The sequence below is a fragment of the Lissotriton vulgaris genome, chromosome 4_1 (genome assembly GCF_964263255.1).
Source record: "Lissotriton vulgaris chromosome 4_1, aLisVul1.2, whole genome shotgun sequence".
Taxonomy (NCBI): Eukaryota; Metazoa; Chordata; class Amphibia; order Caudata; family Salamandridae; genus Lissotriton; species Lissotriton vulgaris.
Genome location: NC_141691.1, coordinates 25,003,337 through 25,075,425, shown reverse-complemented (window position 1 = coordinate 25,075,425; position 72,089 = coordinate 25,003,337).

Sequence of the window (72,089 nt, the reverse complement as noted above, 5' to 3'; positions counted from 1 at the left end):
TGAGCTAACGGAAAGCTTCCCGGTTCGCGAACTAGAAGCGAAGAAAAAAATATTTAAAAAAAAATTATCAATAAACATCTAAATATATTTTGGGATTTAAAGAATAATACATTTTACAGCTACAGATGTTAGCTTTTAAAAAACCACCGAAAAAACCATAGGTTATAGACCATATATAGTTAGAAATTTGCATTTAAAAAACCATTGAAATTCAATGAAAAAACCATAGGTTATAGACCATATATAGTTAGGGATTAGCATTTACAAAACCTTATTTTACTCACACAAAACCATTGAAATTCCATATATAGTTAGTTGCACTAACTATATATCGCGGACCCGCAATCCATTGCTAATGATGTCACATATTACATCATTCATGACATGGTCAGTGACATCACTGATGACATCACTGATGACATCTCAAATGACATCACTGATGACATCACTGATGACATCTCAAATGACATCACTGATGACATCATCTAGTGTCTGTGTGTTTTTGTAAAGTTTAAATATGTTTTACATATTGAAGAATGAGTGGATGTATGGAAGACTGAGTGTGTGTGTGGCTGGCTGGGAGGTGTGTGACTCTGTGCATATCAATGTGTACTTGTATCAGTGATTGTATAAGAGAGTAAGTATGTGTTAGTATATGTGTGAAAAGTATGGTGTTCTGTGTTTAACTGTATAGATGAGGAAATCGAAGTGTGATTGATTCTTCACAGGACTGACTAGGTGTATGAGTGCATATGATAGTGTTGTAATAATGAGTGACTGTATGTATGAGTGATTGTATGGGTGAATGAGTGAATGTGTGTGTAGACGTAGGAATCAGTGAGTGCGTATGTAGTAACTGGTATTGGTGTGTCATGATGTCATCAGTGATGTCATTTGAGATGTCATCAGTGATGTCATTTGAGATGTCATCAGTGATGTCATCAGTGATGTCACTGAAGTATGGTGTTCTGTGTTTAACTGTATAGATGAGGAAATGGAAGTGTGATTGATTCTTTACAGGACTGACTAGGTGTGTGAGTAACTCCATGGATGAGTGGCAGTGTGTGAGTGTCTGCATAGGTGTATGAGTGCATATGATAGTGTAATAATGAGTGACTGTATGTATGAGTGATTGTATGGGTGAATGAGTGAATGTGTGTGTAGACGTAGGAATCAGTGAGTGCGTATGTAGTAACTGGTATTGGTGTGTCATGATGTCATCACTGATGTCATTTGAGATGTCATCAGTGATGTCATCAGTGATGTCATTTGAGATGTCATCAGTGATGTCATCAGTGATGTCACTGACCATGTCATGAATGATGTAATATGTGACATCATCAGCAGTGGATTGCGGGTGCGCGATATATAGTTAGTGCAACTAACTATATATGGAATTTCATTGGTTTTTTGTCAATAAAATGTCCAGCTAACTATATATGGTCTCTAACCTATGGTTTTTTCAGTGAATTTTCAAGGTTTTGTAAATGCAAATTCCTAACTATATATGGTCTATAACCTATGGTTTTTTCAGTGAATTTCATTGGTTTTTAAAAGCTAATATCTATAGCTGTAAAATATATTCTTTATTACGTGACGTATCACGTAGCCACGTGAGACGCCTCATGACGCGTCGCATAACCGTGACGTATCGGTTCTGCAGCGCAAACAAAACCCGTAACGTAAGCGTGCCAGAGCACGCTTACAGATATATATATTTTTTTTAACATTAATTAGACAAAATCCACACGTGCACATATCTTGAGGCCTTGCAAAGGCACATCAAACAAACAGTCCCTACAATTTTGCCAAGTTTGCTGGAAATCTATTCCCTTCATTTTTTTTTTACTGTTTCTCTTGGTTTTCCCCTTGTTACGCTTACCGGGACGCTACCCGGTACGCGAACCGGACGCTCCAAAAACACAAGATGGCGGACTCCCGTTACGCTGCCGGTTAGCTGCCCGGTTCGCGTACCGGGAAGCGCCTCTACCGCGAAAAATCGCGGGGGACTTTAATATCCCCCTCATAAATCCTAGGGGGTCAGGAGGGGTTTACCTTGCCCCCTTTCCTTCATTTCCCCCTTCTTTTTTCACCACATCTTGTCTCTCGAACCTACCGAGAGACAAGATGGCGGCCGCTCCGGACTGTTTACAATGTTGACAGCTACGCTGCCGGTTAGCTGCCCGGTTAGCTGCCCGGTGAGCTGCCCGGTTCGCGTACCGGGACGCGCCTCTACGGCGTAAAATCGCAAAATTTTTTGCCCCGCGGGGCACTTTAATATCCCCCTCATCAATCCTAGGGGGTCAGGAGTGGTCTACCTTGCCCCCTTTCCTTCATTTCCCCCTTCGTTTTTCACCACATCTTGTCTCTCGATCATACCGAGAGACAAGATGGCGGCCGCTCCGGTTTGTTTAGAATGTTGACAGACACCGGAGAGCCAATCAGATTCGCTTCGCGAAGTTCCGTTACGCGTCAGGTACGCGAACCGGGGCGCTAACCGGAGCGCTGTCACAGATATATATATTTTTTTAAACGTTAATTTCTCAAAATCCACTGGAGCACATATATTGAGACATAGCAAAGGCACGTCGGGCAAACCATATCTACAATTTTGCCAAGTTTCATGTAAATCTATTCAGCCGTTCGAGCTAAAAGTGAGTCCAACCGCCCTATGGAAAAATGAATGGGAAAAACGCGTTTTGGGACCCCCCTTTGTTCTCGGCCCCCCCTTGACGAAACCCCACCAAATTTTCAGGGGCTGCTCAGAAAAAAAATGTGCCATTTTCCTGAATATTTCAGCCAATTCCGTCCACAAACGCCAAAGTTATTAGACATAGAATTTTCAGAAATCCCATAGAGAAAAAATCCTAACTATATATACCCACTGGCTATCGCCAGTAGGTAATATACATATATAAACATATGTAATCTGCATATCTATATAAATATAAATGCATGCATACATATACATATATGCATACATATGCATGTTATTTACATGAAAGTTTTAAAAACACTAATAAAAGCAAAGCTAAAAAGCCACCTCATTACAAACAGAATGGCTTTAACTTAAACGAGGGCGAAATCTATTGCATTTTCAATGCTTGTTTACTTTGGTTCTATCAAGAAGGCATTCAGATGTGTCACACATTTGCCATAAATTCTGAATGTTAGCACTCTAGTTGCTCATTAGATCACTGTAGTAAAGCTAGTGCTCACCAGGGAAGTCTGCTGCTAATCATGGTTTGCAGCCATTTTCCCGCATTTTTTATCCCGCAGACTTTCAGTCCGCATACCATTATCCCGCAAGGTCATTGAGCTCGCATACCATTATCCCGCATTTTTTCAAAACGCATGTGCATTTATCGCGCATGCCTTTACAAAGAATTACGTTTTAAAGGCATGTATGGTAAATGCATTTGTGTTGTGAAAACCACGATGACGAGAGAGGTAAGTGGGTTTGTGTTAATTTTTTCGTGGGTTAGTGATTGTGTAGTGTAGTGTAGTGTTGTGTAGTGTAGTGTTGTGTTAGTGTAGTGTAGAATTGTGGTGGTTGTTTAGTGTAGGGTCATGCTGGGGGTAGTGTTTTAGGGTTCAGGGTAGTGTTGTAGTGTTTGCGTAGTGTAGGGTCATGCTGGGGGTAGTGTTTTAGGGTTTAGGGTTGTGTTGTAGTGTTTGCGTAGTGTAGGGTCATGCTGGGGCTAGTGTTTTAGGGTTTAGGGTAGTGTTGTAGTGTTTGCGTAGTGTAGGGTCATGCTGGGCGTAGTGTTTTAGGGTTTAGGATAGTGTTGTAGTGTTTGCGTAGTGTAGGGTCATGCTGGGGTGTAGTGTTTTAGGGTTTAGGGTAGTGTTGTAGTGTTTGCGTAGTGTAGGGTCATGCTGGGGGTAGTGTTTTAGGGTTTTGGGTAGTGTTGTAGTGTTTGCGTAGTGTAGGGTCATGCTGGGGGTAGTGTTTTAGGGTTTTGGGTAGTGTTGTAGTGTTTGCGTAGTGTAGGGTCATGCTGGGGTGTAGTGTTTTAGGGTTTTGGGTAGTGTTGTAGTGTTTGCGTAGTGTAGGGTCATGCTGGAGGTAGTGTTTTAGGGTTTTGGGTAGTGTTGTAGTGTTTGCGTAGTGTAGGGTCATGCTGGGGGGTAGTGTTTTAGGGTTTTGGGTAGTGTTGTAGTGTTTGCGTAGTGTAGGGTCATGCTGGGGGGTAGTGTTTTAGGGTTTTGGGTAGTGTTGTAGTGTTTGCGTAGTGTAGGGTCATGCTGAGGGTAGTGTTTTAGGGTTTAGGGTAGTGTTGTAGTGTTTGCGTAGTGTAGGGTCATGCTGGGGGTAGTGTTTTAGGGTTTTGGGTAGTGTTGTAGTGTTTGCGTAGTGTAGGGTCATGCTGGGGTGTAGTGTTTTAGGGTTTTGGGTAGTGTTGTAGTGTTTGCGTAGTGTAGGGTCATGCTGGGGGTAGTGTTTTAGGATTTAGGGTAGTGTTGTAGTGTTTGCGTAGTGTAGGGTCATGCTGGGGGTAGTGTTTTAGGGTTTTGGGTAGTGTTGTAGTGTTTGCGTAGTGTAGGGTCATGCTGGGGGGTAGTGTTTTAGGGTTTTGGGTAGTGTTGTAGTGTTTGCGTAGTGTAGGGTCATGCTGGGGGTAGTGTTTTAGGGTTTAGGGTAGTGTTGTAGTGTTTGCGTAGTGTAGGGTCATACTGGGGGTAGTGTTTTAGGGTTTAGGGTAGTGTTGTAGTGTTTGCGTAGTGTAGGGTCATGCTGGGGGTAGTGTTTTAGGGTTTAGGGTAGTGTTGTAGTGTTTGCGTAGTGTAGGGTCATGCTGGGGGTAGTGTTTTAGGGTTTAGGGTAGTGTTGTAGTGTTTGCGTAGTGTAGGGTCATGCTGGGGGTAGTGTTTTAGGGTTTAGGGTAGTGTTGTAGTGTTTGCGTAGTGTAGGGTCATGCTGGGGGTAGTGTTTTAGGGTTTAGGGTAGTGTTGTAGTGTTTGCGTAGTGTAGGGTCATGCTGGGGTGTAGTGTTTTAGGGTTTTGGGTAGTGTTGTAGTGTTTGCGTAGTGTAGGGTCATGCTGGGGGTAGTGTTTTAGGGTTTAGGGTAGTGTTGTAGTGTTTGCGTAGTGTAGGGTCATGCTGGGGGTAGTGTTTTAGGGTTTAGGGTTGTGTTGTAGTGTTTGCGTAGTGTAGGGTCATGCTGGGGGTAGTGTTTTAGGGTTTAGGGTTGTGTTGTAGTGTTTGCGTAGTGTAGGGTCATGCTGGGGGTAGTGTTTTAGGGTTTAGGGTAGTGTTGTAGTGTTTGCGTAGTGTAGGGTCATGCTGGGGTGTAGTGTTTTAGGGTTTTGGGTAGTGTTGTAGTGTTTGCGTAGTGTAGGGTCATGCTGGGGGTAGTGTTTTAGGGTTTAGGGTAGTGTTGTAGTGTTTGCGTAGTGTAGGGTCATGCTGGGGGTAGTGTTTTAGGGTAGTGTTGTAGTGTTTGTGTAGTGTAGGGTCATGCTGGGGGTAGTGTTTTAGGGTTTAGGGTAGTGTTGTAGTGTTTGCGTAGTGTAGGGTCATGCTGGGGGTAGTGTTTTAGGGTTTAGGGTAGTGTTGTAGTGTTTGTGTAGTGTAGGGTCATGCTGGGGGTAGTGTTTTAGGGTTTAGGGTAGTGTTGTACTGTTTGTGTAGTGTAGGGTCATGCTGGGGGTAGTGTTTTAGGGTTTAGGGTAGTTTAGTTGTTTAGTGTATGCTAAAGGCATATTCGTTCTAAAAGTTTTCGTTATTTTAATTTGCGGCCTAATAGTACATGCGGGATTTTTTTTGCGGACTGATGGTATGCAGGATTTCGTCATATATTCGCTAATCATACTTTCTATGGCAAAATGAACCCCCTCATTTTGTTCCTTTTTAAATTAAATGTTTTAAGAGTTACCACTTTATTCCAATCAAGATGGCTTCAGGTGTGCCATACCTTTGTAATAAGTAGGACTGTTAGCACTCTAGTTGTTCTTTAGAACACTCTGGGACAATCTGTCATTGGGCTATAGTTGGGCTACATCTGGCTGATATTTGGGCTACATTTGGTTTTTTGTCTCTGGTGGCCATCTTTGGGCTACATTGGGCTACATTGGGCTACATTGGGCTACATTTGGGCTCCAACATATATATAGCCCAATGTAGCCCAATTTATATTTTTCAAAGTTAATTTTCGTAAAAACCACTGGAGCCTATATCTTGAGACATAGCAAAGGCACATCGGGCTACCAGTCCCTACAATTTTGCCAAGTTTGGTGTAAATCCATTCAGCCGTTCAGGCTAAAAGTGAGGCCAACCGCCCTATGGAAAATTGCATGGGAAAAACACGTTTTGGGACCCCCCTTTTTTCTCGGCCCCCCCTTGACGAAAACCCCCCAAATTTTCAGGGGCTGCTTAGAAACAAAATGTTCCATTTTCCTGAAAATTTCAGCCAATTCTGTCCTCATAAGCCAAAGTTATTCGACATAGAATTTTCAAAAATCCCATAGGAAAAAAATCCTAACTATATATACCTACTGGCTATCGCCAGTAGGTAATATATATATATATATATATATATATATATATATTACCTACTGGCGGTCGCCAGTAGGTAGTTATAGTTAGGATTTTTTTCAATGTTAAATCTCAAAATTCTATTTGGAATAACTTTTGCGCCGGTTGACGAATCTGCCTGAAAATTTCCTGAAAATGGCCTCGCGGCGTTCCGGTCCTTCCCTGAAAGTTTGGGGGGGATTTGTCAAGCGGGGGCCGAGATAAAAGGGGGGTCCCAAAACGCGTTTTCCCCATGTTAATTTCCATAGGGCGGTCGATTTCACTTTTAGCCCGAACGGCTGAATGGATTTGTACGAAACTTGGCAAAATTGTAGGGACTGTTAGCCCGATGTGCCTTTGCTATGTCTCAAGATATGTGCTCCAGTGGATTTTGAGTAATTTAGGTTCAAAAAAATATATATATCTGTAGCCGCGCTCCGGTACGCGCTCCGGTTCGCGCACCGGGCGCGACACGCGACTTGCACGCAGAAAGCTGATTGGCTCTCAGTTGTCTGTAAACATTCTAAACAGTCCGGAGCGGCCGCCATCTTGTCTATCGGTAAAATCTAGTCATAAGAGGTGGCAAAAACAAAGTGGGGAATTGACCATAAGGGGGTAGGGTAGACCCCCCCTGACCCCCTAGGTTTGATATGGGGGCCATTAAAGGGCCCCGCGGGGCCTCCAAAAAAATTTTTTTTTTTGCGTTTTTCGCGGGGGAAGCGCCCGGTACGCGCACCGGGGAGCGCACCGGGGAGCGCTCCAAGGAGGGTACTTTGGAAAAATAATCACTTTAAAAAATTGTATGTTTATTAATTGTTTTTTTTTTATTTTTTGTAAGTACCTACATGTAGGTACCAATGCAGAGACTTTTTAATTTAATGTACACCATCTCCTCTGTAGATATCTTGCATGTTGTTATTGTATTTCTTGTGGTATATGGAAGTTATAACATAGTCTGTCTGGAAAGCAGAAACAGATCTTTTAAGCACTCCCTGAGAATTTCTAGGGGATCATGAGTAGTCTATCCTGCTCCCTTATGAAAAAGAGGTGTAAAATATACATAGGAGATACTATAGTGTGAGAAAGGTAGTAACTATGAGTAAACTTACTATGTAACAGAAAAATAGTTGAACAGTATACTATAAGTCTCACTTTATATTTTAAAAATTTTTGGTAATACTTTATGAATTACATATAAAAATGAATATTGTCTCAAACAATTTGAAATTATTAAATATAAATTTATTCCTCTGATTCTTCTTCATAATTTAATAAAATTTCTAACATAATATTGTCCGGAATTTCCTCATAATTATAAGTACATGATTCCATTTGTTCCAAACATTCTATAAACTGTTCATCCAAAGAGTCATCCATGAAATCAACTTCTTTTTTTTGATCTTCTGGTTTTTCCACCTTTACTTTGATTGAAGTATCATTTGCCTTATTTTCTCCTTCCATTTTCTTTCTGAAAATTGCATAGAAAATAACTATATTAGTAGAGTTAGGGTACTGTATACCAGAGAAGCCTAACTCAATCCATAACTATTACAGAGAAGTCTATCTCTATCTCTAAGTATTAAAGAGGGATAGCATATAACTAACAGAATATTTTTTCAGAAATTAACTTAAAGTGTACAATATACTTCCATAATAACAATTTACCTTAGAGAAATCAGTTGACGTTGTCAGTGATATTTGTTTTCAAATGTACTTCTGGAAGCAGTAGTCAAAATGGCTGTGTTTCCCTCTCTTCTTTTATATATATTCTTGTACTTAACCAATCAAACGTCAGGAAATAATCGTAGAAAATGAAAGATACTTTTTAATTGGTTGTAAATTCTAACATTACAAGTGTGTTTTTGTCATGTAATTTACCTCAGGATATTTAGACAGGCCTGTAGCCTAAATGTCTCAATGGAATTTCACCAAATTTGGGCAAATGGTAGGGACTGCTATGTAGTAGGGCCTATTCTATATTTGATGAAAGTGTCTCCATTAGGTTTTCCGTAAATTACTTTCCCACCTTTTTTTATTGTGCGCTTACCGGTGCGCGCTCCGGTACGCGCACCGGAGGCGTAACGGGAGTCCTCCATTTTGTGTTTCGGGACAATCGAGACACAAGATGGAGGGCAATCAATGTTCGGTATGGCTAGAAGGGGGCACAGTAGAGACTTCTTGACCCTCTAGGTTTTCTGAGGGGGTCTTAGGAGGCTCATAAAGGTAAAAACCCCCCAAAAAAATGTGATATTTTTCGCGGGGGAAGCGCCCGGTACGCGCACCGGGGAGCGTACCGGGAAGCGTACTCTGGTGAAAAATAGTGAAAAAAGTTAGAAAAAAATAAACGTTTTGAATGATCAGAGGTAGGGTAGCTCTGAAAAGAGCTTTTGGGTTCTGTGGTTGATTTAGGTACCTACAAGTAGGTTCCAATGCACATTCTTAAATTCAGGAGGAATACTCTATTCCCTTCATCTGAGAAGTGCACTCCATCTCCTCTGTAGATGTCTTGCATGTTGTAACGCAAGTTATTATTGTATATTGAACCCATTCCATAGTCTCTCATGTAAGCAGAAACAGATTTATTCACATGTTTCCGTGCTTTCTCAAATTGTGGACAAAATTGGTTGGACCAGTTCCATTTCTGTCTTTGGCATATATTGGAATATACCAAGGCAGTGTGGGGAAAAAGTATCATCAATTGATGAAAGGTGTCCTTTAAAAGCATTTCCAGACCTACCCCAGTCAATGTGCCTAGATCGTTTCCACCACAGTGCACAATTATAAGGTCAGGTTCTGGCAGATGCAAAAAGGTTTTCACCAATGGTATCAATTGGTGACATTTTAATCCTCTGTGGCCAATCCACTTGATTTCCACATTTGATAAATCAAGGTTATGAAAATGTCTGCTAGCTGCATACCTTTGAGCCCAGTGGATGTAGCTATGTCCAATAATCCAAACAGAGTACATGATGTGAGAAGGTTCTGGTCCAGTCAGATGAAGTGTGGGAATGAAATGGCAGTTGGAACAGTAGGAGTTTACAAAAAATAATTGTGGAGTTTCTCTGCTCTTGAATCACAAGCAATGATTGGTGGATTCAGATAGTTGAAAACTGAAAGTTAGGGTGCATGGTTATGTTGTGTGAAAGAAGCAATTTGAATGGTTTAAAAAAAGTCACCAAAAGCAAAAATACCCTGTATAGGCTGCTGTATTGAGAGGTCAAACATCCTTGCTGAGTTAATTTGCAACATTGTAAGATAAACTTTTGAACCTTACAGTTCAGTTAGGAGGGAGTTGCTATGGTAACAGATAGAAAGGTCTGAGAGGGGGATGGGTGTTGGTTTGAAAATAGTGAGGGAAGACTTTTGATTGGTTGAATTAAGGCATATGTGTACAAAGATAGAGATTTTCTATGCCAGTCTTGGTTTCAGTGTATTGAGAGCACACCTTTTGCTCTGCTAAAGAAAAATCGGTGTGTGTGTCTGACACTGTTCTCAATCTCCAAAAGCATTTGTAAAGGTAAGTAATGATTTATTTAATTTAGATAGAGACTTATTTGCTCTATGGAGAATATTTGGAAGCAGATAGTTATGTTTTAGAAGTGAAATTGTATGTTAGTATATAAGTCCTGCGCAGTGTTTCTTACATGTTATTCAAAAATCGATTTTGGGTGCAAATGAATGGTATTTTTATTTGGCCTTTTTTTTATGATTGCCATGTGCAGCTGATGCATCACTTTTAACATGGGTAATAAGTGACGCACTGGTGGCGCAAGGCCTTTATAAATCAGGCCCTGACTTTGTTTGATGATATTGAGTGGTTGTACTTAGGTTCTGCGCAGTGTTTCTTACATGTTATTCAAAAATCGATTTTTGGGTGCAATTGATTGGTATTTGCATTTGGCCCTTATTTATGAATGCCATGTGCAGCTGATGCATCACTTTAAACATGGGTAATAAGTGATGCACTGGTGGCGCAAGGCCTTTATAAATCAGACCCTGACTTTGTTTGATGATATTGAGTGGTTGTACTTATGTTCTGCGCAGTGTTTCTTACATGTTATTCAAAAATCGATTTTTGGGTGCAATTGATTGGTATTTGCATTTGGCCCTTTTTTATGATTGACTTGTGCAGCTAGTGCATCACTTTAAACATGGGTAATAAGTGACGCACTGGTGGCGCAAGGCATTTATAAATCAGGCCCTGACTTTGTTTGATGATATTGAGTGGTTGTACATAGGTTCTGCGCAGTGTTTCTTACATGTTATTCAAAAATCGATTTTTGGGTGCAATTGATTGGTATATGTATTTGGCCCTTATTTATGATTGCCATGTGCAGCTGATGCCTGACTTTAAACATGGGTAATAAGTGACGCACTGGTGGCGCAAGGCTTTCATAAATAAGGCCCTGACTTTGTTTGATGATATTGAGTGGTTGTACATAGGTTCTGCGCAGTGTTTCTTACATGTTATTCTAAAATCGATTTTTGGGTGAAATTGATTGGTATTTGCATTTGGCCCTTATTTATGAATGCCATTTGCAGCTGATGCATCACTTTAAACATGGGTAATAAGTTATGCACTGGTAGCGCAAGGCCTTTATAAATCAGACCCTGACTTTGTTTGATGATATTGAGTGGTTGTACTTAGGTTCTGCGCAGTGTTTCTTACATGTTATTCAAAAATTGATTTTTGGGTGCAATTGATTGGTATTTGCATTTGGCCCTTATTTATACATGCCATGTGCAGCTGATGCATCACTTTAAACATGGGTAATAAGTGACGCACTGGTGGCGCAAGGCCTTTATAAATCAGGCCCTGACTTTGTTTGATGATATTGAGTGGTTGTACTTAGGTTCTGCGCAGTGTTTCTTACATGTTATTCAAAAATCGATTTTTGGGTGCAATTGATTGGTATATGTATTTGGCCCTTATTTATGAATGCTATGTGCAGCAGATGCATCACTTTAAACATGGGTAATAAGTGATGCACTGGTGGCGCAAGGCCTTTATAAATGAGACCCTGACTTTGTTTGATGATATTGAGTGGTTGTACATAGGTTCTGCGCAGTGTTTCTTACATGTTATTCAAAAATCGATTTTTGGGTGCAATTGATTGGTATATGTATTTGGCCCTTATTTATGATTGCCATGTGCAGCTGATGCATGACTTTAAACATGGGTAATAAGTGACGCACTGGTGGCGCAAGGCTTTCATAAATAAGGCCCTGACTTTGTTTGATGATATTGAGTGGTTGTACATAGGTTCTGCGCAGTGTTTCTTACATGTTATTCAAAAATCGATTTTTGGGTGAAATTGATTGGTATTTGCATTTGGCCCTTATTTATGAATGCCATGTGCAGCTGATGCATGACTTTAAACATGGGTAATAAGTGATGCACTGGTGGCGCAAGGCCTTTATAAATCAGACCCTGACTTTGTTTGATGATATTGAGTGGTTGTACTTAGGTTCTGCACAGTGTTTCTTACATGTTATTCAAAAATCGATTTTTGGGTGCAATTGATTGGTATTTGCATTTGGCCCTTATTTATGAATGCCATGTGCAGCTGATGCATCACTTTAAACATGGGTAATAAGTGATGCATTGGTGGCGCAAGGCCTTTATAAATCAGGCCCTGACTTTGTTTGATAATATTGAGTGGTTGTACTTAGGTTTTGTGCAGTGTTTCTTACATGTTATTCAAAAATCGATTTTTGGGTGCAATTGATTGGTATTTGCATTTGACTCTTTTTTATGATTACCTTTTGCAGCTAGTGCATCACTTTAAACATGGGTAATAAGTGACGCACTGGTGGCGCAAGGCCTTTATAAATCAGGCCCTGACTTTGTTTGATGATATTGAGTGGTTGTACTTAGGTTCTGCGCAGTGTTTCTTACATGTTATTCAAAAATCGATTTTTGGGTGCAATTGATTGATATTTGCATTTGGCCCTTTTTTATGATTGCCTTGTGCAGCTAGTGCATCACTTTAAACATGGGTAATAAGTGACGCACTGGTGGCGCAAGGCCTTTATAAATCAGGCCCTGACTTTGTTTGATGATATTGAGTGGTTGTACTTAGGTTCTGCGCAGTGTTTCTTACATGTTATTCAAAAATCGATTTTTGGGTGCAATTGATTGGAATTTGCATTTGGCCCTTATTTATGCATGCCATGTGCAGCTGATGCATCACTTTAAACATGGGTAATAAGTGATGCACTGGTGGTGCAAAGCCTTTATAAATCAGACCCTGACTTTGTTTGATGATATTGAGTGGTTGTACTTAGGTTCTGCGCAGTGTTTCTTACATGTTATTCAAAAATCGATTTTTGGGTGCAATTGATTGGTATTTGCATTTGGCCCTTATTTATGAATGCCATGTGCAGCTGATGCATCACTTTAAATATGGGTAATAAGTGATGCATTGGTGGTGCAAGGCCTTTATAAATCAGGCCCTGACTTTGTTTGATGATATTGAGTGGTTGTACTTAGGTTTTGCGCAGTGTTTCATACAAGTTATTCAAAAATCGATTTTTGGGTGCAATTGATTGGTATTTGCATTTGGCTCTTTTTTATGATTGCCTTGTGCAGCTAGTGCATCACTTTAAACATGGGTAATAAGTGACGCACTGGTGGCGCAAGGCCTTTATAAATCAGCCCTGACTTTGTTTGATGATATTGAGTGGTTGTACTTAGGTTCTGCACAGTGTTTCTTACATGTTATTCAAAAATCGATTTTTGGGTGCAATTGATTAGTATTTGCATTTGGCCCTTATTTATGAATGCCATGTGCAGCTGATGCATCACTTTAAACATGGGTAATAAGTGATGCATTGGTGGCGCAAGGCCTTTATAAATCAGGCCCTGACTTTGTTTGATGATATTGAGTGGTTGTACTTAGGTTTTGTGCAGTGTTTCTTACATGTTATTCAAAAATCGATTTTTGGGTGCAATTGATTGATATTTGCATTTGGCCCTTTTTTATGATTGCCTTGTGCAGCTAGTGCATCACTTTAAACATGGGTAATAAGTGACGCACTGGTGGCGCAAGGCCTTTATAAATCAGGCCCTGACTTTGTTTGATGATATTGAGTGGTTGTACTTAGGTTCTGCGCAGTGTTTCTTACATGTTATTCAAAAATCGATTTTTGGGTGCAATTGATTGGTATTTGCATTTGGCCCTTTTTATGATTGCCTTGTGCAGCTAGTGCATCACTTTAAACATGGGTAATAAGTGACGCACTGGTGGCGCAAGGCCTTTATAAATCAGGCCCTGACTTTGTTTGATGATATTGAGTGGTTGTACTTAGGTTCTGCGCAGTGTTTCTTACATGTTATTCAAAAATCGATTTTTGGGTGCAATTGATTGGAATTTGCATTTGGCCCTTATTTATGCATGCCATGTGCAGCTGATGCATCACTTTAAACATGGGTAATAAGTGATGCACTGGTGGTGCAAGGCCTTTATAAATCAGACCCTGACTTTGTTTGATGATATTGAGTGGTTGTACTTAGGTTCTGCGCAGTGTTTCTTACATGTTATTCAAAAATCGATTTTTGGGTGCAATTGATTGGTATATGCATTTGGCCCTTATTTATGAATGCCATGTGGAGCTGATGTATCACTTTAAACATGGGTAATAAGTGATGCACTGGTGGCGCAAGGCCTTTATAAATCAGACCCTGACTTTGTTTGATGATATTGAGTGGTTGTACATAGGTTCTGCCCAGTGTTTCTTACATGTTATTCAAAAATCGATTTTTGGGTGCAATTGATTGGTATATGCATTTGGCCCTTATTTATGAATGCCATGTGCAGCTGATGCATCACTTTAAACATGGGTAATAAGTGATGCACTGGTGGCGCAAGGCCTTTATAAATCAGGCCCTGACTTTGTTTGATGATATTGAGTGGTTGTACATAGGTTCTGCCCAGTGTTTCTTATATGTTATTCAAAAATCGATTTTTGGGTGCAATTGATTGGTATATGCATTTGGCCCTTATTTATGAATGCCATGTGCAGCTGATGCATCACTTTAAACATGGGTAATAAGTGATGCACTGGTGGTGCAAGGCCTTTATAAATCAGGCCCTGACTTTGTTTGATGATATTGAGTGGTTGTACATAGGTTCTGCGCAGTGTTTCTTACATGTTATTCAAAAATCGATTTTTTGGTGCAATTGATTGGTATATGCATTTGGCCCTTATTTATGAATGCCATGTGCAGCTGATGCATCACTTTAAACATGGGTAATAAGTGACGCACTGGTGGCGCAAGGCCTTTAAAAATAAAGCCATGAGTTGCTATTGTATAAACTTAAATATGTTGCAATTTATTGTTTATATTGTTTGCTTTTTAACATTACTTTGTTGTTTGCTAATAGTGGTCTTTAATTTGTTTTTTTAACAGAACAACAGATTCAAATCAACTTCTGAAAAGGAAGCAAAAATGCCTTCAAGGCAAAGAAATATCAAAAATACCATACGGAAAAGGAGAACATCAACAACAGACTTTATGGAATCCTCTTCAACAAGTACTTCAAAAAACACCAGAAAAGCTTCTGGTAAGCCAATTAAGTCCTTTCTTCGCAACATATGTCGTAGGAAAAAAAATGAAATTGCTAATGTGAATATACAGAAAAAGTCAACAAATCTAAAAAGGAAAGAGAAGCCCACAAAAAATGTTTCCATTGGACCAGGAGAGAAGAGAATGGTTAGCAATAGAAGGGTAAATGTTTTTAGGGACATTCGTAGGCGAATGTTCCGCAATAGGGTAGTTTTAAATTTGCTAAAAAATGATAAGAAAAGTAAACTAAAAGCTGCTTTTTACAAGAAAAAGAAAAGTGTAGAAAAGATTGTTGATCAGGCTTTTGAAGTTAAGAAAAAATTATTTATTTTAATAATCAATAGAATTAGGATACTTAATAAGGCAATGGATGTTTTCAAATCGAACAGTAGATGGAAAAGAATTATTAATCGGAGTAATTTTTGTGAAGTATTTTCTGGTGAATGGATGCATAGTTCAAGTTCTGAGCCTTTTTTTAATGAGGAGAGTTACTTTCAGGAAAATGATTTGGTGCATGCAGTTGACACCAGTGGTCGTGCATATGAGGTGAAAGATAGTTGTGTGATGGAAAAAGAGAAACTTGTATCTAGAGATGCAGAAGAGGTGTTAGCTGATGAAGTTTTAGGGAGACGTACTAAGGGTCCAGTGTACACATGGAAATGCAGTAGTATTTGTAGTGTGCGACAGGAATCAATTGATTTGCTTCGAAATTTCTTACGTACATATAGTAAAAAAAGTCTCAAACAAAAAATGAAGATCCTGCAAGAGTTAGATCCTTGCAGAGTGAGAGAAAGCACAGGTTTGCAAGGGCATTCACTAGCATGTCTTTCTAGAAAAGTTTGTCGGAGTGTTTTTCATCATTTTAGGATGTTAGCAGTGCATCATAATAACGTAAGGAAATTAGTGAGGAAGTTGTATTATGCAAAAAGTCCTGCACTTAAGCTTAAACAGTTAAATAGTGCTCTTTTGCATGGATCTGAAGTGGATGTGAAGACTATTTGTGAAGAAATTGAGTTTTGTTTTTTTGGGAACAAAGAGGACAGTGTAGAAATAGATATAGTAATGGATGGTAATGCAGAAGATAATGGACAAATTTCAAGTATTGAAAAGTTTGATGAGGAAATTATCAAGTTTAAGGTGAAATCAAGTGAGAGGCCTAATTTAACTTGTGTGTGTTGTCGACGGACTCATTATAAAATTCAGACTAGGTTAGTTGATTTATATGCAAAAAGTGAATTGGAAAATAATAGTGAATGGGAGGATTTTGTAAGTTATTTGTTGGTGGAGAATTCTTTTGATTTGAGTTTGGATCAGCGTATTTGCAATTAATGTTTGAAAAAATTAAATGAAAATAGAATGCCTGCAAGAGCAGTTTATAATAATCTTCAGTTGATAGATATTCCTTCTGAATTGATGGATCTAAATACTTATGAATCTATTTTGATTCAATGTGTCCATCCTTTTCAGGCTATTGTACGCATGGAGCCTAAGACAGGGAAATTGCCTCCATCAGATTTACTGAGAGGATTAAAGGGAAGAGTTGTTTATTTGCCTCTAGATGTAAAGAAAAATATTAATACAATTGGTGTAGAAAGAGTAGAAGAAGATCCTTTAGTTATTCTAGTTAATGGGGTTCCAACAAAGAGTAAGAAAATTTGGCAAGATTTAGTGGATGTTAAAAAAGTCAAGAAGGCAACGTTGTATTTGGTCAAAAACAATGAGTACTACAAAAATGTAAGTGTTGGAGTAGAGGAAACAGCTACAGAAGAAGATAGTGATTCTTCAGTTGGTCAAATTGAAAAAGTTGATGTGTCTAGAACTGAAGAAATATATGAACATTATACTGTTCATCCTTTGCATTCCAAAGAAGTAATGGGAAATGCAATTGACTTGTTTCAAATGAAAGCAGCAAAAGGAAGTCCCATTAGTGTATGGGAAGAAAGTTTGGAAGCTCGTTGTTTTCCACAATTATTTCCAACAGGTTGTGGTGGACGATATGATGATCGACCAGTTCAAATTCCTGCAGCTGAATACCGGACTCTAAGATTATATGCAGAAGATCCAAGGTTTCGTCAATGCATTCCATATTTATTTCATCTACTGTTTGAAAGTGATTTGTCTGGGCTTTCTTATGCAGTTAATCATATATTAAAAAGTGGACCTCATTTGCAGAATGTTTGTGCAAGGGACTTTATGGAGAAAGTTAATCTGCAAGACAGTATTTTGGAATCTCAGCTAATCAATCTCATGGCATGTCAACGTGGAACCAACGAGTATGGAAAGGGGCGACCACTCGGTCCCCCCGAACGTATGGCAGAGTGCCTCGATCCCCCCGGGAAGCCATTTTTGGGCGGGAGGCGCGTCTCGGCTGGTATGCCCGAAGCGGCGTAGCCGGGGCGCGCTCGTTCCCGCCCTAGAGTGGGCTGGCCTAGACACTGACGCGGCTGGCCACGCCCTCGGGGCAGGCAGGGGCGGGTTGACGCCCGCCCTGAAGACGGATAAAAAGGGACGCAAGACCGGAAGACATCCTCTTGTTCCTGTGCTCTGAAGCTGCACCTCCTCGCTGCACGTGAGCTCGAGACGGAACGAAGAGCCAATTTTGAGCGTTTTGATCTTTCTTTTTGTCTTCCAGATACTTGGTCGGAAAGATGCCCAAGAAAGGCGCGAAGAGAATGACGACTGAACAGATGGTTCGGGTCCTCATGAAGGAGATGTCCGAACTGAAGAAGCGGGTGGCGGAGCGAGACGGGGAGGGGGGATCGGGGCGTCCATCGGCTGGAGCAGCTCCTGGAGGGAAAGCCAAGAGGCCAAGAAGGGGACCAGCCGGGGGAGACGTCCCGGTTCCCTGTACCCCGCTCGAGGCGCCAACCCCGGTACCGGTGGAGGGGAATCCGATTCCCGTCGTGGTCACCCCGACATCCACTGAGGATATGCCCCCCGAGCTGGCGGCACAGCTAGCAGCGTGGTTGGGCGACAGTAGCGAGGGCGCCACGGCTGCCGAGGCACAAGCGCTGATGAAACAGTTGCGCGAGAAACGAGATGCAGCCAAGGTGCCCGCGCCGGCTGCAGTGATAGACAAGCCGCAAGTGGCGGTTGCGACCGCAGAAGCAGCGTCCGGTGCAGGTAAGCGGCCATTGCCGATCGCGAGGGATGAGTCAGCACCCTCTCGTAGAGAAAAATTGGGGCAACATGTTCCTTTGGCAATAAAGGAAAAGATTTGGGCGGGGGAGTATGTGAACATTTTCTCCTTGCTTGTCGATCATTATGAGGTGGAGCATGTTAAGGGTCAGAAGGATCTAATGCATCCGAGTGTTTGGCGCGCAAAAATGGCCGCCTTTAAAGTGAATGAGAATATTGGCAATTGGGGCAATGCATGGGGGATTTTTACGTCGATCCTAGGGGAACGTAGGCCCGAATTGCTTTCCGAGTTACCGATCTATCAGTCGCGAATCATGGGGTACTCGACGTCTCACCAGGGTAACCATTGGTTCTGTTATGATAATCTCTTCAGGAAAGCGAAGGAGCATAACAAAAGTTTAACCTGGTACTGTTATGATTCTTTGACATGGGATAAAATGAAAGAGTCAGGAATGTTGAAAATGCCGTTGGTGGGGAGCAATGTTGGCGAGTCCTCCCGCCAATATGCGGGGACGCCCTTTCGGTCAGGTACGAGTACCGACGATTACTCGAGACCTGCCAGCAATACAGGGAAAAGGGGTTTCTGCTTCAATTTCAACAAAGGTAAATGTACTAGGCCCCAGGGATCGTGTAAGTTCAAGCACGAATGTAGTGGTTGCGGGTCGTCCCATCCTGAGTCCTCGTGCAGAGCCAGAACGGGTGAGAATGGGGGTAGGGGAGGCGCCAAACAGGTCTAATATAGTCCGAGGGGCGCCTTTACCAACCCCGATTGATACCTTGGCGATGATTCCCTGGCTCAGTGAATACCCAGATCGTACTTCTGCTGGGGTGCTGCGAAACGGTTTTTCATATGGTTTCCGCATCCCGGTAGGGGACTTTCAGGGTATCGGGACGTGCAAAAATCAACTTTCCGTCCTGCAGCATACGACTGTAGTGCAGGATAAGATCCGGAAAGAGGTTATCCGAGGTCGTGTCGCCGGCCCGTTTAGTGTACCCCCGGTACAGAATTTTGTCTGTTCTCCTTTAGGGGTGGTCCCCAAGAAGGACCCAGGTGAGTTTCGATTGATTCATAATTTGTCAGCTCCACGTGGTCTTTCTGTAAACGATGCAATAGACCCAGAAGTGTGTTCGGTGCGGTACGCATCCTTCGATGAGGCCGTAGCCATTTTGAATCGCCTGGGGCCCGGGGCGCTGATGGCGAAGTCAGATATCGAGTCAGCGTTCCGGTTGCTCCCGGTACACCCGGACGACCAGCGTCTCTTAGGTTTTATCTTTCAGGGTTATTATTACATGGATAAGTGTATGCCGATGGGGTGCTCTATATCTTGTGCTTATTTCGAGAAATTCAGTAGTTTTCTACAATGGGTCTTCACAAAGAAGACGGGTTTCCAACATGTAATGCATTACCTTGATGATTTTCTGTTCCTTGGGGCAGCCGGGGATCTCGAATGTGGCCGGGCCTTGGCCGAATTTTGTGTATTAATGAAACAGTTTGGTGTGCCATTGGCACCAGGTAAGACGGTGGGTCCTGCGACTTGCCTCGAGTTTCTGGGGATCGAGTTAGACTCCAGAGAAGGTTGTTTTCGTTTGCCACCTGACAAAGTGTGGAAGTTCAGGGCAGCCCTGCAAGTGTGTCTAAATGGATCTAAAGTTACGCTGCATCAGTTACAGCAGTTGGTGGGACAGTTGAATTTTGCCCTTAGAGTTATACCGATGGCCCGCCCCTTTTCTCGTTCAATTGCCCAAGCTATGGTCGGCCTAAAGGAGGGCCATCATCGCACGAGACTATCGGCTGAGGTCCGCCAGGACGTGCGTATTTGGTTAGCATTTCTGGCGGACTTTAATGGTCGAGTCATATGGAACAAACCAGCCGTATCCTCTGAAGAGCTGGGGCTATGGACAGATTCTGCAGGTAGCATAGGTTTTGGTGCCATCTTCGGCACAAAATGTTCGGCACAAAGGTGGCCGACATGGTGGCATGACAATGGTCTGACAAGTAATATTGCTTTCCTGGAACTTTTTCCCATTTTGGTGGCCCTGAGAACCTGGCCAGAAGGGTTCAAAGATCACTCTGTGATATTTTGGTCTGACAATATGACTGTGGTCGAGTGCATCAATAGTCAGGCAGCACGATGTAAACTGATTTTAAGACTGCTCAAAGAAATTGTTTTACTGTGTATGCAACTGAATGTGCTGTTCAGAGCAAAACATGTCCCAGGGGTACTGAATCAGGCGGCTGATGCACTGTCTCGTTTTCATATGCAGGCTTTCTCGGGTTTCCTTCCCTCAGTGGACCCAGAGCCGGCACCCTTCCCCGAAGCTCTCTGGTCTCTCGGTGCCCCGAACTTCGTCACCTCGTGGGAGAGAGTCTAGCACCACGGACGAGGAAAGCATATGAAGGGGCGTTTAGGTCCTATTTAGCCTTTTTGGGGACTGATAGAGAGAGGCGTTGGGGCCACGAGGAATGGGTAGTGAATTTCCTGATGTCCTTACGTAGGGCTGGGAAATCTGTGGCTACGGCTCAGAGGCATCGTGCTGCTATTTCCTTTGTTGCCAGGGCTCATAGTATCCAGGACCCGACAGCGTCTTTCGTTGTACAGAAAGCGCTGCGTGGGTGGCAACGCCTTGAGGGTCGCAGAGTAGATGAGAGGCGCCCGATAGGTTTGGATAGGTTGGCCCAGTTGTTGGCTACACTCCCTGCCACATGTTCATCTCAGTTTGAGGCGGTGTTGTTCCGAGCCGCTTTTACGCTAGCATTTCACGGGGCGATGCGAGTAAGCGGACTGGTGGCAAGGAACAAACAGGATGTGGCAGGGGGTTTGTGCCAAGAACACGTTCAGATCAGAGGAGAGGCAATGACGGTCTCCTTTGTCAGGTCCAAGACCGATCAAGACGGGATGGGTGACTGCATAATCATACGCAGGATTCCCGGGTCCTCCATATGCCCGGTAAAGTGTTTAGAAGATTACCTAGCACGAAGGGTGGCATTATGGGGGGGGACCTTGTTGAGACACGCGGACGCCACCCCACTGACGAAGTTTCAGTTTCAGCGGGTGCTTGCGATGTCGATTGCCGCTGCGGGCTTGAACCCGGGCGAGTTTGGGACCCATTCCTTTCGGATAGGGGCTGCTACGGAAGCTACAGCCAGGGGTCTTAATGTTGAACAAGTGAAACGAGTGGGGCGTTGGTCCTCCAATTGTTATAAGAGGTATGTGCGGTTGCACATGTTGTAAAGCTGTAATGACGTACTCACGCCTCTTGTTTTTGTTTGGTTTTCAGTTGCGCAAGCCTACGAGGCGGGGCGGACTATGCAGTCGACCCAACACCGGGCCAGCGGTCAGACATCACCGGCTGTGAAAAAGGAGGTGTGGGTCGTGGGCCACTCATACGTGAGGCGTGCCGCGGACGTATTCAAAGCAGGTGACATGATTCACGTAGCTGGGGAATACGGGTACAGGGTGTCCTTCTACGGAAGAGGCGGTCTCTGTATTGACCAGTTTCAAGCATATTTTGAGGATTTGTTAGGGCGGACGAGGTCACCGCCGTCTATAGTCATAGTGCATTTAGGGGGCAATGATTTGGTCACCACCGGTAGACGACTTCTCCTGGAGGCAATGCTTTCCACTGTAAGTTGGTTGGCGAGGAGAGTTCCGGGGTGCACAATTGCGTGGTCCCATATGATCCCACGAAAGGTGTGGCGGGGGGCTATTTCTATTCCTGCTTTGAATCAGTCTGTTAGAAAGCTTAATAACAAAGTGAATAGGTTGTTCCGTTCCGGGACATTGCATTCTATTTCGCATGGCTGTATTAATGATGACAGTATGTATTCGGGGGATGGTGTGCATTTGTCTCGGGTGGGGAATGAGTTACTCATAGGAGACTTCTTAGCATGGTTAAAAACGTTAAAGCATGACCTTTAGGTAGGAGCTTTGTGGGGGGTCCGGATAGCCGGTCAACTATCCGGACCTGTGGCGGTAAGGTCATGATCGGTGAGCAGTAATTGGAAGATCCCTATGAGTGGGCGTCACCCAACACGGATGGGAGCGCTCGGGAGAGGTGGCCTTTGGCCCCTCAACGGGGAGGCGGTCCTGTCTAAGGAGAGGCCGCCGGAAGGAAAGGAAAGGCGGTCAAGGCCCCTTCCTGTGTAGGAGGGGTTACAGCCCCCTCCTGGGGAATTTCCCGGGGCCAGTGACGTCTGCGACGGCAGATGTGGTAAGTTGTGTGGGGTTTGGGGGGAGGTCTACGCTACCCTCTAGATACTCACACGAGTCCTCGAACGACCTTTAAGTGGCGTCGAGTTTATTGGGGCCCCCGTCAAGTCAAGGGAAATTGGTAGTTGCACTTGGGGTACGCCTCAGTGCTGTCGCCCCTCCCAAGTAGGGGGGGTATTTCTGGTTAGGGATCTTGACACCGGTTACGACCTTGCCGTTGGCCCTTAAACGTTAGGATGTACAATTTCATTATTTCAAGAAAATGTTTTGTAGGTTGTTAGTTCGGCTAGGAGAACCTCTGTATTAGAGAATCTGTTAAGGTTAGCCAAACATCGCAATGTGGTTATGAAATTGTACATTAATATGAAACTGTTTAACGTTTAATTTTTGTTTTAATAAATACGGCCGGGGAGGGTCACTCCCTCCCTCTTCCAAAAACTTCAAGAACTGTTTCCGGTTTCCCTCCTTTGGGGATTGTGTTGAGAGGGGGTGGCGGGTATCTCAGCCATATGGAAAGGGGCGACCACTCGGTCCCCCCGAACGTATGGCAGAGTGCCTCGATCCCCCCGGGAAGCCATTTTTGGGCGGGAGGCGCGTCTCGGCTGGTATGCCCGAAGCGGCGTAGCCGGGGCGCGCTCGTTCCCGCCCTAGAGTGGGCTGGCCTAGACACTGACGCGGCTGGCCACGCCCTCGGGGCAGGCAGGGGCGGGTTGACGCCCGCCCTGAAGACGGATAAAAAGGGACGCAAGACCGGAAGACATCCTCTTGTTCCTGTGCTCTGAAGCTGCACCTCCTCGCTGCACGTGAGCTCGAGACGGAACAAAGAGCCAATTTTGACCCACCCACCAGCCCCTGAGGACAGCCAGTTGTTTTAAAATAGATCGATAATTCTATTTTCGTTTACAGGTTGTGGGATTATCATGTTGATATTGAGTGTGTAATAAAGTTGGTCGATTTTATGTATGTTTTGTGATTAAAGATATTCGGTTTTTAGTGTCCGTTTATAAGCATGCTTATTCTGGTCATAGTGGCCAATGTATTGTTGGTTTAGTTAGCATTGTCGTATTTATTTTGGTCGGGCGGTAAGGTCATGATCGGTGAGCAGTAATTGGAAGATCCCTATGAGTGGGCGTCACCCAACACGGATGGGAGCGCTCGGGAGAGGTGGCCTTTGGCCCCTCAACGGGGAGGCGGTCCTGTCTAAGGAGAGGCCGCCGGAAGGAAAGGAAAGGCGGTCAAGGCCCCTTCCTGTGTAGGAGGGGTTACAGCCCCCTCCTGGGGAATTTCCCAGGGCCAGTGACGTCTGCGACGGCAGATGTGGTAAGTTGTGTGGGGTTTGGGGGGAGGTCTACGCTACCCTCTAGATACTCACACGAGTCCTCGAACGACCTTTAAGTGGCGTCGAGTTTATTGGGGCCCCCGTCAAGTCAAGGGAAATTGGTAGTTGCACTTGGGGTACGCCTCAGTGCTGTCGCCCCTCCCAAGTAGGGGGGGTATTTCTGGTTAGGGATCTTGACACCGGTTACGACCTTGCCGTTGGCCCTTAAACGTTAGGATGTACAATTTCATTATTTCAAGAAAATGTTTTGTAGGTTGTTAGTTCGGCTAGGAGAACCTCTGTATTAGAGAATCTGTTAAGGTTAGCCAAACATCGCAATGTGGTTATGAAATTGTACATTAATATGAAACTGTTTAACGTTTAATTTTTGTTTTAATAAATACGGCCGGGGAGGGTCACTCCCTCCCTCTTCCAAAAACTTCAAGAACTGTTTCCGGTTTCCCTCCTTTGGGGATTGTGTTGAGAGGGGGTGGCGGGTATCTCAGCCATATTGGTTTCGTCGTCATGGAGAATTGAAATGTATGCTAAGAAACTTAGGAACTCCTACATGGTTCCTCACTCTTAGCTGTGCTGAGTATGCATGGGACGATTTACTTCAATTTCTACGAGAGGCAAATGAAAACATACCAAATATAGAATTGAAAACACCAGGAGAACTGTGTTCTTTAGATCCAGTGAATGTTTGCAGATATTTTAATCATAGATTTGAAGCTATGATGTCTTTTATTACCAACAAAAAAAATCCTCCCCTTGGAGAGGTTTTGGATTTCTTTTGGAGGAAGGAATATCAAGCGAGAGGTGCTCCTCATATACATATGTTGTTGTGGATTAAAGATGCACCCAAATTTGGATCAGATTCAGATGAAACAGTGATGAGTTTCATTGAAGAGTATTCAACATGTGCTGTTCCAAAATCTACTGAAGAAAACAATTTAAGGCAACAAGTTTTACGTTTTCAATCTCATCGTTGTGGAAAGTACTGTCGTCGAAAATTTAAAAACAAGGAAAAGTACTACACGAAATGTCGTTTTGCATTTCCTCGACCAGTGATTTCTAAGGGAAGAGTAAATAATTTGATGTCATCTCTACGACATACTGTGACGAGGAAATCTCCCAAAAATACATATAATTTGAAAAGAAATGAAGAATCTAAGTACATCAACAATTACAACCCAGTGATTTTGTCCATGTGGAATGCTAACATGGATATTCAGTTCGTTGCTGACAACTCTATTGCTGTGGCTCGATATGTGACATCTTACATCACCAAAAAAGAAAAGACAGAACTGAAGGAAATGTGGGAGGACATTTCACATGAAAAGAGTCTAAGCAAGAAATTATACAGTTTCAGTCTGAAGATGTTGTCGCATCGAGAAATTGGAGCATATGAATGTTCTGATCGGTTATCATCAGCAAGTCTCTATGCCAAATCAAGAACAATCATTTTGGTGAGTCTTGGTCTTGCTGCAACACGAAACCGAGTTTTGAAATCTGTACAAGAAATTGAATATTTGGCGGAAAAAGAACCAAACAGTACAGATATTTTGAAGACAAATATGTTGGATACATACTATCCAAATAGAAGTACTCACCTTGAGAACACATGTTTGTATGAAGTTCTTCAAAACTACAGTTATAAGAGGAACATCACAGAAGATATCAATAATGGAAAATATGCACTCATTGGCTATGAAGGATGTCTAGTGAAGCAGAAAAAAGGCCATTTGATTAATCATCGAAAATTGAGTTGTGAAGTTCCAGACAAAAGAGAATTTTACTATTTAGCTCTTTTGCAACTCTTTAAGCCATGGCGTACAGAAGAGGAACTACTTGGAGATTTTCTCTGTTATGAAGACTCTTTTAATGCAACTAAGGATACCATAGAATGTCCTATTTTTCTAAATAATCTGCAAATGTTGAATGAAGAAATGGAGCAAGAAACTACAATTGCTGAAGAGATAGCTAGAAACAGTTCTCAAGATAGTCAGAGTTCTACTTCATTGAGCCAGGATCCACTAGGAGGAACAATTATCCAAAATGAAGCTGCCACTGCCATGGATGAGGTGGAAAGAGCTATGGAACAAGCTCAAGAGGATGGAGTTAACTTAGAAGATTTGGTAAAGCAACTAAACATTGAGCAGAAAAAGATATATGATGAAGTCACAGAGCAGATTGAACATGGATTCAGACATGAGAAAAAAGAGTGCTCATGTATATTATTTGACCCTGTCCGATTGTACGTAAGTGGAGAAGCGGGGACAGGAAAAAGTTTTCTAATTAAAGCCGTTGCAAGTTATCTGCAGAAAAGGACTGATTCACCACTGTCTTGTGTTGTAACTGCTCCAACTGGTCTGGCAGCACATAACATTAAAGGGATTACTCTACATCGTTTATTGATGCTGCCAGTTGAACATGATAATAAATTGCATTACAACAAGCTATCTGGAGATGCGTGTTCTGAAGTTTCAAGAGTCTTGAAGAACATGAAACTTCTTATCATAGATGAAGTAAGCATGGTCTCAAATCTAATGCTTGCTTTTGTGCATTTGAGAATGCAAGAAATTCTTAAAACAGACTATGATGTGTTATTTGGAGGAAAACACATTATTGTTTTTGGAGATCTATTGCAGTTGACTCCAGTAAAAGGACAACCAGTGTTTAAAATGCTCACGCATGAAGATACCAGGAAGTCCCTTGGAAGCATTGGAAATGTTAATATATGGCTAAATTTTAAATATGCTGAACTGCTTCCAAATATGCGACAGGCCAAGGATGAAGATTATAAAAATATTCTACAAGATGTAAGAATTGGAAAAGTGACTGAGAAAGGGAAAAAAGCTTTGCATAGTCGATTAATTTCAAATTTGTATCCAAATGAAAACATTCTTCCAGAGAATATTTTTAAAAAAATGACTGAGAAGAAATCTGGGATATGTTTGATGCCAACTCTGCAAGAATGTTCCATCTTCAACCAAAAAATGTTAGACTTAGAAAATGAAGAGATTGTGAAACTGGAAGCAATAGATAAAATAGAGCATATGGGTGCAACAATTGTTTTGTCAGAAAATTTGAAAACTAAATTGCATTCATTGGAGAAAAGTATTTCAAAAACAGCTGGTTTTGAAAAGACTCTGAATGTGTGTTTAAATTGTCGTATCATTTTGAGAAGGAATTTAAATGTTGAAAGCGGTCTGGTAAATGGAGCAATGGGTTATGTTGTTGATTTTGTGAATTACAGAAATAGAGATGGAATTGAATTTTTAAAAATAAAATTTGATGGCATTGAACAAGTACAACAAATAAGTCATTGTTCTGCTAGATTTTTACTTGTAAAAGACTTATATGTTCGCCGAAAACAGTTTCCTGTTTGTTTGGCGTATGCGGTGACAATTCATAAATCTCAAGGTTTAAGTGTAGATAGTGCTTTGGTGAACATTGGAAGATCTGTGTTTAAAGAGGATATGGCATATGTGGCATTATCTCGAGTCAGAACTTTATCAGGATTGTACTTGATTGCGTGTGATGAGACAAAGATTTCTGCAGATCTAGATTGTGTTAAAGAATACAATAGGTTAAGAAGAGAGTATGCTCCACATTTGCCTCAATATCCTCTGTTTGAAAAACATGTGGTAGGCCGAAAAAGAAGAAATGAGGATAATTGTAGTGAGGTAGTTGCAAAAAGACAAAAAGTAGAGAAAACTGTAATTGAAAACAGGAAGAAAAAGAATTGTGGAGAAAATGTTGTTGGATTTCAGTTTGAAAATAGTTCTGGTGTCAACTGCTATGCTAATGTAGTGGTTAATGTTGTTTTTTTTCTTAAAAGTTTACAAGAACAGATTGTTGAAAATCGGGATCAAAGATTGTGTGGTTTATTGAATTCTGTGTTTCAGAAATGTAGCAGTGTTACAGCACAAATAGAAAGTGTAACAGAAATTCGAAATATTTTAGATTTGTGTTCTGGTCAAGATAAATTTTCACAGAACATTCAGCAGGATTGTCAGGAATTTTTAATGTATATGTTTGGTGTTTTGGAAGATAAAGGTGTAGATGTAGATAATCTTTTCAGTCTTTCTTATCAATGGCAGCATGACTGCCACAATTGTAGTTTATCAAGTACTACTAGAATAGACACTGAAAGATTTATATATTTGACTTTACCAGACTGTAAATCAGTGTCTTTTAAAAATCTAGTTAAAGCAGCAGATCATAATATGGTGTGTACCCAATGTAACTGTACAATGCTGTCCACATTATTTATACAAAGGTATGGGCACTATATCATTTTAGTTTTCCAACGATGTAGACCTGATGGAACTAAATTGACAACTTCTATCAAAAATGTTGTGGCTTCTCAGTTATCAATTTCTGGAAGGACCTTTACAACTGAAGCTATTATTTATCATGATGGATCTTCGACCACCTCAGGACATTATACATGCTACTTAAAATCTGAAAATGGATGGAGTTACTGCAATGATTCTCATTTAACTTATAAACAACGTTTGCCTTATGACTCTACAAATTCTTATCTAGTGTTTTTAAAACCAAAGTTTTAGTAAAGGGAATTGGCCTTTGAAGACGGGAATAGTTAATAAAAGTTAGTTAGTTAGTTAGTTAATATAATATTTTAAATTATTTATCTCATGTAGATACTTTAAGTGGATCTCAAAGTAAAAAATACTGATATATCAGACACAAATTGGCCGTGAGGATTGTGTATGGTATGATGTTTTTAGATCTTTTTTCATAGGAAGTCGATGAAATGGAACTTATAAGGAACAGCAGACTTTTTTTCCACCAAAAGGACCTTCACTATCTTCTATTTGGCCTCATGGAAAAGTAAGTGAATCAAAGATTAGTGTACATATATGAGATGTATGTTTGAATGGTTTTTTTTAAACACAATCTTTTAGATTGTGTTTTTTTTTCCCGCTGTTATATGATGAAGACTTTGAACTCACTAATTTAAGTGGAATTCAATATATTCTGAGAACAGCAAAAATAAATAATGTAACATATTGTAGAAGTTATTGTGTAGTTTGCATTGTGTAATGTATATTGTGTTCACATTGTTATACACTCATTTTCTTTTTCACCCTTATTTACCTCTCTTTACTAATTTACACTCTTTTTTCATCGCTGTTTCTTTACTGCACTTCATTCACAACTTCTTAATCTAATAGGAACTATCTGCATTTCCTCTGTTCCTTCCACCACTTTTTATCTTTTTCATATTCTCTTAGTACCACTGCTTTAGTTTCCTAACCCTCTTTCTCTTTCTCCATTTTTTTTTCTTTCACACTCATTGTACTGTAGTTCAGTTAGTTCTTCCTTTTGTCTTTCTGTGTACTTACTCTCTCACTCCTGTTTTATCCATCGTTCTATAATAACTTCATTTCTTTCATCCCTTCACTCTGTGACTTCACTTCACTCACTCTCAATCATCTTCTATTCCTCTATTTTATTTATAGTTTATCAATCTGACTTCTCTCCTTTTCACTCATTTTTCTTTTACTTTCTTATCTTTACTCATTTTGTTTTGATATTTTACATTCTTTTAGTATCTTTTTTACCTTTATACCTTTAGGAATTTGTTCTCTAACTATTTCTTTTTCCTTTTTTTTTTTCTTTCTACATTACTTTCTTTCTGTTTTTGTATCCTTCACTATTGCTTCATTTCTAAGTAAACTTTTGTAGATTTTTAAACCTCATGAACTGTTTCTTCTATTTTATTATACATTTTTATGTAATTATAACATGTTTTTTTCCTTTATCTTTCACAGATACAAATTTGCATAGATTATATGGTAAGTGTGTTTGTAGAATGTTTTTTGTTATCACCTTTTGTTTTATTTTCACTATTTTTCTGTCACTCTACCACACACCTATTTCCTTACTTTGCTTCCCTCACTTATTCTTTTCTTCCATGTTTACTTCCTACCACATTCAATTTCTTTCAGTACTTCTGCCTATGCACACTCCTTCACTTACCTTTTTTACTGGTTCACTTAGTCCCTTTGTGACAGTCCTTCTTTTACTCTCTCTCTTCTTTCTCTCTATTACTCCCCATGTGTTACCCTTATTCACTTACATGTACCCTCTTTCACCCCTCTTTACTTATATTCACTGATATTTACTTTCCCTCAATCACTGCTATTCTTTTCCTCTGATTCCGTCACTACCTGTCATTCCCATACTTAACTGTCCTTCTTTTTACTTTCAACATCCATTTACATTCTCCCTTAACCTCTGCTTTAGTCTTCTTCCTATTTCTTCTTTCTTTTGCTCCCTTATTCATTTTTCTTTTCTCAGTTACTTCCTTTTACACTTTTTATCTGTCTTACTATCTAATACACAGTCCCTCCTTCATTATTTTTTTTTTCTTTTTTTTTTGTTAGTGCGCTGACGGTACGCGCACCGGTGCGCGCACCGGAAGCGCACCAGAGTGAAATATAAAAAAAATATATTTTAAATTAAAAATATTATCTCAATATACATTATAGTGTTCATTTTTACAAAAACATACTTTAGCAATTCACTAAAAAACACATAGGTATGAGTCTGTATAAAAAGATAGGAATTAGCATTAAAAAAACCTATGAAATTCACTGAAAAAACCATAGGTTTCACACCAGTTATAGTTAGGAATTAGCATTTAAAAAACCTATGAAATTCACTGAAAAAACCATAGGTTTCACACCAGTTGTAGTTAGGAATTAGCATTTAAAAAAACCTATGAAATTCACTGAAAAAACCATAGGTTTCACACCAGTTATAGTTAGGAATTAGCATTTAAAAAACCTATTAAATTCACTGAAAAAACCATAGGTTTCACACCAGTTATAGTTAGCTGGAAATTTTACTGATATAAAACCATTGAAATTCCCACGTTATAGTTAGTCGGACTCACTATAACTTGCGCGTGCAATGCACTGCTGATGACATCACATATTACATCACTCATGACATGGTCAGTGACATCACTCATGACATCACTGATGACACCATCCAGTGAATATGTGTCTTTCTGAAAAAGTAAATATTAGTGAGTAATGTTTAAATATTTAAATATATATATTAGTGTTTCACTTTGTGTATAAGTGGCTACATGTGTTGGTAAGTAGCTACATGCGTATGTATATGGGTTATTAGATGTTTCTCTTAGTATCAGTATGAGTGTCTATATGGTTTGGTGGGGGTATTACTTAGCACATAGATGCATGAGTGACTGACTCTCTGTTTCTATGTGTTTTGAAGACAGCATATGTGCAGGACTGTATGGGTGGATGAGTGCGTATATGTGTTTGTTAGTGAGTGAATGACTGTCTCACTAGTGTCTTTATCAGTAACGACATATGTTTTAATCTAGTATATGTGAATATTGATGTATATAAGTGAGTATATGTGAGAGTAAGAGATTGAAAGTGTTCCTGTTTAAATAAGTATGTGTTTCTATAAGTGATTGTTTAAGAGAATAAATATGTGTAATTTTCAATAGAAGTAAGGTGGAAGTGTGTGTATAACTCTATATTCAAATAAATGGATGTTCAATAGTTTATTTGCACGTGTGAGTATGTCTGTGAGTAACTTTTCGAGGATTGTCGGTGTGTAACAGGATGTATAGGTGTATCATTTCATATGATGAGTGAGTATAGGTATGAGTGGATGTGTATATAGATAGTGGAATTACTGAATTACTTGTTGTAACTGATATAGGTATCTCCATTTTTTTAAAAATTTCAGTTTCTATTTTTGAATATGTGTCTCAAGGGTTACATTATAGTGAAAGGAGGTCTGTCACTATGTCACAAGGATGGTGTCATGAGTGATGTCACTGACCATGTCATGAGTGATGTAATATGTGATGTCATCAGCAGTGCATTGCACGCGCAAGTTATAGTGAGTCCGACTAACTATAACGTGGGAATTTCAATGGTTTTATATCAGTAAAATTTCCAGCTAACTATAACTGGTGTGAAACCTATGGTTTTTTCAGTGAATTTAATAGGTTTTTTAAATGCTAATTCCTAACTATAACTGGTGTGAAACCTATGGTTTTTTCAGTGAATATATATATATATATATTACCTACTGGCGGTCGCCAGTAGGTAGTTATAGTTAGGATTGTTTTCCATAGGAAATCCTCAACATTCTATTTGGAATAACTTTGGCCCTGGTGGATGAGTCTTTGCGAATTTCTCAAAGAAGATGGCTAGGTTCGCTGCACTCCTTCCCTGAAAGTTTGGGGGGGATTGGTCAAGTGGGGGCTGAGATATAAGGGGGGTCCCAAAACGTGTTTTCTCAATGTTATTTTCTATAGGACCTTTAGACTCGGCTACAGTTCGAACGGGTGAATGAATTTATAAGAAATTTGCCAAAACTGTAGATTCTTGTTCGCAGATTACGCTTTTTTTGGAATGGTGTAAATCCGTTCAGTAGTTGTTGAGAAAATTAAAGTTAAAGTCAATTATACATCTATAGGCGCGCACACGTGCGCGCACCCAAGCGGCTGCGCGCGCGAGCGGAATTTTGCCGCGTGACGTCTGTTAACGTTCGATTCGAAGGAAATCAGGAAGTGTTGACCACCATTTTGTCACTGCGAGTAAATATATTGTCATTTCAAAGCGTTGGAACATGGAAAGGGGAGAAGGTAGAGATTGTTTTGCCGCATAGGTTTTCTCAGGGTGTGCAGTAAGGTCCTTAAAAGCGAAAATATATATATTTTTTTCTCGAAAAAGTTGCGGGGTGCGCGCACTCGGGCGCGCACACCTATTTACAAAAGTGTGAAAATGGAGATAAATCAGAAGTTTGAGTGCTTTGATATAAGGTGGCTCAGAAAAGAGCCCTTGTGTTAATTGAGTTGTTTCTGCATTTATAAGTAAGTACCGATGCAGAGTTTGATATAATATTGTTGGCAGCATTTTGAAAGGAAAGACAGGGGCCCATTTTCTGGTTAACAGGTGACCAGGCCAACTTTTCACGCCAGGCCCATTCCTGCAAAGTCGACCGCCATTTTTAGGAGATCTGCAACCACCGGCAGTCACTGGGTTGCAGGAGCAGATGGACTCAAGCCTGTCGGGCGAAGCATCGTTGCACCGCCACAGTGGACGAGACCCTGCTGGGCTCGTGGAACGTCGCTGTACCGCAACAGTGGGCGAGTCCTTTGCTGGGCTCGTGGAGCTTCCCTATACCGCCACAGTATGCGAACGCTTTGCTGGGCTCGTGTAGTGTCCCTATATCGCCACAGAGTACGAACTCTTTGCCGGGTGCATGGATCGTTGGGGGTGCAGCTGAGGGGCCTCCATCTGGGGAGGCTCGTCCGCGCCGCCTCTCCCTCCCAGTGGACCCCACGGCGTCTTGCTGACATTTGTTATGGCCGGACCAGGCGATGAAGAGAGGGGGAGGTCGGATATATATGAGTTATACTATTAGGTATGTCACATCCCCCTTGTGGCCTGCAAGGCACCGAAAAAAGAAGAGAATGGGAAGACAACTACATCTCGGGTCGGGCCCATGCCTTCTCTGGCCGATGGCGGCCGGCCGCTCTTTGCCATGGCCCCAGGAACGGATCCCTTGGTTCATCCTGGGGACAGGCCTTGGCGTGTGGTGTCTCCTCCGGACTATTCGCGTAATGGTTCTCCACCCCAGGCCGTTGCCGACGGCTTTTGTAGACTTTCTGATGCTCAAAAACCCTACTAGAAAGCAGCCCAAAAGTAGCCCAACATTGCTACTTTGGGGAAGGAGGGGCTGCGCGCGAGTGGAATTTTTTTTTGCTGCGTGACGTCTGTTAACGTTCGATTCGAAGCAAATCAGGAAGTGTTGACCGCCATTTTGTCACTGCGAGTAAATATATTGTCATTTCAAAGCGTTGGAACATGGAAAGGGGAGAAGGTAGAGATTGTTTTGCTGCGTAGGTTTTCTCAGGGTGTGCAGTAAGGTCCTTAAAAGCGAAAATATATATATTTTTTTCTCGAAAAAGTTGCGGGGTGCGCGCACTCGGGCGCGCACACCTATTTACAAAAGTGTGAAAATGGAGATAAATCAGAAGTTTGAGTGCTTTGATATAAGGTGGCTCTGAAAAGAGCCTTTGTGTTAATTGAGTTGTTTCTGCATTTATAAGTAAGTACCGATGCAGAGTTTGATATAATATTGTTGGCAGCATTTTGAAAGGAAAGACAGGGGCCCATTTTCTGGTTAACAGGTGAAAAGGCCAACTTTTCACACCAGGCCCATTCCTGCAAAGTAGACCGCCATTTTTAGGAGATCTGAAACCACCGGCAGTCACTGGGTTGCAGGAGCAGATGGACTCAAGCCTGTCGGGCGAAGCATCGTTGCACCGCCACAGTGGACGAGACCCTGCTGGGTGAGTGGAGCGTCGCTGTACTGCAACAGTGGGCGAGTCCTTTGCTGGGCTCGTGGAGCGTCCCTATACCGCCAAAGTATGCGAACGCTTTGCTGGGCTCGTGGAGTGTCCCTATATCGCCACAGAGTACAAACCCTTTGCCGGGTGCATGGATCGTTGGGGGTGCAGCTGAGGGGCCTCCATCTGGGGAGGCTCGTCCGCGCCACCTCTCCCTCCCAGTGGACCCCACAGCGTCTTGCTGACATTTGTTATGGCCGGACCAGGCGATGAAGAGAGGGGGAGGTCGGATATATATGAGTTATACTATTTGGTATGTCACATCCCCCTTGTGGCCTGCAAGGCACCGAAAAAAGAAGAGAATGGGAAGACAACTACATCTCGGGTCGGGCCCATGCCTTCTCTGGCCGATGGCGGCCGGCCGCTCTTTGCCACGGCCCCAGGAACGGATCCCTTGGTTCATCCTGGGGACAGGCCTTGGCGTGTGGTGTCTCCTCTGGACTATTCGCGTAATGGTTCTCCACCCCAGGCCGTTGCCGACGGCTTTTGTAGACTTTCTGACGCTCAAAAACCCTACTAGAAAGCAGCCCAAAAGTAGCCCAACATTGCTACTTTGGGGAAGGAGGGGCTGCGCACGAGCGGAATTTTTTTTTGCTGCGTGACGTCTGTTAACGTTCGATTCGAAGCAAATCAGGAAGTGTTGACCGCCATTTTGTCACTGCGAGTAAATGGTGCTCCACATTGTAAATGCGGCACAGCATGGGTGGCAGAGCAGCGGTGCACATTAACTGGTGCATCTCTGGGGATGCGCCAGTTAACATAAATCTGCTCCTTTACATTTAAGTATGAGCAGGGGACACAGAGTTGGTGAAGCTTATCGAAGGTTAAAAAGAGATGAGTCCTGTTCACTGAAAACTTGGACATAGGACTCACCTCCTCAGCATCGCTGGACATGGCTAAATAATAGCTGCAAAATGTTACTGTTGTTAAACAATTTACTATTATAGTGTCTGAGATTTGTCTCTTACTCTGCAACATCTCATTGTTGTTCTCTTTCTTTAAAGATAAGGACATTAACCATGAGTGATAATGAGCAATCCGTTGGTCTCGATCTTTTTGTTGAACATGTCATTGAAACGTCAGTGGAAGTGGAACCCTTAGATGATTTAAATCCTGAGGATGATGAAGAACATGAAGAGGATGCCGATTTGTCAGAATTGTATGACATAGGGTGGGAAGCTGACGTGCTTCAGCATATGGAACTATAAACATTTATTTTTCAAATTTACTGGAAATAAAAAGTGAAAATGTAAACCGTTTCATTTAAAATTAAACATAACTTGAAAAACAGGTTATGTGTAGTGTCTTTATTAAAATAGTCAAATATGCTCATAAAAATATTTCTAAACCAATGAAAAGCCTTAACAAGTGACATGACCTGTTATGCTTACGTTACGCGCTCCGCGCCGCGCCCCGGATTGTTGGTCATTCAAACTGAGGCTGGCGTCAGCATGAGAGCGCCAACGTCTCGTGGCTACGCCATTCAGAAAATATTGTTGGCAGCATTTTGAAAGGAAAGATCTGCAACCACCGGCAGTCACTGGGTTGCAGGAGCTGATGGACTCAAGCCTGTCGGGCAAAGCATCGTTGCACCGCCACAGTGGACGAGTCCTTTGCCAGGTGCATGGAGAGTCGCTGCACCGCAAGAGTGGACGAGTCCTTTGACGGGTGCGTGGAGCGTTGGGGGTGCAGGTGAGGGGCCTGCACGTGGGGAGGCGGGAGAGGCTCGTCCGTGCCGCCTGTCCCTCCCAGTGCACCCCACGGCGTCTTGCTGACATTTGTTATGGCCGGACCAGGCGATGAAGAGAGGGGGGGGTCGGAGGCATATGCAAGACATCCCCCCTCGTGGCCTGCAAGGCACCGAAAGATTATCGTCCGCGCCGTCTCTCCCTCCCAGTGTACCCCACGGCGTTTTGCTGACATTTGTTATGGCCGGACCAGGCGATGAAGAGAGGGGGGGGTCGGAGGCATATGCAAGACATCCCCCCCTCGTGGCCTGCAAGGCGCCGAAAGAGGAAGAGAATGGGAAGACAACTACATCTCGGGTCGGGCCCATGCCTTCTCTGGCCGATGGCGACCGGCTGCTCTTTGCCACGGTCCCAGGAACGGATTCCTTGGTTCATCCTTGGGACAGGCCTTGGCGCATGGTGTCGCCTCCGGACTATTCGCGTAATGGTTCTCCATAGTTGTTTTAATATATTTTTGTTCAAGAATAAAAACGTTTTAATCTGTTATTTTGCTGTCGTGTGGTATATTTCTAATATTTGTCGCTCTGATGTCGTTTCCCCTCCCAAATGGAACATGTGATTGTAATCTACAGCAGGACATGAGAGCAAAAGGGGGGGGGTCAGATCTGAAGTTGGGCAGGCGATAAGATCACGTTATGCTATGTAGGGCTATCTATGTTCGTGATGGGGCCTAAAAGGGGGCAAGATGGCGTCGAGCTCGGTTTCTCTCACTAGTTTCACTAGTTTCATATTTCTCATGAGGGGGTGTTCCTAATGTTTCTATTTTAGCAAGGTCAAAAAGAGATCCTATCAGTGGCCTATTGATTTTGTTCGATTCCTTTTGTTTTCTCTAACGATTTTTAAGTTAAAGTTTGCTAGTACGATACAGCGGCTAGTCCGCATTTTATATATATGTCTTTTTTATTAGGGGTGTTTTCCGGTGGAGTCGGACGATCTACCTCTAATAAACGGTAAGTGTTCCTCTGAAGGAATGCGTCTTGAAAGTGGCTGACTGTAATGTATGATATTTCACTCAGTGACTTTCAGGCCCATGCTGTTTCAAAACTGTGTATGTGTTTGAAGCAGGCGTAGGTATTGACGCAGCATAGAAACTACTAGGAATCAATTGTAAGTGTTGTTTTCAAGTCACATGACTTCACATGCGCGTCTCAGGACGTGTACGCGGTGATAGTATCTGGTTGGAAGTAGCGGTCCAATTTCAAAACGTGAAAAGGAGTAAATCGAAACATATCCGGATTTAATATATCTTCTGAGTAGTATAAGTTCTATGGTGGGTGTATGAAGAAATTTAATAAGTTGCAATCGCGAGCTTTTCCCGAAATATATATAGGCGGGTGCGCGCACACGGTCGCGCACGATCGAAAGCCGATAAACGCCCTTTATAATATGCTCCTGGAGCTGTTTTTGGAAAGTTCAAATTGCAAAGTTTTCACGAAATATATAGGCAAGTGCGCGCACTCGGTCGCGCACGAAAGCCTGGAAATGCGATATCCATTTTATTGACAACTGTTGCCGAGAGTGCGCACACCGGGTCGCGCACGAAAGTTTAGTAAGGCTATTTTTATTTACAGACAAATTTTAATGTGTTTAAAAAAAGGCAAGGTACAGACTTTCGAATTCTGTATCGCTTTACAAGGAGTCTCTATGCAACTTGAACAGTGAAGAAAACGGCTTGTTTTCGAAAAAAATATTGCCAGAACTTTATTGCCAAAAGTATAGGTTGCATACACGACATTTTTCTGAATTAGCATTTTAAAAACCAATGAAATTCACAGAAAAAACCATAGGTTTTACACACGTTATAGTTAGGAAGTAGCATTTAAAAAAACCTATGAAATTCACTGAAAAAACCATAGGTTTGACACATGTTATAGTTAGCTGGAAATTTTACTGACATAAAACCAATGAAATTCCACGTTATAGTTAGTTGGACTCACTATAACTTGCGCGTGCAATGCACTGCTGATGACGTCACATATTACATCACTCATGACATGGTCAGTGACATCACTCATGACATCACTGATGACACCATCCAGTGAATATGTGTCTTTCTGAAAAATAAATATTAGTGAGTTATGTTTAAATATTTAAATATATATATTAGTGTTTCACTTTGTGTATAAGTGGCTACATGTGTTGGTAAGTAGCCTCATGCGTATGTATATGGGTTATTAGATATTTTTATTAGTATCAGTATGAGTGTCTATATGGTTTGTTGGGGGTATTATTTAGCACATAGATGCATGAATGACTGACTCTCTGTTTGTATGTGTTTTGAAGACAGCATATGTACAGGACTGTATGGGTGGATGAGTGTCTATATGTGTTTGTTAGTGAGTGAATGACTGTCTCACTAGTGTCTTTATCAGTAACTACATATGTTTTAATCTATTATATATGAATATTGATGTATATAAGTGAGTATATGTGAGAGTAAGAGATTGTAAGAGTTCCTGTTTAAATAAGTATGTGTTTCTATAAGTGATTGTTTAAGAGAATAAATATGTGTAATTTTCAATAGAAGTAAGGTAGAAGTGTGTGTATAACTCTATATTCAAATAAATGGATGTTCAATAGTTTATTTGCACGTGTGAATATGTGTGTGAGTAACTTTTGGATGACTGTCGGTGTGTAACAGGATGTATAGGTGTATCACTTCATATGATGAGTGAGTATATGTCTGAGTGACTATATAGAACTGTTGGTGAATGAGTGGATGTGTATATAGATAGTGGAATTACTGAATTGCTTGTTGTAACTGATATAGGTATCTCCATTTTTTTTTAAATTTTAGTTTCTATTTTTGAATATGTGTCTCAAGGGTTACATTACAGTGAAAGGAGGTCTGTCACTATGTCACAAGGATGGTGTCATCAGTGATGCCACTGACCATGTCATGAGTGATGTAATATGTGACGTCATCAGCAGTGCATTGCACGCGCAAGTTATAGTGAGTCCAACTAACTATAACGTGGAATTTCATTGGTTTTATGTCAGTAAAATTTCCAGCTAACTATAACATGTGTCAAACCTATGGTTTTTTCAGTGAATTTCATAGGTTTTTTAAATGCTACTTCCTAACTATAACGTGTGTAAAACCTATGGTTTTTTCTGAGAATATATATATATATATATATATATATATTACCTACTGGCGGTCGCCAGTAGGTATATATAGTTAGGATTTTTTCCCTATGGGATTTCTGAAAATTCTATGTCTAATAACTTTGGTGTTTGTGGACGGAATTGGCTGAAATTTTCAGGAACATTTTGTTTCTGAGCAGCCCCTGAAAATTTGGGGGGGGGTCGTCAAGGGGGGGCCGAGAAAAAAGGGGGGTCCCAAAACGCGTTTTTCCCATGTTAATTTCCATAGGGCGGTTGGACTCACTTTTAGCCCGAACGGCTGAATGGATTTCCACGAAACTTGGCAAAATTGTAGGGACTGTTAGCCCGATGTGCCTTTGCTAGGTCTCAATATATGTGCTTCAGTGGATTTTGAGAAATTAACGTTTAAATCAAGATATATATCTGTAACAGCGCTCCGGGCAGCGATCCGGTTCGCGTACTTTTCGCGTTACGGAACTTTGCGCACGGAAAGCTGATTGGCTCTTCGGTGTCTGTCAACATTCTAAACAGTCCGGTGCAGCCGCCATCTTGTCTCTCGGTAGGATCGAGAGACAAGAGGAGGCCAAAACAAAGGGGGAAATTTCCATAAGGGGGCATAGTAGATCCTCCCTGACCCCCTAGGTTTTATGTGGAGGTTTTAAAAGGGCCCAGCAGGGTCAAAAAAAATTTTTTTTTATTTTTTTTGCGCGATGAGCGCCTAGTACGCGAACCGGAAAGCGTTCTAGGCAGCGTACTATAAGGATAATAGAATGATACACTTTTCAAAGACTGTATGTTAATTGTTTGTTGTTTTTGTTGTTTTTTTTTTGTTTTCTTTATTTTTAAAGTTTTTTTAATTTTGATTGTTTTTCATAATTTATTAAACTTTCTAACATTTCAGTGTCTGAAATGTCATTATTTTCTTGAAATATTGTTTGCAATCTGTGAGGTTGTAAAATGTCCTCATTTGCAAGGAGGGCATCTACTGCTTGGACACATTGCAGCAGTTCATTATCCAAGCTTTCATCCATAAATTCCATGTCAATTTGTTCAATCAATTCCTGGCTGCTCTCTTGCAGGTCCATCTCAAAAGAAACTTGGTTTTCGCCTTCCATTTTGCCTGAAATTTGGATTAAAAAAATATATATTAGTAGAGATAGGGCACTGTTGGGATTAATTTTAGATAGGCAGTTTTTATCAGTGAATTTATCTTTTGGCAGTGCATAGTATCAGAGTGGAAATAGGACTATAAAAAAGTGTATGTGATTTAACCAAGACAAGCCTTACTCCATTCATAACTATAACAGAGAAGTCTATCTAAATACATTACTACTACAGAGGGATAGTGTATATCTAGCAGAAAAAGTCTACTATATTAAGTTATAGTGCACAATATATTTCATTTTTAAAAATTGTAACTTACCTTCACAAAGAAGTTGAAGTTTTTGGAAGGTATTGAAATGTGATGTACAACAAGAAGTAGTAGTCAAAATGGCTGTGTTTCCTTCTCTTCCTTTATATATATACAGGTATATAACCAATCAAATGTCAGGTAATAAAAGTAGAAAATGAAAGTAACATTTTCATTGGTTGTCAATTCCCACAGTTCAGATGTGTTTTGTGAAGTAATTTACCTCACGGTACTTGGAGAGGTCTACAGGCTAAATGGCTAAATGAAATTTCAATCAAATTTGTGAGAATGAAAGGGATTGTTATGTAGTATGAGCTAATTTATATTTGGTGAGAGTGTCTCTAGTCGTTTTTCTGTAAATTACTTTCCCACCTTTTTTTTTGACCGCTTCCCGGAAAGCGGTCCGGTCCGCGAACTAGGAGCGTAACGGGAGTCCACCATTTTGTGTTTCGGTCGAATCAAGGTATAAAATGGAGGGTAAATAATGTTCTGAATGGGTAGAAGGGGGCATGGTACAAGTATTTTGCCCCCCTACGTTTTCTGAGGGTGGCTGAGGAGGACTATATGTGCGAAGAAAAACCTTTTTTTTTGAAATTTTGCGCGGTTAGCTTCCAGTTCGCGTACCGGATAGCGCTCTTTGAGCGTAGTTTGTTGAAAATTACAGAAAAAAAGTTAGAAAAAAAATAATAAAAGTGTGTGATCAGATGAAGGGTAGCTCTGAGAAGAGCTTTTGGGTTTATGGTACATTTAGGTACTTATAAGTAGGTACCAATGCACAGTCTTAAATTCAGAATGAAAATTCTGTTGCCCTCATCTGAGAAGTGAACTCCATCTCCTCTGTAGATATCTTGCATGTAGTAACGCAAGTTATTGTTGTACAGAGAGCCCATTCCATGGTCTCTCATGAAAGCTGAAACAGATTTGTTTACATGCTTCCTCGCTTTCTCAATTTGTGGAGAAAATTGGTTGGACCACCTCCATTTCTGTCTTTGGCATATATTGGAATATACCAACGCAGTTTGAGGAAAAAGTGCCATTAATTGCTCAAAGGTGTCCTTTAAAAGCATTTCCAGACCTACCCCTGTCAAAGTGCCCAAATCATTACCTCCACAGTGCACTATTAACAGGTCAGGTTTTGGCAAATGCATAAAGGTTTTCACCAATGGTATCAATTGGTGACATTTTAATCCTCTTTGACCCAACCACTTAATTTCCACATCTTGTAAATTGAGGTTAGGTACATTTCTGTTCTCAGCATACCTTTGAGCCCAGTGGATGTAACTATGTCCAACAATCCAGACCTTAAACATGGTGGGAGAAGGTTGTTCTGCAGTCAGATGAAGTGTGGTAATGAAAGGGCAGTTGAAACAGTAGGAGTTTCTAAAGAAAAAAAAGTGTGGATTTCCAATGCTAATGAATCATTAGCAGTGATTGGTGCATTTCCATTTCTGAAAACAGAAAGTTAGGGTGCATGGATGTGTTCTTTGAAAGATGTAATTTGAATGGTCAAGGAAGAAACATTTAATGAAAGATTGCACTGGATACGCAGGTGCACTGAGAGTTCAGAGTTCAATTGAAACATTGTTGTGTGAATTTGCAAACATGAGAGGTCTTTCAGGAGGTGGTTGCTATGGAAAAAAGGCAGAGAGGGCAGAGGGGGGAAGGGTTTTGATTTGAAAAAAGTGAGGGAAGAGTTATGATTGGCTAATATGAGAGATATGTGAAATGAATATCTGTATTTCTGTGCTTTCAATAGCTGCAGCCTTTGGAGTGCATCCTTTTTCTTCTGCTGAAGACAATTTGGTGTATTTCTGAGACTGTTTTCAAAACTCAAAAAATATTTGCTAAGGTGAGAAAAGATTTATTTAATTTAGATAGAGAATAGTATGATTTAAGGAGAAAATGATGAAGAAAGCTGTGTTTTTAAAATGTGGTTTTGTCTCTAGTGATATACTAATAGAATTAGTTTCTTTGAGAAATTGTAATTGCATATTCGGTGTAGCATTCTGGCATGCAGTAACACAAGTTATTGTGGTACATGGAGCCCATTCCATGGTCTGTTATGTAAGCTGAAACAGATATGTTGTTTTTAAAAACGATTTTAGAAATCAATTACATTTCTGGATATGTACTGCTAGAGCTTCATAGGTTGTTTTGGGCCATATTTATAAGGCATTTGAGTGTCTTTGATGTTATGTTTTCCTTTTAAAATGGAAAGTGTTCCTCATGGGGCAAGTGTCTTGTAAATACGCTCCCACTTGTGCTTTGCAAATTTAGATTTTGATTATGGGAGTTACATAGCCATGTTAATAATGTCCAAACAATGGTGGTAGGGCATTCAAGAAAACGCTTTCCTGTGTCTCTAGGACATTTTCAGTCCTTTCCTCTTGAATACAGGTATACAATTGATTTATATGCTGTGTTTAAAAACGAATTTTGAAATCAATTACATTTCTTGATATGTACTGTTAGAGCTTCATAGGTTGTTTGGGGTCATATTTAGAAGGCATTTTAGTGTCTTTGATGTTATGTTTACCTTTTTAAATGGAAAGCGTTCCTCATGGAGCAAGTGTCTTGTAAATACGCTCCCACTTGCGCTTGGCAAATTTAGATTTTGATTATGGGAGTTACCTGTGCCATGTTAATAGTGTCCCAAAAATGGTGCTAGGGCATTCTAGAAAACACTTTCATGTGTTTCAAGGACATTTTTAGTCATTTCTTCATGAATGCAGGTATACAATTGATTTATATGCTGTGTTTAAAAACGAATTTTGAAATCAATTAAATTTCTGGATATGTACTGTTAGAGCTTCATAGGTTGTTTGGGGTCATATTTAGAAGGCATTTTAGTGTCTTTGATGTTATGTTTACCTTTTTAAATGGAAAGCGTTCCTCATGGGGCCCTGAGCAGTTCTTAGCCATGTTATTTAATGGGAAGTGGATAACATGGCTAAGAGCATTTGCTGGAAAATGCATGAATATCGCTGACTTTTCAGCGATATTCATGCATTGCGGCCGTTTTTTTTCGCATTTGCGAGCAGTTCTTAGCCATGTTATCCAATGGGAGGTGGATAACATGGCTAAGAGCATTTGCTGGATAATGCATGAATATCGTTGACTTTTCAGCGATATTCATGCATTGCGGCCGTTTTTAATCGCATTTGCGATAAATCTTGCTAAGGAGAAAATGATGAAGAAAGCTGTGTTTTTAAACTGTGGCTTTGTCTGTAGTGATATAGAAATAGATTTTGTTTCTTTGAGAAATTGTAATTGCATATTCGGTGTACCATTCTGGCATGCAGTAACACAAGTTATTGTTGTATATGAAGCCCATTCCATGGTCTCTTATGTAAGCTGAAACAGATATGTTGTTTTTAAAAACCATTTTTGAAATCAATTACATTTCTGGATATGTACTGCTAGAGCTTCATAGGTTGTTTAGGGTCATATTTATAAGGCATTTGAGTGTCTTTGATGTTATTTTTCCCTTTTTAAATGGAAAGCGTTCCTCATGGGGCAAGTGTCTTGTAAATACGCTCCCACCTGTGCTTGGCAAATTTAGATTTTGATTATGGGAGTTACATAGCCATGTTAAAAATGTCCCAAAAATGGTGCAAGGGCATTCAAAAAAACGCTTTCATGTGTCTCAAGGACATTTTCAGTCATTTCCTCTTGAATGCAGGTATACAATTGATTTATATGCTGTGTTTAAAAACGAATTTTGAAATCAATTAAATTTCTGAATATGTACTACTAGAGCTTCATAGGTTGTTTGGGGTCATACACCATTTTTGGGAAATTATTAACATGCCTATGTAACTCCCATAATCAAAATCTAAATTTGCCAACCGCAGGTGGGAGCGTATTTACAAGAAATTTGCACCATGAAGAACGTAAAATAGCATAATAGACACTCAAATGCCTTATAAATATGACCCAAAACAACTTATGAAGCACTAGCAGTGCATATTTCCAGAAATGTATTGGTTTTCAAATAATGACTTACTTCATTGGTAGGCCTTCACATGTTTTTTTACCTTGTTTTTTTTCAGTGAAAATCTTATCTGCAACAATGTGTTGGCCTCACCTCAAATAAACAAAACAGGTGATGGACCGAATGTGGATCAATGACACTCATTCACCCCAGTCTAAAGATCTGGGCCTAAACAAATCTTTAGATAGGCTACATCTTATCGTCATCCTGAATTAATCATTTAAAATATTAGGGAGTGATTTATGATTGTTCTATGCCTGTTTTGTACCATTGAGTGTCATTTTTGTGATGCAGTGCTGGTGGAAAACATTTGCTATGTTAAATAATTAGTAGGGCATTAAGTTTTAGATGACTGTTATTCATTTACTGTTTGGTAATAGTGGTTAATAACATTTTTTATTATATTTTTCCACAGATTCAACTGCAGATTCTTTCATAGTTTGGAAAATGCCTACAAAAAATAGAATTAGAAAGGCTAGAAAACGTCAAAGAAAGCAGGATGATGTTTTATTGCAGCAGTCCTCTTCCCCAAATACTTGTCAAAACACCAAGAAAGGTCCGGGTAAGAGCACAAAATCATTCTTAAGAAATATTTGTAGTAAAAAAAGTTTTTCTCCAAAAAATGTTTCAGTCCACAAAAAGCAAAGCAATTTAAATGGAAAGGAGAGACCCATCAAAAATGTTACTGGTAGAGGAAGAGATAACTCTGTGCATGATAGTAGAAGGAAACAACAGTTTAGGGACATTCGAAATCGAATGTTCCGTAACAGGATAATAGTTAATTTATTGAAAAATATTAAAAAAAAAGGCCAACAGAAAGCGGCATTTTATAAGAAGAAGAAAAATGTAGAGAAAATTATTGATCATGCTTTTGAAATTAAGCGAAAGTTGTTTATTTTGGTAATCAATAGAATTAGGAAACTAAGCAAGGTAATTTCTGATTTCAAAACAAAAAGTAGATGGAAGAGAGTAGTAAATCGTACTAACTTTTGTGAAGTTTTTTCCGGAGAATGGATGCATAGTTCAAGTTGTGAGGCATTTTTTAATGAGGAGAGTTATTTTCAGGATAATGATTTGGTGTTTGCAGTTGACACCAGTGGTCGAGCTTATGAAGTGAAGGATGGTTGTCCAGTTGAAAAAGAACAACTTGTGACAACAGAGACAGAAGAGGCGCTAAGTGATGAGGTTTTAGGAAGACGTCCTAAGGGTCCTGTGTACATTTGGAAGTGTAGTTCTATTTGCAGTGTGCGACAGGTTTCCATCAATTTGCTTTGTGATTTTATACGGACATTTAATAAGAAAAGTTTGAAGCAGAAAATGAAGTTGTTGCAAGATTTAGATCCTTGCAGAGTGAGACAAATGACAGGTTTGCGTGGTCATTCACTGGCTTGTCTTTCCAGGAGAGTATGCCAGAGTGTTTTTCATCATTTCAGGATGCTAGCAGTGCATCATAATAAAGTGAGAAAATTAGTGAGAATGTTGTATTATGCTAAGAGTCCAGCAATTATGCTTAAACAATTATGTGCTGCTCTTTTGCATGGTTCTGAAATAGATGTGAAGAATATTTGTGAAGAAATTGAGTTTTGTTACTTTGGTAGTAGAGATGAGAATGTTCAAATTGACCCAGAAGTAGAGGGTTATGTTGAAGATAATATACAGGTTTCTAGTTCAGATAATTTTCAGAAGGAAATTGCCACGTTTCAGATGAAATCAAGTGAGAGGCCTAATTTCACTTGTGTATGTTGTCGACGCACTTATTATAAGAATCAGACTAAGTTAGTGGATTTATATGCAAAAACTGAAAGGGAAAATAATAGTGAATGGAAGGATTTTGCCACATACTTGATGGTAGAAAATTGTTTTGATTTGGGAGTGGACCAACGTGTGTGTACTTATTGTTGTAATAAATTAAATCAAAACCAGATGCCTGCTAGGGCAGTTCATAATAATCTGGAATTGGTTGAGATTCCTTCAGAATTGAAGGATTTAAATACTTATGAATCTATTTTGATTCAAAGTATCCATCCCTTTCAGGCTATTGTAAGAATGGAGCCAAAGACAGGGAAGTTGCCTCCAGCAGATTTACAGAGAGGATTAAAGGGAAGAGTTGTTTATTTGCCTCTAGATTTGAACAAAAACATTAACACAATTGGAGTTGAGAAAGTGGAAGAGGAACCTCTGGTTATCTTGGTTAATGGGGTTCCGACAAAGAATAAGAAAATATGGCAAGATTTAGTGGATGTTAGGAAAGTGAAAAATGCAACTTTGTATTTGAAGAAAAATAATAAGTACTATAAGAATGTATATGTTGCAGAAGAGGAAGTAAGTGATGAAGAGGATAGCGTTTTGTGTGCTGGCCAAATTGAGAAAGTAGAGGTGTCTAATAGTGAAGAAATATATGAACATTATAGTGTTCATCCTTTGCATTCCAAGGAAGTCATGGGGAATGCTATTGAGTTGTTTCAAATGAAACAAGCCAAAGGAAGTCCCATTAGTGTTTGGGAGGAAAGTTTGGAAGCTCGGTGTTTCCCACAGCTATTTCCCACAGGTCAAGGAGGAAGATATGATGAGCGACCTCATCAAATTCCTGCGTCTGAATACCGGACTTTACGATTGTATGCAGAAGATCCTAGGTTTCGTCAATGCATTCCCTATTTGTTTCATCTCTTGTTTGAAAGCGATCTGTCAGGACTGTCATATGCAGTGAACCACATTTTAAAAAGTGGTATACAGATGCGAAACATCTCGGCAAGTGACTTTATGCATAAAGTCAATGTCCAAGACAGTATTTTGGATTCTCACTTAATTAATCTCATGGCGTGTCAGCGTGGTACTAATGAGTACTGGTACCGTCGTCATGGTGATTTAAAATGTATGCTGAGGAACTTAGGAACTCCAACATGGTTCCTCACTCTGAGCTGTGCCGAGTATGGCTGGGAAGACTTACTTGAATTTCTACGAGAGGCAAATGGAAATATTGAAAACATTGAATTCAAGACACCTGGAGAACTGTGTTCTTTGAATCCAGTGAATGTATGCAGGTACTTCAATCATAGATTTGAAGCTATGATGTCTTTCATCACAAATAAAAAGAATCCACCTCTTGGAGAGGTGTTGGATTTCTTCTGGAGAAAGGAGTACCAAGCAAGAGGTGCCCCTCATATACATATGTTGTTGTGGATCAAGGATGCACCTAAATTTGGAACAGATCCGGATGACTTAGTGATGAATTTCATAGAACAGTATTCTACGTGTGCTGTTCCAAACGCAACGGAGAAGAAAAGCCTAAGAGAACAAGTTCTACGTTTCCAAAGCCATCGTTGTGGAAAGTACTGTTGTCGTAAATTCAGAAACAAGGACAAGTTCTACACCAAATGTCGTTTCAACTTTCCACGACCGGTGATTTCTAAAGGAAGAGTGAACAGTTTGATGTCTTCGCTACGACATAATGTGACGAGGAAATCCCCAAAGAATACATACAATTTGAAAAGGAACGAAGAGTCCAAGTACATCAATGACTACAACCCAGTGATTTTGTCCATGTGGAATGCTAACATGGATATACAGTTTGTGGCTGACAACTGTATGGCTGTGGCTCGGTATGTGACATCTTACATCACCAAAAAAGAAAAGACTGAACTGAAGGATATGTGGGAGGACATTTCCCATGAAAAGAGCCTCAGCAAGAAGTTGTACAGTTTCAGTCTGAAGATGTTGTCGCATCGAGAAATCGGAGCTTACGAATGTTCTGATCGATTGTCTTCAGCAAGTCTCTATGCCAAATCCAGGAGTCTCGTTTGGGCGAGTCTTGGTCTTGCTGCAACGCGAAATCGAGTTCTAAAACCTGTCCGGGAAATTGAGTATTTGGCAGAAAAGGAACCAAACAGTACCGACATTTTGAAGACCAACATGTTGGATACATATTATCCAAATCGCAGCAGTCACCTTGAGAATGTTTGTCTATATGAGGTTCTCCAAAATTATATATTCAAGAGGAACATCAAAGAAGATATTGAGAAAGGAGTGTATGCTGTAATTGGAAGTGAGGGATGCCTGGTCAAGCAAAGAAAATGCCAATTAGTAAACCATCGAAAATTGAGTGGTGAATCTCCAGAAAAAAAGGAGTTTTTCTATTTAGCACTTTTGCAACTTTTCAAGCCTTGGCGTGCAGAAGAGGAACTGCTTGGAGATTTCCTCTGTTACGAAGACTCTTTCAATGCAGCCAAGGAGTCCATAGAATGTCCTGCTTTTCCTAAATATCAAGAAATGCTAACTTTGGAAATTGAGCAGGAAGCAACGATTGCAGCCGAGATTGCCAGAGACAGTTCTCAGGACAGTCAGAGTTCTGTTTCATTGAGTCAAGATCCACTTGGAGGACCTATTATCGAAAATGAAGCTGCCACTGCTATGAATGAAGTAGAAAGAGCCATGGCACATGCTCAGGAGGATTCAGTTAACTTAGAAGACTTGGAAAAACAACTCAACGTTGAGCAGAGGAAAATATATGATGAAGTTACCAAGGAAATTGAGCACGGATTAAGTCATGAGAAGAACGAGTGCTCATGTACATCGTTGAAGCCTGTCCGACTGTACGTGAGTGGAGAAGCGGGAACTGGAAAAAGTTTCCTCATTAAAGCAATCTCTTGTTATTTGCAGGAAAGGACTGAGTCATCGCTGTCTTGTGTTGTCACCGCTCCTACTGGACTGGCAGCACATAACATTAAAGGTATTACTTTGCATCGTCTACTGATGCTGCCGGTGGAGCATGACAACAAATTACAATACAACAAGTTATCTGGGGATGCTTGCTGTGAAGTTTCAAGAGTCTTGAGGAAAATGAAACTACTTATCATTGACGAAGTAAGCATGGTTTCCAATGTCATGCTTGCCTTTGTGCATTTGAGAATGCAAGAAGTACTTAAAACTGAATATGATGTGTTATTTGGTGGCAAACACATCATTGTTTTCGGAGATCTTCTGCAGCTGACACCAGTAAAAGGTCAACCTGTGTTCAAAATACTCACGCATGAAGATACCAGGAAGTGTCTAGGGAGCATTGGCAACGTCAATATATGGTTGAACTTCAATTATGCTGAACTGCATGAAAATATGCGTCAAGCAAAGGATGAAGATTACAAGAATATTCTACAAGATATTAGAATTGGAAAAGTGACCGAGCATGGGAAAGAAGCTTTAAATGCACGATTACTGTCAAATTTATATCCCAAACAAGAGATTGTGCCTGAGAATATTTTTAAGAAAATTACTGAGAAGAAATCCGGGATATGTTTGATGCCAACTCTTGCAGAATGTGCTATCTTCAACAACAAAATGTTGAATTTAGAAAAGCAAAAGATTGTGAAACTTGAAGCTATCGACAAATTAGAGCATATGGGATCAACAATTATTTTGTCAGACAATTTGAAATCAAAATTGGATTCATTAGAGAAGACTATATCTAAAACAGCGGGTTTTGAAAAGACTTTGAATGTGTGTTTAAATTGCTGAATCATTTTGAGAAGGAATTTACATGTAGAAAGAGGTCTGGTAAATGGATCAATGGGTTATGTTGTTGATTTTGAGAAATACAGAAATAGAGATGGAATAGAATTTTTAAGAATTAAATTTGATGGCATTGAGGAAGTACAGCAAATTGGTCGTTGTTCTGCTAGGTTTTTGCTTGTTAAAGACTTATATGTTCGCCGTAAACAGTTTCCTGTTTGCTTGGCATATGCGGTGACAATCCATAAATCGCAAGGTTTAAGTGTAGACAGTGCATTGGTGAATATTGGCAGTTCTGTGTTCAAGGAGGGTATGGCATATGTGGCATTGTCACAAGTTAGAACTTTATCGGGATTGTACTTGATTGACTGTGATGTCACAAACATTTGTGCGGATCTAGATTGTGTTAAGGAATACAATAGGTTAAGAAGAGAGTATGCGCCACATTTGCCTCAATATCCTTTGTTTGAGAAACGTGTGGTAGGCCGGAAACGTAGAAATATCAGTAATAGTAGGGAGGTTGTTGCAAAAAGACTAAAAGTCAATGAACCGAAAATTGTTAGCAGAAAGAAAGTGGATTCTGTTGAAGATGTTGTCGGTTTTCAATTTGAAAACAGTTCTGGTGTCAACTGCTATGCAAATGTAGTGGTTAATGTTCTCTTTTCACTAGAGAGTTTAAAAGAACAGATTCTGTTGAATTCAGAACAAATTTTATGCTGTTTGTTGAATTCTGTTTTCGAGAAATGTAGCACTGATCGAACAAAAGTAGAAAGTGTGTCTGAAGTTTGTTATCTGTTAGATGAATGTTCAGGTCAAACAGACTTCTCTGAAAATAATCAGCAAGATTGTCAGGAGTTTTTAATGTATATGCTTGATATATTGCAAGATGAGGGTGTAGATGTAGATCACCTGTTTGGGCTTTCTTATCAATGGCAGCATGACTGCGAGAACTGTATGGTATCAAGTACTACTAGTGTAGACTCAGAAAGATTTATATATTTAACTTTGCCAGACAGTAAATCAGTGTCCTTTAATAAGCTAGTAAATGCAGCGGATCACAACATGGAGTGTAGCCAATGTAAATGTGATATGATGTCAACATTATTTATACGTAGATATGGCCAGTATGTCATTTTAATGATCCAACGATGTAAGCCTGATGGATCAAAATTGTCAACTTTAATAAAAAAAATTTTGGCTTCTCAGCTGTCAATATCAGGGAGGACTTTTGTAACTGTAGCAATTATCTATCACGATGGTCCTTCAACAACATCAGGACATTATACAGCTTACTTAAAGTCTCGAAACGGCTGGTCATTCTGCAATGATTCTGTTGTAACTTTCAAAAAAAAATTGCCGTTTGACCTTAAAAATTCTTACCTGGTGTTTTTAAAACCAAAATTTTAAAGAAAGTTTTTGGGGATTTCCTGTGAGGAATTGGAAATTGTTCATCAAGTAGAGGGAATGTAAGTCTGCAATGCTGTCTAGATTATTGGTCCAAAACTTTTAATTATAATGTCAATTTTAAAATCCAACTATATAAACCTGATGCAAGTAAGTCTGCTTCATAGTAAGCAGTATCAGTGTCATAGGAAAAGGAGAACATGAGTGACAAAGAAGAGTAAGATATTAGTAGTCCAGGATTGTGAAAATATTCTCAAATGTTTTTTTTTGAAAGATGCGAAAATAGAAAATGACGGGATTTGATTTGAAGAATTACAAGATTTGCGAATCGCTGCAACATGATTTGGCCTAGTGGAAACATGTGATAGAATGTGAGAAGTCTTTTTTTGTATGTAACATATTTTTCGAAATGATGGAGGTTTTCTTTCAGAAAGTGCCGGGCTGAAAATATTTATAGCACAACAGAGTGGATGCTGTTCATAGGAGATCCTTTGACGTTATTGAAAGTAAGTTAATTTTAAGGAGTTTTGAATTCAGAATTCTTAGGTTGTATGGGTTTTTTAAACACAATAATTTTGATTGTGTTTTTTTTTCCCCGCTGTTACATGATGAATACCTTCAAATCACTGATTTAAGTGAAATTTGATACATTCTGAGAACAGCAAAAATAAACCATTTAACATGTATAATTAATGTTCTGCTTTTTGTACTTATGATATACATTTAGAAATGTGAGGTAGATATGGAAAAAGTGAGTCTTCTGTAAGTGTCAATTCTAATGCTTACAGTGCTGTACTTCTGGGTACTGTTTTTTTTGAAAAAAAAGAAATAGGCCTCACCTCTAAGAAAGCTCTTGAAAGCACACATCTTATTTGCATCCTGAAACAATCATTTAAAATGTTAGACACAATTTTATGATGGTTTTACATCTCTTTTGCGCTGTTATTGCATCACTATTGTGAGACATAAGCAATGCAAAAGAAGCATCATGTTTCAAAATAGGCCTCATTTCATCAGCATGAAGATACTGTTTGTTTAAAATAAATATCTTTAGGATTGTGTACGGGTCGTAGAGAAGTAGAGGTTTCTGTAAGTGTCAAAGTTGTTTAAAAACTGTTTCTTCTTGAACCTTTTCCCTTCTTTTTTCTAATTTTTAAATACATGTTTTAATATTGTTGGAAATGTTTGTTCTCTCATTTACAGATTGAATATATGAAAAATTTTCTTTAAAAGTTATCAAGAATTATAAGGTAAGTGTTTTCTACTTTTATAACCCGCATTCCACTGCTGATGATGTCACTGACTATGTTATGAATGATGTAATAAGTGGGCATGTTTTACTACAATGGTAGGTCTTCACATCTATTATCTCCTCTGTATTCTTCAACAAGCATACATTTGATATGCAACCCAGAGTACTGTTCACCTTAAACAAACTTTTAGAGAGGACACACCTTATCGTCACCCTCAATCAATCATTTACTCTATCACATTTAACATCTATTAGTTCTACTGCTTCATTTCTTTAATCTTTACTTTCCTGTGTTTGCTACTTCTCTCATTCCTTTCTCTATTACTTAATTTTTCTACTCCTTCCAGTATTTTTCTCACTCCCTCTCTTCTCATACTTCGTCATTATTATTCACTAATTCTGTCTCTATTAATGTTACTGTTTCTGAATGATCTCCAAAATTTTTTAAAACAAGAACAGTAAGTATAAGGATAGGAAAAGACATTTATGTTACAAGAAAGACAGCTATAGGAAGTAAACAAAAAAAACTGTTACTCGCAATCCACTGCTGATGATGTCACTGACCATGTCAAAAATTATGTAATATATGACATGATCAGAAGTGAATTGCGGGTAACAGTATCTTTTCTTTACTTCCTATAGCTGTCTTTTTTGTAACATAACTGTCTGTTTCCTTTCCTTATACTTACTGTTCTTTTTTTAAAAAATCTTTTTTTGGTTCGCTCAAAGTTCGCGTACCGGAGTGCGAACTGGGAGCGAACTAATAGAAATAGAGCTTGGCAGAGTTCAAAGAATTCTACCAATTTATTTTAATAATGGGGAGGTAGTTCTGAAAAGAGCTTTTTTTTTGTTTTTGTTGTTTTTTTTTTTTTGTTTTTTTTGAACATTTTTTATATTTTTTTGTTTTTTTCTGAACATTTTGTATTTTTTTTTATTTTTTGGGGGGTAGGGGGGAAACAAAAATGATTCAGTGAAAAGGGCTCAACAGGAGCAACGAAAAAAAGAAAAATTGTTGATGGCTCTCATTATAAGGGTAATGCTACTTTCGCGGTAGCAAAGTGTCTGGTTGCACCACACACAGACTTGCTTCACTTCCCCCATGTTGATTTGGATGTTTGGGATCACCTCCCTCGCCTCCGGTCCCGATACCTCCTGAACAACAGATCTTCTCGCCATTTCTGGGGGATTTTGTTGTTGGTCGCGAAGCTGGGCATTGCTGTAATTGTTAGGGTGCCACCGACCCATGTGCCTGTGCATTGTATAATTCCCATAGCTGTACTTTTTGTCAGTGCCCCTTGAAAGACGATCGCCGCAAATACGGCAAAAGACGTATCTGGCATTGACTTTTTTTTGGTCAGCTGGAAATTTAAAAAATTGCCAGATGTAATTTTCTTTCCTGTTATATCTCCTGGGCTCTTCTGGCAAAAACTCAGGAATTTCTTCTTCTTCCTCCTCTTCTTGATTTTCCTCCTCTTCTATAATTAGTGAAGCATGTGGTCTTTTCTTCCCATGAGGAGGTGGAGGAGGTGGTGGGGGCACACTGGCTGAAGCAACCATTGAAGCCATTGCTGAAGAATCAAAAGGGGTCTTTCTCTCACCAAGATGAAAGTCAGAGTGAGGAAAGAAGGAGGGGTTTTCATCATTTGGGAGAAGGAAAAATTCTAAACCAATGAAAAGTGTTAATTTTACATCACATGACCAAGTATTAGGAAACTAAAAGTGAAATGAACCAATGCAAAGTGTTATTATCGAGTCACATGACCTGTTGTATTTACGTTTCGCGCTTTGCTCCGCTTTCCGGTCCACTTCCGGGTCCGCTAACTTGGCGCGTCCAATGACGTATTACGCGATAACGCAAAACGTCATGCGAACGTAACAGTTACGCTAAAGGAACGTTTACCGGTTCGCGTACTAAGCCGCGGCTTTAAATTGAGCTAACGGGAAGCTGACCGGTTCGCGGACTGGGAGCGAAACAAAAAAAAATGTTTTAAAAAAATTGTCTAAAATACATGAAAAATATATTTCAAGATTTAAAGGAGAATACATTTTACAGCTACAGATATTAGCTTTTAAAAAACCATTGAAATTCAATGAAAAAACCATAGGTTATAGTCCATATATAGTTAGGAATGTGCATTTACAAAACCTTTAAAATTCAATGAAAAAACCATTGGTTAAAGAACATATATAGTTAGGAATTTGCATTTACAAAACCTTATTTTACTCGCATAAAACCATTGAAATTCCATATATAGTTAGATGCGCTAACTATATATCGCGCACCCGCAATCCACTGCTGATGATGTCACATATTACATCATTCATGACATGGTCAGTGACATCACTGATGACATCACTGATGACAACTCAAATGACATCACTGATGACATCTCAAATGACATCACTGATGACATCACTGATGACAACTCAAATGACATCACTGACAACATCACAGATGACATCATTCATGTGTTAATACGATGAACCTCTACAGACTCTGATATATCCTTAGATACACTCAGTGAAAACAGACACTCACAGACTGTCACTCATCCATGGAGTTACTCATACACCTAGACAGTCATGCAAAGAATCAAACACACCTCCAATTCCTCAACTATACAGTTATACACACCTTACTTATTGAAACATATTCTAATACATATTTACTCTCTTATACAATCCTTAATACATGTTCACAATGATCCATACAGCCACTCACACATTCACTGGCTGTTATGCATAGTTATTTATATATGTCAACTCTCACATGTACTGTGTTTTACATATGTACTTACTTTGACATGTAGCACTGAGATATCCATTCACTCACCAATACACTCATGCACACAGTCAACCGCCCATATAGCTGTTTCCACATGCACTCTTGAACTGATACACCTAGTGAATCAACTGCTTACACATCTATGCACAGAATCACACACCTCCCAGCCACCCACACACATACTCAGTCTCCCATACAAATACTTGAGCAACCAATGAATAACCCATATAGTTATTTATATAGCTACTGATCAACACATGCAGCAGTTTACAGAACAACAGATATAATGATACACAAATTAATACAGTTTAATCACTAACCTATGCACTCAGTGAGATACATTTAATCACTCACTCATACAGTCAGTCATGCACCTACTAAATCCTTCATCCAGACACTTATACATCCACTCATTCTTCAATATGTAAGACATATTTTAACTTTACAGAAACATACAGTCACTGGATGTTGTGATCAGTGATGCCATTTGAGTTGTCATCAGTGATGTCATCAGTGATGTCACTGACCATGTCATGAATGATGTAATATGTGACATCATCAGCAGTGGATTGCGGGTGCGCGATATATAGTTAGCGCATCTAACTATATATGGAATTTCAATGGTTTTATGCGAGTAAAATAAGGTTTTGTAAATGCAAATTCCTAACTATATATGTTCTTTAACCAATGGTTTTTTCATTGAATTTTAAAGGTTTTTTAAATGCAAATTCCTAACTATATATGGACTATAACCTATGGTTTTTTCATTGAATATATATATATATATATATATATATATATATATATATATATATATATATATATATATATATATATATATATATATATATATGTATATATATATATATATATATATATATATATATATATATATATATAGTTATATAGTATTTTATTGCATCTAACTATATATGCAAATTTCTATGGTTTTGTGCGAGTAAATTAAGGTTTTGTAAATGCTAATCCCTAACTATATATGGGCTAAAACCTATGGTTTTTTCAGTGAATTTCAATGGTTTTTTAATAGCAAATATCAAAAGCTGTCAAATGTCAAGTACGTGGGTAAAAACTTTTTCGTGTTTATGCACGCTGATGTGCTTTAAACGCTGCCTCCCTCCCTCTTTTCTCTTAGTAGTACTCTCTCTTTGCAGATAGTGAAGGGTAGTTAACGCAGGCCTTTGCCCCCGTTGTAATCCGTCGTGCCTGCTTGTCTCTCCATTTGATTGATTGTTATCCAAGCATTTACTGTTTTACAATTGATTCTATTTGGTTCATTCTCTATTTACAAACAAGCACAAAGTCGAAATATTCTGTTTAGTCTTTGCAGATAGTGAAAAATCGTGTAAAAAAACAAAAGTAATCAAGCAAAATCAGTAGGCCACTAATGGGATCTCTTTTTGACCTAGCTAAAATAGAAACATTAAGAACAACCTCTCATGAGAAACACGAAACTAGTGAGATGAACTGAGCTCCACACCATGAGGGCTGCAAGACAGCTCGGCTCCGCCACCCACCCCGCCCAAAATAACAATAAACTCTATGCAAATATTATAAATATATACAACACACCAGCAAAGTAACAGGGTAAAACATTTTATTAAATAGCTATCTACATAACTATTTTATACTTTTTGTTGCCTGATCCGGCTAGCTCAATCGATCGAGCATGAAACTCATAAACTCTGATAGCAAGCGTTGCTGCTGATGCTATGCAGACAAAAACTGGTTTTCAGTTTGTACATTCATCAAGATTTTTCCATCCAAGGCTGGTTGAGTGTTTGTAGAACGATGGCTTCAGATTTTCAACATACGGTGTGGTGGCGCGGACTGGGAGGGGGCGCTTGGCTCCTGCCCCCTCCCCAAGTCGTGTTGCCCTGGTGTGGCCTAAGATCGCCCCCGACATAGGCAGCCGGCTCCCGGGGTCCGGCGGAACTTTTTGCCTTTTGATGACTCTTCCATTCTGGACCTTGTCCCACAATCCGTTTGACCTGAAGACACACTGTAGTGGGGCGCCCCTTTACCGTTTCAGTTGCCATTCCGCCCGCTTTTGCTACACTGTGCCTCTTCCGCCATTCAGCTGTTTACCGCCCGCTCTTGCGACTACAGCGTCTCGCTCACCATGTAGTTGAGTTGCTCCCGCTCTTGCGATGCAGCGATAGGCGGCTGCCACAAGACTCTCAAAATGGCGGCCGGCTCTTCAGATTTGGGGTGATCCACTAAAATGGCCCTGGGAAACCTTGGAACTCGGACGCTTGTCTGCTAGGGCTTGGGCCCCATTCTCGAAAGCGTCCCCTGAGCCTTGAAGATTCTACAAAAGTCTTGGGGGCCCCCGACTCCCGCAGGCTTCTGGTGGGGAGCGGCTGCCATGATTGCTCGTGGAATGGCCACGACCGAGCTACGAGATGGTGGTGCTCTCATGCTGACGCCAGCTTCAGTCTGAAACATCCAGAAACACTGTAGACCACCAATTCGATCAGTTCCGGTAGCGCCCCAACGTGACCCGGTAGGGAAGAACTTGCCCTCCCCTCTTTGACTGATGGTTCTTGTTGCCTGTCTCTTCTGTTGTCATTTAACAGAACTTTTTAGACTACTGAAAGGGGTTGTGTTCCGACCGCTGGTTGGTGGAGACATTTTGACTATATTCTGGACCTACGTTGTCGCGTAATGCATTATATGACACGCCGCGTTAGCGCACCCGGAAGTGCTCCGGTGCGCGAAGCGCAGCTTCCCGGAAGCGATCCGGGGCGCGGCGCGTAACGTAAGCATAACAGGTCATGTGACTTGTTTATAAAACTTTTCATTGGTTCATTTTACTTTTGTTATTCTAATGATGAAAGGCTTGGTCATATGACCTAAAAATTACGCTTTTTATTGCTTTTGAACATCATTTTTTCTTAAACATATATGTTATAATGTTCCAGGCTAATGTACTTTCCCGGAAAATTTACAACTGTCCTGCAAGTTAAATATATTCCTTTTTCTAGCAAAAGGGCGTTTCTTCGTCCCATGACAGAGCCGTTGAGAAAAAGATGCTCGGCCTGCTGTCTTAGTCGCCGATACGCCTGAATATCAGATTCTTATCGATCACTTTATGTTGCAGGAGTAAAAAACACAACAGCCCTTGACCATTTATCTTAACTGCGTTCTTGCGTATTATACCTTTTATCCGTCATGTCATTGGACTGCTTTATTTCACTTGCCTTTTACTGATTCCAAAACAGTGACTAAAATTAAAAACTTTACCAATGTAAATACTACTACCATGTTTTGTTTTAAAAACCTTTATTGTGAAAATGTCAGTATACAAATACGGGCCTATAACCACATGGGCCGGCCATGGAGCAAACTGGAATCGTATATGATGAGGAAACATTTACACTGTAGAGGAACGTAACGAGCAGGCCATTAGGTTGCAAGAACTAAGGTGTCTAACAGTTGCGGAATCGGTGGACGTACATTTTGTAATTAAAATACGACAGGGCCACTTACAATAACATTTTCTAGATATACATTTGCGGGCAAGTACCATGGGTGACGTTAATTTGAACTTACAATAGTACAGTAATCAATAACACATCAGAACTTTATATCAATAAGGATGTCGAAATATTCAATCAATTCTCGTCCCCGCCCGCCATGTGCTTCAAAACTGCATACGTATCTCGTGATATCAAGGTTGTTCAACCAGTACACAACAAGGAGTTACGAGTCCCATTTATACCGCGCCATTTTGGGCGAGGCCGGGCAGGTCCAGGATATAGTCAAAATGTCTCCACCAACCAGCGGTCGGACCAGAACCCCTTTCGGCAGTCAAAAAAGGTTCAGTTAAATGACAACAGAAGAGATAGGCAACAAGAACCAACAGTCAAAAGAGGGGAGGGCAAGATCTAAAGCCATTGTTCTACAAACTCTCAACCAGCCTTGGATGGAAAAATCCTGAAGAATGTACAAACTGAAAACCATTTTTTGTCTGTATAGCATCACCAGCAACGCTTGAGTCAGCTTTGTGTGAAGCCGCCATTTTGATTCAATCAATAGCGTCCCCCTGCACACATTCAGGGACCTGGTCGTGTCTTCAGGTCAAACGGATTGTGGGACAAGATGCAGAAAGGAAAAGGAAAAAAGTTCCGCCGGACCTCGGGAGCCAGCCGCCTATGTCATGGGCGATCTTTGGCCACACCAGGGCAATAGTGAAGCTGCAGCAGGTGCAAATAAGCTTCAGACAGTGTTACAAGCACTGCTCAGAACTCTCAACTATGGCACCCAACATCCAGGACTTGCCATCCGGATCTTGGCGCCTTGTGCTGGTTACGACCTATTCACACATCGGTCCGCTACTGACACCACCTCATAAGCCAACGGGGCACCCCACGCCGACTTTCTGCGCAGCATTGTAGGATGGCCACACCAGAGCGGCAACTTGCTGGACACCACCTCGGTGCCATCCAGATCTCAGCGCGTTGTGCTGCCTTCGGCCTACTGTAGCCGCAAGTGCGGACGCAACTCAGCTGGATAGCGAGTGAAACACCAAGGGGCGCCCCACTGCAGCCGAGGAGCCTCCATCTTGGGGGCGACGCACAGCATCACATTGCTTTCTCAAACAGCCCCCACTGACTGACGCGACCTCACAGGCCAACGGGGCGCCCCACGCCGACTTTCAGCGCAGCATTGTAGGATGGCCACACCAGTGCGGCAACTTGCTGAACACCACCTCGGTGCCATCCGGATCTTGGCGCGTTGTGCTGCCTTCGGCCTATTCGCACATCGGTCCGCTACTGACGCCGCCTCACGTGCCAACGGATTTTCTACGCTTTTTATACCAGCGCGTAACGTAAGCATAACAGGTCATGTGACTTGTTTATAAAACTGTTCATTGGTTCATTTTACTTTTGGTTTCCTAATGATAGAAGGCTTGATCATATGACCGAAAAATAACACTTTTCATTGGATTAAAACATTTTTTTTTTCCCCAAACGATGAAAGCCCCACCTTGTTTCTGGATGTTTCAGACTGAAGCTGGCGTCAGCATGAGAGCACCACCATCTCGTGGCTCCGTCATGGTCATTCCACGAGCAATCATGGCAGCCGCTCCCCACCGGAAGCCTGCAGGAGTCGGGGGCCCTCAAGACTTTTGTAAAATCTTCAAGGCTCAGGGGACATCCGAGTTCCAAGGTGTCCCAGGGCCATTTTAGTGGACCAGGCCCAAATCCGAAGAGCCGTCCGCCATTTTAAGAGTCCTGTAGCAGCCGCCTATCGCTGCACCGCAAGAGTGGGCGCAACTCAACTACATGGTGAGCGAGACGCTGTAGCCGCAAGAGCGGGCGATAACCAGCTGAATGGAGGATGAGGCACAGTGTAGCAAAAGCGGGCGGAATGGCAACTGAAACGGTAAAGGGGTGCCCCAGTACAGCAGACGAGCCTCCACCTGGGGAGGCCCGTTCACGCCGCCTCCCCTCCCCCCCCGGGGCGCCCCACGCCGTTTTTCGGAGCAGCATTGTAGGATGCCAAAACCAGTGCGGCAACTTACTGGACATCACCTGGTTGCCATCCACATCTCAGCGCGTTCTGCTGCCTTGGGACTATTCGCAGAACAGACCGCTACTGACGAGGCCTCCCCCCGCACCACCCGGGACGCCCCACGCCGTTTTTTGTAACTGCATTGTAGGATACCAAAAACCAGTGCGGCACCCAGGTAACATCACCTGTGCTGCTTTGGGAAAATTCGCACAAAACACAGCTACTGACCATTGTTGCTTCTTTTTTAAAAAAATGTTTAAATGTATTTACTGTTTTTGTTGCGTTGTATATATTTATAAGTTATTAAAATGTTATAATGCTACTACTTTGTTGGAGTGCTATATATTTTTAATGTGACACATAATTGTAAAAACTTTGATGTACAAAGAGGCATCCCTGGAATCTTCCGCTTCAGGCTCGGACCCACACACCCTCACAGTGAGAATCCCCTCCCCAAGCACAATACAGGATGGTTATCAGATAGTAGTAACACGTGTGGTGTGACGGATCTCATCGGGTGGGGGCCTTGATCTACTGTAACTCCTTTGAAGAGGGGTGATTCTCTACAGCTGGGGCCATAAACTACACCTGCAGGACTAGGTGATAGCCTGGGACTGGCCTGGACAATCGGACACAGAGGAAGAGGAGTGTCAGAGGGTGCGGTAGTGAATAGGGTGAAAGGGAGGTGTCGGCGGGCACAGGGTCTGATTCTCAGAGAAGAACAGCGCAGATGGGAGGAGGTTTCTGGCCCATGCATGAAAGAGAGAGCGGGGGTGACCAGTGCGTGGGGGAGATGCTTGCGAGGGTGGGAAGCCATGCTGAGGATCAGCGGCGTGCAGAGAGTGGGTCTGGTCAAGGCATCTAAAATGGCTGCCGTGCTCAACAAAAGTGTGGCATTGCAAAGAAGGCAAGATGGCGCAGACAATGTTTATCAATACGAATTAATTTATAACAATTATTTTTAACAAAATATTTAATCGCAGTGACAAAATGGCGGTCAACAGTTCCTGATTTCCATCGAATCGAACGTTAACAGACGTCACGCAGCAAAAAAAAAAAAAAAAACGCTCACGAACAGCGCAGATGGGAGGAGGTTTCTGGCCCATGCATGAGAGAGAGAGCGGGGGTGCACGCAGCAAAAAAAAAAAAAACGCTCACGAACAGCGCAGATGGGAGGAGGTTTCTGGCCCATGCATGAGAGAGAGAGAGGGGTTACCAGTGCGTTGGGGAGATGCTTGCGAGGTGGGGAGCCATGCTGAGGATCGGCGGCGTGCAGAGAGTAGGTCTGGTCAAGGCATCTAAAATGGCTGCCGTGCTCAACAAAAGTGTGGCATTGCAAAAAAGGCAAGATGGCGCAGACAATGTTTATCAATAAGGAATAATTTATAACAATTATTTTTAACAAAATATTTACTCGCAGTGACAAAATGGCGGTCAACAGTTCCTGATTTCCATCGAATCGAACGTTAACAGACGTCATGCAGCAAAAAAAAAAAAACGCTCACGCACAGCCGCTGGAAGACATGTATCAACATATATGAGCCACCTCAGCCACCCTCAGAAAACATAAGGGGTCAGGATACGTCTCCCGTACCCCCTTATACCTAGTAATTTAATTAAATCGAAACACAAAATGGCAAATTCACGTTTCGCTACCAGTTTGCGACCCGGTTCGCGAACCGAGAAGCGCTTCTACCACGAAAAATCAAATTCTTATTATTTGCCACACGGGACCCTTTAATAACCCCAACATCATTCCTAGGGGGTCAAGAAGGATCTACCTTGCCCCCTTTCATTAAATTCCCCCTTCGTTTTTCTCCTCCTCTTGTCTCTCGATCCTACCGAGAGACAAGATGGCGGCCGCACCGGACTGTTTAGAATGTTGACAGACACCGGAGAGCCAATCAGCTTCGCTACGCAAAGCTCCGTTACACGAAAAGTACGCGATCTGGTGCGCTATCTGGGACGCTGTCACAGATATATCTGTTTTTTTAAACGTTAATTTCTCAAAAATCGACTGGAGCACATATATTGAGACCCAGCAAAGGCACATCGGGCTAACAGTCCCTATAATTTTGCCAAGTTTCGTGTAAATCCATTCAGCCGTTCGAGCTAAAAGTGAGGCCAAAGGCCCCATGGAAAAATGAATGGGAAAAACGCGTTTTGGGACCCCCTTTTTTCTCGGCCCCCCCTTGACGGAACCCCCCCGAATTTTCAGGGGCTGCTCAGAAACAAAATGTGCCATTTTCCTGAAATTTCAGCCGATTCCGTCCACAAACGTCAAAGTTATTAGACATAGAATTTTCAAAAGTTCCATAGAGAAAAAATCCTAACTATATATACCTACTGGCGACCGCCAGTAGGTAATATATATATATATATATATATTCACTGAAAAAACCATAGGTTATAGACCATATATAGTTAGGGATTAGCATTTACAAAACCTATATATATATATTACCTACTGGCGGTCGCCAGTAGGTATATATAGTTAGGATTTTTTCCCTATGGGATTTCTGAAAATTCTATGTCTAATAACTTTGGCGTTTGTGGACGGAATTGGCTGAAATTTTCTGGAAAATGGCACATTTTGTTTCTGAGTAGCCCCTGAAAATTTGGGGGGGGTTCGGCAAGGGGGGGGCGAGAAAAAAGGGGGGTCCCAAAACGCGTTTTTCCCATGTTAATTTCCATAGGGCCGTTGGCCTCACTTTTAGCCCGAACGGCTGAATGGATTTGCACGAAACTTGGCAAAATTGTAGGGACTGTTAGCCCGATGTGCCTTTGCTGTGTCTCAATATATGTGCTCCAGTGGATTTTGAGAAATTAACGTTCAAAATAAGATATATATCTGTAACAGCGCTCCGGTTCGCGTACTTTTCGCGTAACGGAACTTTGCGATGCGAAGCTGATTGGCTTTCCGGTGTCTGTCAACATTCTAAACAGTCCGGAGCGGCCGCTATCTTGTCACTCGGTAGGATCGAGAGACAAGAGGAGGCCAAAACAAAGGGGTAAATTACCATAAGGGGGCATAGTAGATCCTCTTGACCCCCTAGGTTTTATGTGGAGGTTTTAAAAGGGCCCAGCAGGGCAAACACATTTTTTTTTTTTTTTTTTTTGCGTGGTGAGCGCCTAGTACGCGAACCGGAAAGCGTTCTGGGCAGCGTACTATAAGGATAAAAGAATGATAGACTTTTCTAATACTGTATGTTAATTGTTTGTTGTTTTTGTTGATTTTTTTTTGTTTTCTTTATTTTTAAAGTATTTTTTTTTATTTTGATTGTGTTTCATAATTCATTAAACTTTCTAACATTTCATTGTCAGAAATTTCAAAATTGTCATTGAATATATTTTGTATTCTATGAGGGTGTAACATGTCCTCATTTTTAAGCAGGTTATCCACTGCTTCAACACATTGTAGTAGTTCCTGGTCTCTACTTTGATCCATAAATTCATCAATCTTTCCTTGGCTGCTCTCTTCCAGTACAATTTTAAATTGAACTTGCTGCTCGCCTTCCATTTTGCCTGAAATTTGGATTAAAAAATATATATTAGTAGAGATAGGGCACTGTTGGGATTAATTTTAGATAGGCAGTTTTTATCAGTGAATTTATCTTTTGGCAGTGTATAGTATCAGAGTGGAAATAGGACTATAAAAAAGTATATGTGATTTAACCAAGAGAGGCCTAACTCCATTCATAACTATAACAGAGAAGTCTATCTAAATCTATAACTACTACAGAGGGATAGTATATATCTATCAGAAAAAGTCTACCATATTAAGTTATAGTGCACAATATACTTCATTTTTAAAAATAACAACTTACCTTCACAAACAAGTTGAAGTGTTTAGTAGCTATTCAAATGTAATGTACAACAAGAAGTAGCAGTCAAAATGGCTGTGTTTTCTTCTCTTCCTTTATATATATTCAGGTATATAACCAATCAAATGTCAGGTAATATAAGTAGAAAATGAAAGTAACATTTTCATTGGTTGTCAATTCCAATACTTCAGATGTGTTTTGTGAAGTAATTTACCTCACGGTATTTAAAGAGGTCTACAGGCTTAATGGCTAAATGGAATTTCAATCAAATGTGTGAAAATGAAAGGGATTGTTATGTAGTATGAGCTAATCTATATTTGGTGAGAGTGTCTCCAGTCGTTTTTCTGTGAATTACTTTCCCACCATTTTTTTTGGACCGCTTCCCGGGAAGCGGTCCGGTCCGCGAACTAGGAGCGTAACGGGAGTCCACCATTTTGTGTTTCGGTCGAATTAAGATATAAAATGGAGGGCAAATAATGTTCAGAATGGGTAGAAGGGGGCACGGTACAAGTATTTTGACCCCCTAGGTTTTCTGAGGGTGGCTGAGGAGGACCATATGTGCATTTTTTTTTGAAATTTTGCGCGGTTAGCTTCCAGTTCGCGTACCGGGTAGCGCTCTTTGAGCGTAGTTTGTTGAAAATTACAGAAAAAAGTTAGAGAAAAATAATAATTGTGAGTGATCAGATGTAGGGTAGCTCTGAGAAGAGCTTTTGGGTTTATGGTACATTTTGGTACTTATAAGTAGGTACCAATGCACAGTCTTGAATTCAAAATGAAAATTCTGTTGCCCTCATCTGAGAAGTGAACTCCATCTCCTCTGTAGATATCTTGCATGTAGTAACGCAAGTTATTGTTGTACAAGGAGCCCATTCCATGGTCTCTCATGTAAGCTGAAACAGATTTGTTTACATGCTTCCTCGCTTTCTCAATTTGTGGACAAAATTGGTTGTACCACCTCCATTTCTGTCTTTGGCATATATTGGAATATACCAAGGCAGTTTGAGGAAAAAGTGCCATTAATTGCTCAAAGGTGTCCTTTAAAAGCATTTCCAGACCTACCCCAGTCAAAGTGCCCAAATCATTACCTCCACAGTGCACTATTAACAGGTCAGGTTTTGGCAAATGCATAAAGGTTTTCACCAATGGTATCAATTGGTGACATTTTAATCCTCTTTGGCCCAACCACTTAATTTCCACATCTTGTAAATTGAGGTTAAGTAAATTTCTGTTCTCAGCATACCTTTGAGCCCAGTAGATGTAACTATGTCCAACAATCCAGACATTAAACATGGTGAGAGAAGGTTGGGATGCAGTCAGATGAAGTGTGGTAATGAAAGGGCAGTTGAAACAGTAGGAGTTTGTAAAGAAAAAAAACTGTGGATTTCCAGTCCTAATGATTCATTAGCAGTGATTGGTGTATTTTCATTTCTGAAAACAGAAAGTTAGGGTGCATGGATGTGTTCTTTGAAAGATGTAATTTGAATGGTCAAGGAAGAAACATTTAATGAAAGATTGCACTGGATACGCAGGTGCACTGAGAGTTCAGAGTTCAATTGAAACATTGTTGTGTGAACTTGCAAACATGAGAGGTCTTTCAGGAGGTGGTTGCTAAGCAAAAAAGGCAGAGAGGGCAGAGAGGGGAAGGGTTTTGATTTGAAAAAAGTGAGGGAAGAGTTATGATTGGCTAATATGAGAGATATGTGTAATGAATATCTGTATTTCTGTGCTTTCAATAGCTGCAGCCTCTGGAGTGCATCCTCTTTGTTCTGCTGAAGACAATTTGGTGTATTTTTGAGACTGTTTTGAAACTCAAAAAGTATTTGCTAAGGTGAGAAAAGATTTATTTAATTTAGATAGAGAATAGTATGATTTAAGGAGAAAATGATGAAGAAAGCTGTGTTTTTAAAATGTGTTTTTGTCTCAAGTGATATACAAATAGATTTTGTTTCTTTGAGAAATTGTAATTGCATATTCGGTTTAGCATTCTGGCATGCAGTAACACAAGTTATTGTTGTACATGGAGCCCATTCCATGGTCTCTAATGTAAGCTGAAACAGATATGTTGTTTTTAAAAACGATTTTTGAAAACAATTACATTTCTGGATATGTACTGCTAGAGCTTCATAGGTTGTTTGGGTCATATTTATAAGGCATTTGAGTGTCTATGATGTTATTTTTCCCTTTTTAAATGGAAAGCGTTCTTCATGGGGCATGTTTCTTGTAAATACGCTCCCACCTGCGCTTGGCAAATTTAGATTTTGATTATGGGAGTTACATAGTCATGTTAAAAATGTCCCAAAAATGGTGCCAGGGCATTCAAAAAATCGCTTTCATGTGTCTCAAGGACATTTACAGTCATTTCCAACTGAATGTAGGTATACAATTGATTTATATGTTGTGTTTAAAAACGATTTTTGAAATCAATTTAATTTCTGGATATGTACTGCTAGAGCTTCATAGGTTGTTTGGGCCATATTTATAAGGCATTTGAGTGTCTATTATGTTATTTTTCCCTTTTTAAATGGAAAGCGTTCTTCATGGGGCAAGTTTCTTGTAAATACGCTCCCACCTGTGCTTGGCAAATTTAGATTTTGATTATGGGAGTAACTTAGCCATGTTCAAAAGGACCCAAAAATGGTGCAAGGGCATTCTAAAAAACGCTTTCATGTGCATTAAGGACATTTTAAGTCAATGAGGAAACACAGGTGATGTAATTCTGAAATGAGGAAAATAAACTTCACATTTTTCAATTACATCACTAGTGTTTCCTACGTTTATGAATGACATTGTGCAGATGAAGTTTAGGTGTAAGAGGTCTGCCCTTTGTTCAAGAGTGAAGTGGACATGACTTACTTCATTGCTAGGCCTTCACATGTATTATGTCCTTTGTTTTCTTAAACAAGTGAAAATCTCATCTGCAACCATGTGTTGGCCTCACCTCAAACAAACAAAACAGGTGATGGACTGAATGTGGATCAATGACACCCATTCACCCCAGTCCAAAGATCTGGGCCCAAACAAACCTCTAGATAGGCCACACCTTATCGTCAACCTGAATCAATCATTTAAAATGTTAGGGAGAGATTTATGATTGTTGTATGCCTGTTTTGTACCAATGTGTGTCATTTTTGTGACGCAGTGCTGGTGCAAAAGATTTGTTATGTTAAATAATAAGTAGGGTGTTAAGTTTTTGATGACTGTTATTCATATACTGTTTGGTAATAGTGGTTAATAACATTTTTTATTATATTTTCCACAGATTCAACTGCAGATCATTACAAAATTAAAAAAATGCCAACTAAGAATCGAATTAGAAAGGCTAGAAAACGTCAAAGACAGCAAGATCATCTATTATTGCAGCAGTCCTCTCCCCAAAATACTTGTGAAATCACCAAGAAAGCTCCGGGTAAGAGCACGAAATCATTCTTAAGAAATATTTGTAGTAAAAAAAGTATTTCTCCAAAAAATGTTTCAGTCCAGAAAAAGAAAAGCAATTTAAATGGAAAGGAAAGACCAATCAAAAATGTTACTGGTAGAGCAAGAGATAACTCTGTGCATGATAGTAGAAGGAAACAACAGTTTAGGAACATTCGAAAACGAATGTTCCGCAACAGGATAATAGTTAATTTATTAAAAAATATTAAGAAAGGCCAACAGAAAGTGGCATTTTATAAGAAGAAGAAAAATGTAGAGAAAATTATTGATCATGCTTTTGAAATTAAGCGAAAGTTGTTTATTTTGGTAATCAATAGAATTATGAAACTAAACAAGGTAATTTCTGATTTCAAATCAAATAGTAGATGGAAGAGAGTAGTAAATCGTAGTAACTTTTGTGAAGTTTTTTCCGGAGAATGGATGCATAGTTCAAGTTGTGAGGCATTTTTTAATGAGGAGAGTTATTTTCAGGATAATGATTTGGTGTTTGCAGTTGTCCAGTTGAAAAAGAAAAACTTGTGACAACAGAGACAGACGAGGTGTTAGGTAATGAGGTTTTAGGAAGACGTCCTAAGGGACCTGTGTACATTTGGAAGTGTAGTTCTATTTGCAGTGTGCGACAGGTTTCCATCAATTTGCTTTGTGATTTTATACGGACATTTAATAAGAAAAGTTTGAAGCAGAAAATGAAGTTGTTGCAAGATTTAGATCCTTGCAGAGTGAGACAAATGACAGGTTTGCGTGGTCATTCACTGGCTTGTCTTTCCAGGAGAGTATGCCAGAGTGTTTTTCATCATTTCAGGATGCTAGCAGTGCATCATAATAAAGTGAGAAAATTAGTGAGAATGTTGTATTATGCTAAGAGTCCAGCAATTATGCTTAAACAATTATGTGCTGCTCTTTTGCATGGTTCTGAAATAGATGTCAAGAATATTTGTGAAGAAATTGAGTTTTGTTACTTTGGTAGTAAAGATGAGAATGTTCAAATTGACCCAGAAGTAGAGGGTAATGTTGAAGATAATGTACAGGTTTCTAGTATAGATAAATTTCAGAAGGAAATTGCCACGTTTCAGATGAAATCAAGTGAGAGGCCTAATTTCACTTGTGTGTGTTGTCGACGCACTTATTATAAGAATCAGACTAAGTTAGTGGATTTATATGCAAAAAGTGAAAGGGAAAATAATAGTGAATGGAAGGATTTTGCCACATACTTGATGGTAGAAAATTATTTTGATTTGGGATCGGATCAACGTGTATGTACTTATTGTTGTAACAAATTAAACCAAAACCAGATGCCTGCTAGGGCGGTTCATAATAATCTGGAATTGGTTGAGGTTCCTTCTGAATTGAAGGATTTAAATACTTATGAATCTATTTTGATTCAAAGTATCCATCCCTTTCAGGCTATTGTAAGAATCGAGCCAAAGACAGGGAAGTTGCCTCCATCAGATTTACAGAGAGGATTAAAGGGAAGAGTTGTTTATTTGCCTCTAGATTTGAACAAAAACATTAACACAATTGGAGTAGAAAAAGTGGAAGAGGAACCTCTGGTTATCTTGGTTAATGGGGTTCCGACAAAGAATAAGAAAATATGGCAAGATTTAGTGGATGTTAGGAAAGTCAAAAAGGCAACATTGTATTTGAAGAAAAATAATAAGTACTATATAAATGTATATGTTGCAGAAGAGGAAGTAAGTGATGAAGAGGATAGCGATTTGTGTGCTGGCCAAATTGAGAAAGTAGAGGCTTCTAAAAGTGAAGAAATATATGAACATTATAGTGTTCATCCTTTGCATTCCAAGGAAGTCATGGGGAATGCAATTGAGTTGTTTCAAATGAAACAAGCCAAAGGGAGTCCCATTAGTGTTTTGGAGGAAAGTTTAGAAGCTCGGTGTTTCCCACAGCTATTTCCAACAGGTCAAGGAGGAAGATATGATGAGCGACCTCATCAAATTCCTGCGTCTGAATACCGGACTTTACGATTGTATGCAGAAGATCCTAGGTTTCGTCAATGCATTCCCTATTTGTTTCATCTCCTGTTTGAAAGCGATCTGTCTGGACTGTCATATGCAGTGAACCACATCTTAAAAAGTGGTATACAGATGCGAAACATCTCGGCAAGTGACGTTATGCATAAAGTCAATGTCCAAGACAGTATTTTGGATTCTCACCTAATTAATCTCATGGCGTGTCAGCGTGGTACTAATGAGTACTGGTATCGTCGTCATGGTGATTTAAAATGTATGCTGAGGAACTTAGGAACTCCAACATGGTTCCTTACTCTGAGCTGTGCCGAGTATGGCTGGGAAGACTTACTTGAATTTCTACGAGAGGCAAATGGAAATATTGAAAACATTGAATTCAAGACACCTGGAGAACTGTGTTCTTTGGATCCAGTGAATGTATGCAGGTACTTCAATCATAGATTTGAAGCTATGATGTCTTTTATCACAAATAAGAAGAATCCACCTCTTGGAGAGGTGTTGGATTTCTTCTGGAGAAAGGAGTACCAAGCAAGAGGTGCTCCTCATATACATATGTTGTTGTGGATCAAGGATGCACCTAAATTTGGAACAGATCCGGATGACTTAGTGATGAATTTCATAGAACAGTATTCTACGTGTGCTGTTCCAAACGCAACGGAGAAGAAAAGCCTAAGAGAACAAGTTGTACGTTTCCAAAGCCATCGTTGTGGAAAGTACTGTCGTCGTAAATTCAGAAACAAGGACAAGTTCTACACCAAATGTCGTTTCAACTTTCCACGACCGGTGATTTCTAAAGGAAGAGTGAACAGTTTGATGTCTTCGCTGCGACATAATGTGACGAGGAAATCACCCAAAAATACATACAATTTGAAAAGGAACGAAGAGTCCAAGTACATCAACGACTACAACCCAGTGATTTTGTCCATGTGGAATGCTAACATGGATATACAGTTTGTGGCTGACAACTGTATGGCTGTGGCTCGGTATGTGACATCTTACATCACCAAAAAAGAAAAGACAGAATTGAAGGATATGTGGGAGGACATTTCCCATGAAAAGAGCCTCAGCAAGAAGTTGTACAGTTTCAGTCTGAAGATGTTGTCGCATCGAGAAATCGGAGCTTACGAATGTTCTGACCGGTTGTCTTCAGCAAGTTTCTATGCCAAATCCAGGAGTATCGTTTGGGCGAGTCTTGGTCTTGCTGCAACGCGAAATCGAGTTCTAAAACCTGTCCGGGAAATTGAGTATTTGGCAGAAAAGGAACCAAACAGTACCGACATTTTGAAGACCAACATGTTGGATACATATTATCCAAATCGAAGCAGTCACCTTGAGAATGTTTGTCTATATGAGGTTCTCCAAAATTATATATTCAAGAGGAACATCAAAGAAGATATTGAGAAAGGAGTGTATGCTGTAATTGGAAGTGAGGGATGTCTGGTCAACCAAAGAAAATGCCAATTAGTAAACCATCGAAAATTGAGTGGCGAATCTCCAGAAAAAAAGGAGTTTTTCTATTTAGCACTTTTGCAACTTTTCAAGCCTTGGCGTGCAGACGAGGAACTGCTTGGAGATTTCCTCTGTTACGAAGACTCTTTCACTGCTGCTAAGGAGACCATAGAATGTGCTGCTTTTCCCAAATATCAAGAAATGTTGACTTTGGAAATTGAGCAGGAAGCAACTATTGCAGCCGAAATTGCCAGAGACAGTTCTCAGGACAGTCAGAGTTCTGTTTCATTGAGTCAGGATCCACTAGGAGGACCTATTATCGAAAATGAAGCTGCCACTGCTATGAATGAAGTGGAAAGAGCCATGGCACATGCTCAGGAGGATGCAGTTAACTTAGAAGACTTGGAAAAACAACTCAACGTTGAGCAGAGGAAAATATATGATGAAGTTACCAAGCAA